At 41.6% G+C, this 72,089-nt stretch overlaps 5 protein-coding genes and 2 long non-coding RNA genes across 7 annotated transcripts in view; 5 read left to right on the top strand and 2 right to left on the bottom strand.

Moving 5' to 3' along the window:
* The first annotated feature begins 1,797 nt into the window (after nt 1-1,797).
* On the top strand, nt 1,798-2,712 carry LOC125373041 (glycine-rich cell wall structural protein 1.8-like). Its single transcript, XM_048383849.1, has one exon. The coding sequence runs from the start codon at nt 1,798-1,800 to the stop codon at nt 2,710-2,712; it is 915 nt and encodes a 304-aa protein (XP_048239806.1).
* A 6,265-nt stretch (nt 2,713-8,977) lies between these two features.
* LOC124138269 lies at nt 8,978-13,118 on the top strand. The gene is made up of 2 exons (XR_006861613.2): nt 8,978-9,624; nt 11,711-13,118. It is a non-coding gene; the product is annotated as an uncharacterized LOC124138269 (long non-coding RNA).
* Nucleotides 13,119-19,855: 6,737 nt separating this feature from the next.
* LOC124138268 lies at nt 19,856-24,204 on the top strand. The gene is made up of 3 exons (XR_006861610.2): nt 19,856-20,054; nt 20,164-20,269; nt 24,162-24,204. It is a non-coding gene; the product is annotated as an uncharacterized LOC124138268 (long non-coding RNA).
* Nucleotides 24,205-28,247: 4,043 nt separating this feature from the next.
* On the bottom strand, nt 28,248-54,393 carry LOC124138258. The gene is made up of 7 exons (XM_046504818.2): nt 54,160-54,393; nt 52,733-52,881; nt 50,109-51,037; nt 32,597-33,460; nt 31,286-31,512; nt 30,555-30,623; nt 28,248-29,582 (listed from the first exon to the last, which is right to left on the bottom strand). Exons 1-7 carry the CDS (start codon nt 54,217-54,219, stop codon nt 29,463-29,465), a joined length of 2,418 nt encoding a protein of 805 aa, XP_046360774.2. The 5' UTR covers nt 54,220-54,393; the 3' UTR covers nt 28,248-29,462.
* LOC124138263 (membrane-associated tyrosine- and threonine-specific cdc2-inhibitory kinase-like) lies at nt 37,316-38,699 on the top strand. Its single transcript, XM_048384672.1, has one exon. It carries the CDS (start codon nt 37,395-37,397, stop codon nt 38,262-38,264), a length of 870 nt encoding a protein of 289 aa, XP_048240629.1. The 5' UTR covers nt 37,316-37,394; the 3' UTR covers nt 38,265-38,699.
* On the top strand, nt 42,691-45,230 carry LOC124138257 (serine/threonine-protein kinase pdik1l-B-like). Its single transcript, XM_048384673.1, has 2 exons — nt 42,691-43,987; nt 44,185-45,230. Exon 1 carries the CDS (start codon nt 43,030-43,032, stop codon nt 43,876-43,878), a length of 849 nt encoding a protein of 282 aa, XP_048240630.1. The 5' UTR covers nt 42,691-43,029; the 3' UTR covers nt 43,879-43,987; nt 44,185-45,230.
* Nucleotides 54,394-71,080: 16,687 nt separating the features above from the next.
* Nucleotides 71,081-72,089, bottom strand: part of LOC124138322 — a 1,696-nt gene continuing 687 nt past the window's right edge. Inside the window, exon 2 of the mRNA XM_046504914.2 lies at nt 71,081-72,075. Within this exon, the coding sequence (XP_046360870.2) occupies nt 71,090-72,019 (930 nt within the window). The 5' untranslated portion in view covers nt 72,020-72,075 and the 3' untranslated portion in view covers nt 71,081-71,089. The remainder of the gene's footprint in view (nt 72,076-72,089) is intronic.

Genomic DNA, 72,089 nt, shown 5'->3' with positions numbered 1-72,089 from the left:
TACAGCAGTTGCCGGAACAAAAAAAATAAAAATCGTCATACCAGTCAGTTTGTTATAAGTGTGTTCGTTATAAACGTAGTTTACTGTACATTGTACTAGGTATCATATGCACGAATAGCTGATTTCTACCTTTTCTGCCAGTCTTTGTTCCAGTGAATATATTGGGTATTGATGGGGTTGTGTCATACCGCATGGATACTACAGTGTTTACAATAGTATTGATGTCACTAGTCATGTCATAGGTTGCAGGCCACAGGTCACAGGTCACATGTTTACCAGCATATAGAAAGTGATTATCTACAGATAAGGAGAGATGTAGTGTTTACAATAGTATTGATGTCATGTCATAGGTCGCAGGTCATAGGTCAATATGCGATCCCCTAATACATCATCATTATTGCTGTAGGAATATGATGTCATAATATGACTTAATTCATGAGACATGTGGCCTCCATGTTGTAGTGAGTGAATATGATTTTACGCCGCTTTTAGCAATATTCTGGCAATATCACGGGGGGGGGGACACCAGAAATGGGCTTCACACATTGTAACCATGTCGGGAATCAAACCCGGGTCTTCGGTGTGACGAGCCAACGCTTTAACCACTAGGCTACCCGACCGCCCCCGCCATGTTGTAAGGCCAATGCAATGTACCAAAAGAACCCAGAATAAATTGAGTGTTACAAGCAACACAGATGTCTTTATTCCATATCAACATTACAGAAACCCTACCCGGACACAGTATACTGACTGCAAGGCAACCAGTCCTTGTTTTCCCCCTTAACGCCAAGCTCCAGGCAGGGTAACAACAAGTACATTCTTTTTGCATCTTTAAGATGATTGAACCACTGACCTTCCACTCTTAGATTATTATTTATGCTTCCTTTGTGCAACAGGATGGATCATGGGGCTACGGCAACAGGGTGGATCATGGGGCTACTGCAACAGGGTGGATCATGGGGCTACTGCAACAGGGTGGATCATGGGGCTACTGCAACAGGGTGGATCACAGGGCTACTGCAACAGGGTGGGATCACAGGGCTACTGCAACAGGGTGGATCACGGGGCTACGGCAACAGGGTGGATGGGATCATGGGGCTACTGCAGCAGGGTGGATCACAGGGCTACGGCAACAGGGTGGATCACAGGGCTATGGCAACAGGGTGGATTACAGGGCTACTGCAACAGGGTGGATCACGGGGCTACGGCAACAGGGTGGGATCACAGGGCTACTGCAACAGGGTGGATCACAGGGCTACAGCAACAGGGTGGATCACAGGGCTACGGCAACAGGGTGGATCATGGGGCTACTGCAGCAGGGTGGATCACAGGGCTACAGCAGCAGGGTGGATCACAGGGCTACTGCAACAGGGTGGATCACAGGGCTACTGCAACAGGGTGGATCACAGGGCTACTACAACAGGGTGGATCACAGGGCTACAGCAACAGGGTGGGATCACAGGGCTACTGCAACAGGGTGGATCACAGGGCTACGGCAACAGGGTGGATCATGGGGCTACTGCAGCAGGATGGATCACAGGGCTACAGCAACAGGGTGGATCACAGGGCTACAGCAACAGGGTGGATCACAGGGCTACGGCAACAGGGTGGATCATGGGGCTACTGCAACAGGGTGGATCACAGGGCTACTGCAACAGGGTGGATCACAGGGCTACGGCAACAGGGTGGATCACAGGGCTACGGCAACAAGGTGGGATCACAGGGCTACTGCAACAGGGTGGATCACAGGGCTACAGCAACAGGGTGGATCACAGGGCTACGGCAACAGGGTGGATCATGGGGCTACTGCAGCAGGGTGGATCACAGGGCTACAGCAGCAGGGTGGATCACAGGGCTACTGCAACAGGGTGGATCACAGGGCTACTGCAACAGGGTGGATCACAGGGCTACTACAACAGGGTGGATCACAGGGCTACAGCAACAGGGTGGGATCACAGGGCTACTGCAACAGGGTGGATCACAGGGCTACGGCAACAGGGTGGATCATGGGGCTACTGCAGCAGGATGGATCACAGGGCTACAGCAACAGGGTGGATCACAGGGCTACAGCAACAGGGTGGATCACAGGGCTACGGCAACAGGGTGGATCATGGGGCTACTGCAGCAGGGTGGATCACAGGGCTATGGCAACAGGGTGGGATCACAGGGCTACTGCAACAGGGTGGATCACAGGGCTACGGCAACAGGGTGGATCATGGGGCTACTGCAGCAGGATGGATCACGGGGCTACAGCAACAGGGTGGATCACAGGGCTACAGCAACAGGGTGGATCACAGGGCTACGGCAACAGGGTGGATCATGGGGCTACTGCAGCAGGGTGGATCACAGGGCTATGGCAACAGGGTGGATCACAGGGCTACAGCAACAGGGTGGATCACGGAGCTACGGCAACAGGGTGGATCACAGGGCTACGGCAACAGGGTGGATCACGGGGCTACGGCAAGAGGGTGGATCATCGGGCTACAGCAGCAGGGTGGATCACAGGGCTACAGCAACAGGGTGGATCATGGGGCTACTGCAGCAGGGTGGATCACAGGGCTACTGCAACAGGGTGGGTCACATGCATGGCTACTGCAACAGGGTGGATCACAGGTCTACAGCAACATAGTGGATCACATGTACTGCGTTACAGGGGCACACCATGACAGGGGTATTCCATCACGGGTACTGCATTACAGGGGTTTACCATGACAGGGGTATTGCATCACGGGTACTGCATTACAGGGGTACACCATGACAGGGGTATTGCATCACGAGTACTGAGTTACAGGGGTACACCATGACAGGGGTATTCCATCACATGTACTGCGTTACAGGGGTACACCATGACAGGGGTATTCCATCACATGTACTGCGTTACAGGGGTACACCATGACAGGGGTATTCCATCACATGTACTGCTTTACAGGGGTACACCATGACACGGGTATTGCATCACGGGTACTGAGTTACAGGGGTACACCATGACGGGGGTATTGCATCACGGGTACTGCACTACAGGGGTACACCATGACCGGGGTATTCCATCACATGTACTGCTTTACAGGGGTACACCATGACAGGGGTATTCCATCACATGTACTGCTTTACAGGGGTACACCATGACAGGGGTATTCCATCACATGTACTGCTTTACAGGGGTACACCATGACAGGGGTATTCCATCACATGTACTGCTTTACAGGGGTACACCATGACAGGGGTATTCCATCACATGTACTGCTTTACAGGGGTACACCATGACAGGGGTATTCCATCACATGTACTGCTTTACAGGGGTACACCATGACAGGGGTATTGCATCATAGGTACTGCATTACAAGGGTACACCATGACAGGGGTATTGCATCACGGGTACTGCGTTACAGGGGTACACCATGACGGGTATTGCATCATGGGTACTGAGTTACAAGGGTACACCATGACAGGGGTATTGCATCATGGGTACTGAGTTACAGGGGTACACCATGACAGGGGTATTGCATCATGGGTACTGCACTACAGGGGTACACCATGACAGGGGTATTGCATCACATGTACTGCACTACAGGGGTACACCATGACAGGGGTATTCCATCACATGTACTGCTTTACAGGGGTACACCATGACAGGGGTATTCCATCACATGTACTGCTTTACAGGGGTACACCATGACAGGGGTATTGCATCATAGGTACTGCATTACAAGGGTACACCATGACAGGGGTATTGCATCACGGGTACTGCGTTACAGGGGTACACCATGACGGGTATTGCATCATGGGTACTGAGTTACAAGGGTACACCATGACAGGGGTATTGCATCACGGGTACTGCACTACAGGGTTACACCATGACACGGGTATTCCATCACATGTACTGCTTTACAGGGGTACACCATGACAGGGGTATTCCATCACATGTAATGCGTTACAGGGTTACACCATGACAGGGGTATTGCATCATAGGTACTGCATTACAAGGGTACACCATGACAGGGGTATTGCATCACGGGTACTGCGTTACAGGGGTACACCATGACAGGGGTATTGCATCACGGGTACTGCACTACAGGGTTACACCATGACACGGGTATTCCATCACATGTACTGCTTTACAGGGGTACACCATGACAGGGGTATTGCATCACGGGTACTGCATTACAAGGGTACACCATGACAGGGGTATTGCATCATGGGTACTGCGTTACAGGGGTACACCATGACGGGTATTGCATCATGGGTACTGAGTTACAGGGGTACACCATGACAGGGGTATTGCATCACGGGTACTGCACTACAGGGGTACACCATGACACGGGTATTCCATCACATGTACTGCTTTACAGGGGTACACCATGACAGGGGTATTCCATCACATGTACTGCTTTACAGGGGTACACCATGACAGGGGTATTCCATCACATGTACTGCTTTACAGGGGTACACCATGACCGGGGTATTCCATCACATGTACTGCTTTACAGGGGTACACCATGACAGGGGTATTGCATCACATGTACTGCTTTACAGGGGTACACCATGACAGGGGTATTCCATCACATGTACTGCTTTACAGGGGTACACCATGACAGGGGTATTCCATCACATGTACTGCTTTACAGGGGTACACCATGACAGGGGTATTCCATCACATGTACTGCTTTACAGGGGTACACCATGACAGGGGTATTGCATCACGGGTACTGCACTACAGGGTTACACCAAGACACGGGTATTCCATCACATGTACTGCTTTACAGGGGTACACCATGACAGGGGTATTCCATCACATGTACTGCTTTACAGGGGTACACCATGACAGGGGTATTGCATCACGGGTACTGCACTACAGGGTTACACCATGACAGGGGTATTCCATCACGGGTACTGAGTTACAGGGGTACTGCATCACGGGTACTGAGTTACAGGGGTACACCATGACAGGGGTATTGCATCACGGGTACTGCACTACAGGGGTACACCATGACGGGTATTCCATCACGAGTACTGCTTTACAGGGGTACACCATGACGGGTATTCCATCACATGTACTGCGTTACAGGGTTACACCATAACAGGGGTATTGCATCAGGGGTACTGCTTTACAGGGGTTTACCATGACAGGGGTATTGCATCACGGGTACTGCGTTACAGGGGTATTGCATCACGGGTACTGCGTTACAGGGGTACACCATGACGGGTATTCCATCACATGTACTGCGTTACAGGGTTACACCATGACAGGGGTATTCCATCACATGTACGGCGTTACAGGGTTACACCATGACGGGTATTCCATCACATGTACGGCGTTACAGGGTTACACCATGACAGGGGTATTCCATCACATGTACTGCGTTACAGGGCTACACCATGACGGGTATTCCATCACATGTACGGCGTTACAGGGTTACACCATGACAGGGGTATTGCATCAGGGGTACAGCGTTACAGGGGTATTCCATCACGGGGGGGGGGGGGGGGGTAATGAGGATATTCCTCGACTTAAAACTCACCCCTACTTTTACACTTTGACAAAATTAGTCAGTTGAGGAAAATATTTGAAAAAAAAACATGAACCCTTTGTTGTCTGTATTAATACTGCGTGAGTCGCCCTTGCGTGATGCACGAGGAATGCGTTCTCTGTCGCTGTTGAACGTGCACCAAACTCAGTCGCGAGCTAACATTTACCTTGCACGTTGCACGGCACTTTATGATTTCATGGAGTCCAAAACTGGTATTCACATTGTGAATACATGCTGACGGGAATAATAGGAAATATAGAGCCCCGAACAATGATTTATATATTACCTTATTAGTTTTTTTCTCGTCAAAGGTTTATCTAATTGCTATGAATATGAACATTAACCTGCTCTAACACAAAAGGGGCGGTCGGGTAGCCTAGTGGTTAAAGCGTTCGCTCGTCACGCCGAAGACCCGGGTTCGATTCCCGACATGGGTACAATGTGTGAAGCCTATTTCTGGTGTCCCCCGCCGTGATATTGCTGGAAAATTGCAAAAAGCGGCGTAAAACCATACTCACTCACTCACTCTAACACAAAATGTATACATATTATTTTGAGCTTTTAAGCATCATGCAAAATTATGAAAATATTTAATAGTTAATTTCACACCATTCCTTCATGGGCCGACGTAGCTGAAGTTGACAATTACATGTACACGTGCTCAAATCTGACGACCTGGGTTCGAATGCTGGCGACACGTTTTCGGAAAGAAATTGAAATTATTCCATACGTTCCGTCTATTCCAAGTGGAAATTAATTCAAATGTTGGTTTAAGATAATGTAGAGTTGACACACAACTCTCCATTCCCGAAAAATAATGGAGTTTTCAAACAATAGAATGACGTCACAGATATCTTTTAATCACGGGTACTGCATAATAGGGATATTGCATCATGGGTCCTGCATGAAAGGCCGCAGTAAAGCTTTCGTAATGTTTAATGGTTGACTTGTGGAGGAATGTGATCCTGTCTACTCCTGTTCTGACCTATTTTCGCATTCATATTTCCCCAATGCCTTGGTGCAGATAGTGGAGCTGCGGTGTGATGGCGGCCTGTAAATAATCGAGTCTGGAACAGACAATGTATAGTGAGCGACCCAGCCTAACCACCCGATTTAATGGGATTTAACGTCGTGTCCAAGATTATTGCACTTACATAGCGACGTGCATGCACGTGTGTGTGTTTGTGTGGCTGCTTGTACTAGACAGGACTGATGCCGATTTATAGTGCTAGCCCACTGAGAAACCATGCCACAGTTTAACATGAAAACCCCACTCAGACACAGTATACTGACCCCGAGCCGACCAAGTCCTTGTTTTAGCCCCTTAATGCCAGGCGCCAGACAGGGTAACAACAAGTACCATCTTTTAACGTCTTTTGGTATGACGCGGCCGGGGATCGAACCCCGGACCTTCCGCTCTTCGGGCGGACGCTCTACCACTAGACCACGGAGGCGGTCCTGATCTATTAAGCTGGATATAAACCATTGGAATAATATTTTGACATCAAAATTGAAAATTATGTTAATTAGAGGGGTTTGGCGATGTTTGGTCGAATCAGTGTATTGACAATATACATTGTAAATGCTTTCTTATCAGCATTTAGTGCTGATAACTAAATGCCCTTTATGCTTGCCGTAAGAGGCGACTAACGGATTGGTTGATACATGTCATCATATCCCAACTGCCTGGATTGATGCTCATGATATTAATCACTGGATTGTCTGGCCCAGACTCGATTATTTACAGACCGCCGTCATATAGCTGGAGTATTGCTGAGTTAAACAACAAACAAACAAACTTTATGTCAGGCTTGTCCCCGTTGTTGTTGTGGCTTGTCCCCGTTGTTGTTGTTGTTGTTGTTGTTGTTATTATTATTAGTAATATCAGTAGTCGTAGTAGTAGTAGTTGTAGTATCAGTTGTCGTAGTAGCTAAATATCAACTTGTGCGTGTACGTTCTGGTTTGCATAGTGCATTTGTCACCAGCCAGACTTGACATCTCTGTCACACATCCGCAGTATGTTCCTAAGGTAACATTTTCCCTATAGGATAACACGGTGGGTGTACATGTATGAGCGCGAATGGCCATGGGCGTAGGGGTAGCACCTAGGTGCTGACGGCGGGGTGCTGTTGTACTGCATTACAAATTACATTTGGCATATTGGGACACATCCCAAATTATATATTATGAGCGACTATGCTTGTCGTAAGAGGCGACTAACGGGATCGGGTGGTCGGGCTCGCTGACTTGGTTGATGTATATCATCGTATCCCAACTGCCTGGATTGATGCTCATGATGTCAATCACTGGATTGTCTGGTCCTGACTCGATTATTTACAGACCGCCGTCATATAGCTGGAATGATGCTGAGTGCGATGTAAAACAACAAACAAACAATATAATTTATGTAGGATAGAGTTGCCCGCTTTACAGTAGGAAACCAGAAAGGAACCCGTCTGCCCAGAAAGCGAAGGTCCAGGGTTCGATCCTCGGCAGCGTCATATCAAAAGACGTTAAAAGATGCTACTTGTTGTTTCCCTGCCTGTCGCTCGGCATTTAGGGGCTAAAACAAGGACTGGTCGGCACGGAGTCAGTATACTGTGTCTGAGCGGGGTATTCATGTTAAACTGCGGCATGATATATCAGTAGGCTAGCTTCAGTGAGTGAGTTGGTGAGTATGGTTTTACGCCGCTTTTAGCAATATTCCAGAATATCACGGCGGGGGACACCAGAAATGGGCTTCACACATTGTACCCATGTCGGGAATCGAACCCGGGTCTTCGGCGTGACGAGCGAACGCTTTAACCACTAGGCTACCCGACCACCCCTGGGCTAACTTGAACTGCAACTGTATTCCAATAGCATTATATGAAACTTATTTCTAGCTTTATCTAGGTTTAGATGTATCTCGCATAAACTAAAATTAGTGGATTTACAAATGTTTCTAAAGACAAAAAACCCTTTTTAATGTATGCAAATTATGCTCTGTGGAGGATGAGTATCATTTTCTGCGTGCTGGTAAAACTTGCATGTATTTTGTATTACGTGACCTCTGCATCTCAAGCAAATACTCGAAATATTCTACTAAACATGAATTTAATTTATTGATAAGAAATCTGGCAATGTATAGGCTTCTTTAAACAACTGCACCATGGGCCGATGCTGAGTGAGTGAGTGAGTGAGTTGGGTTAACGCCGCTTTCAACAGTATTCCAGTTATATCGCGGCGTGTCAGCTTAATGGAGGAAAGCCCGAAGTGATGCAGGTCTTCGGTGAAACCCACGAGCACGGGCACGGTGCTGACAAACCTAGAAACAAACGGGGCGAACCGGGATTCGAACCCACAATCATAGGTTTCTGGCGTGCCCAAGGGACGCAACTCTGCACAGCGAATCGCGGCGCCTTAGACGACTGAACCACCTGTGCCCCCTTGCCCCCGTGCCGATGCTGAAATAAACTTGATCACACAGTAAAGATTGACGGATACTACATGTAAGTCTCACCCGGAATCCCCTGGGGTTAACATATACATATAGAACTATTTTGACTTATCAATACAATATCTACACTAAGTGTACGCTGCCAGACACCTTATGATATACATTAATGTTTATATACTGTGGATGAAAATAATATGTAAGATCTTTTTTGTATAATGTACATAATGTATATAATTATATTTATTCCATGTGTAGATAGTCTGTACCCTGCCCTACGAGGGTGTTCTGTACAATAAAAATTCTTGATTCTATAGAACAATTAGAGTTACCATTTCTCAGAAAACACTGGACCGGCCTGATTACATCGGAATCAGACGGGAGCGGCCCAGTGACGTCAGAATTAACTACAGTAAGCTTCGCGGAGTCAACGCGGATATAGTGCTATACTCTCCACATTGCTTGTGCATGCATACAACGCCGTGGAGAACATAAGGGGGCGAACCTCGATGCAAGGAGTTGAACCCTTGCGCAAGCCATCATTAGGCGTGGATACCGTAATTGTATGTATATAAACCTCTCGTTAATGTGTAGATGAAATAAACAGAAAGCCCTGTACCGACGACGAACACATATAACAGCTTGGTACATTTCATAACAGTAAGTTGAGATAGATATATACTCTTGAAACCGGTTGAGTAAATTATACAGCTCATCTTTGCACTTTTGTATTATGTACATATTGTAGAACATTTTATGTAAGAGTTCCTGCTATTTCTTTCACAAGTTTATCTGCCTACCAGGTTTTATTTCAAGTTTGTTCCATGTTTAAGCCGTATTCAGCTATATCCCAGGTTTTATGTCGATTGGTACCGCCTCCCTGGTCTAATGGTAGAGCGTCCGCCCGGGGAGCGGAAGGTCCGGGGTTCGATCCCCGACCGCGTTATACCAAAAAGACCTATTCTACCCAGGATCGTCTCGGGTCTAAACCAGATTTAAATCAATATCAACAAATATAAAATGTTGATTTCTTCAGTAGGAAAATAAGTTTGTAGTTCCGTTTTCCACAACATATTCAGCGCTTGCTCCCTTGACCAAAGGTATAAAATACTACACTCTTAAAAAAACCCACCAAAAACCGCGAGGTAGATTTTTAGTAAATTTATTGTACATCTAATTTTATTTAATATCATAGATACAAATATGATAGTCACATGTCGTCGTGGTCCAAAGGCAGTGAAAACTGTTCATTGTCATGTCACATAAGGCCACAAGGTTGCGCTCAATGAACAACATACTACCTGTGGGTTTCTTTTTTTGAAGAGTGTATTTTGAAATCGAATCGTAAATGGATGACAAGAACCCACGTGTTTTAACATCAAGTGCTATGTTAAGCAAGCCAATAAAAGCGACAAAAGCCTTTCCACAAACATAAGAAATATCTTCTAAAAGCAGAGTCCATCGTACGATTCCGACTATATTATAAACAACAAGTGAAGATACAAAGTAATAATACTTTGTGTTCGCGAAAGGGCGAGTGTATCGAACACCGTAAGAAACACACGCACAGGCATGTCAAATGTTCACCTGAACAAACTAAAAGCTAGGCAAATCTTCGGACATCATTTTGGTAACATATGCTTCAAGGGTCGGTGGGTTTGTGAAGCCATTTTCTGGTGTCCCCAGCTGTGATATAGTTGGAATATTGTCAAAGGCGGCGTAAAACCATACTCACTCACTGATGCGTCAAAGACAATATTAGATTCCAAAAGACTGAACTGATGCTATGGCTATGTGGCTCACATTAAATCATCGTGTAATAATAAATAACAATATTTGTTGTTCGTGATAACAATACCCTCCTACTTGTATACAACACGTTCAATTCTGAGCATGCAACTGTTATTGCTTGTGTCGCCCGTTTGTTGTGCGACATTTGGGAAGTGAGGTTCAAGCTGAACAGGAACCCCAGCGTGAGCCACACTTCCATGATCGGAATCAACACTTCAAATGTTTACGGGAACGTGGTTGGGTGTGTACTCCAAGGTAACACTATTCGGCTTTGAAGAGTTGCGTCCTTTTGCTGTGGCAGGATCCGCTGGACGTTGGTTTGAATCGTAGCTATTCTTCGCTATTGTGACTCTTGGTTTCTCAACAGTGCGTCAGTATGTTCGCGCGTTATTTGCGTCCAAATGGAACCTACTACTCAATTAATCCGACACTGTGTGATCCATCACGTTTAATATTTTAACCAAGCAAATAAAAGTGAAAGAATCCTTTCCATAATCATAGTTGATGCATGTCATCGATCCCAATTGCGTGGATCGATGCTCATGATATTAATCACTGGATTGTCTGGTCCAGATTGGATTATTTACAGGCCGCGTTCTTATAGCGTGAATATTGCTGAGTGCGGCGTAAATCAACAAACCAACCAACCATAATCATAAGAAATATCTCCTATAAGCTTTGTACGACTCCGACTATATTGTAAATAACTAGTGATGACACCAGGTATACAAATAATATCAAAGAGTGATAATACCAGGTGTTCAAATTTATATAGCAGCGTTAACCAATTTCAGTCACTTTGTACGAGGGAGATTTTGAATATTTTGTGTTTTTTTGTCTATTTTTCTTCTCCATAATAACAAATTTGAAAGATAATACTGCGATATGGCTTGTCTTCTAAAAATGAATTTGAGTATCTACGAACTTAATTCATTCGATACTTTTATTTTTCCAGAACATTTCCCATCTTAAGAGAGTGTATACGACATGTCTGCAAATCTGGGGAATGACGATGTACAGATAAAAATGGAAGACGAAGGTGCCAAGACAGCAGACGACACTTCTTCAAAAGCAGACGACACGTCAGTACAAACAGCCGAACCTAACCCGTATGTTGTCATAGCGGAAAGAGGTGTGCATCTTAAAATTCTACCCAAAGAGTCTCTTGTGCCCAAGCCATGGGGTAAAATAAAACACATCATCATTGCATCTTACTTGAGCCTGTTGTGTTGCTGTGTACCCGCCGCATTTGCCAACAAATATGCATGGGAAGCCAAAAGGTACAAAGATCTGGGACTCCGGTCTGAGGCCAGAGTCCTCGCGAAAAATGCTGTATGTTGTATCTACACAAGCGTTATCATTGGATCTCTCCTGATTGGGATTTTTGGTACTGTGTTTCTTGTTGTTTGGATTACGAGAATGAACGAATAAGAACTCGCATACCTGCCATAGACACAAATGGCTGCTGTATGAATGAGGCGTAAAACCCGCATTATACATTTTATAGACGGCTATAAAACCGAGTGCGCAATCGATCTACCGGAAGTGCTCGATAAATCGCAACATGATCATTGTTATTTCCTTATCACGGATGTTTTATTGTTTTATTGTTGTTTAACGCCGCACTCAGCTATATTCCAGCTATATGGCTGTCTGTAAAATAATCGAGTCTTGACCAGACTATCCAGTGACTGAAATCATGAGCACAGATCCACGCAATTGAAGTCAGCGAGCCTGACCACCCGAACGATGTTTGAAAGGACTCTGGATTGGACAATTGTTATTTCAAGTTCATTAAGGGATTATATGCCCGCCTGACTAATTATTGCGATGAAGGTAATAGGTATGGATATATTATAAATGCATTATTCTTGTTAGTCCCAGATTTGCACTGGTTCCTTTTGGGTATGGATTGGGTTTGGGGTTAGGGTTAGGGTAGCTCCGCAGTTCGCTGTGCAGAGTTGCATCCCTTGCGCACGCCACGAACCTATGATTGTAGGTTCGAATCCGGCTTCGCCCCGAGACATTTCAAGGTACCATAGTTGTACTCGTGGGCTTCACCAAAGTGGTAAAGGTTTGAGACCTGCATCCTTTCGGGTTTCCCTCCCATATTGAGCTGACACGCCGTGATATAACTGGAATACTGTTTTTAAAGCGGCGTTAAACCAAACTCACTCACTTGTATATGTATTTTACTTGTTTTACTTGTGCATGTTATTAAGATCATCATCATTGTATAATGCGATGATGAGCTTTTCTTGATATTTTTGTTTGACGTAAAACCTTTCACTGCGTTTTTGCCATTGTTATTTTATGTGTAGATACTTTGTTCGTTATAATAAACTAAATTTCCTTCAAACAAATATATATATGTCTTTTTGTATACTGAACCGCAAAAGAAAGGTTTACCATGGATAGACATACACTGATGGAATAAAATAAAGGATCGCATAGAAGGTGCACACCTAAGATTTTAATACAACACTTGATCAAATGAAAGCTGCATGGTAAATAATGACTTAATCTCAGTTCTTCAGTATGACGTGTGACCACCACGAGCTCTCACAACAGCCTGACAACGTCTTGGCATACTCCGAATTAATGCCAGGATTGTAGCCCTCGGGACATTATGCCACTCGTGTCTTAAACAGTCAAACATCTCGTCCAGATTACGAGGTTGATTAATGCGATCTCGCACCCGACGACCAAGATGTTAGATGACGACCGATAAATGTTCTATCGGGTTAACGTCTGGACTTTTAGCCGGCTACGGAAGCACAGCGACCTGGTTCTGCCTATAAAAATCGGCTGAAACACGAGCAGTATGTGGCCTTGGATTGTCCTGCTGAAACTCGAACAACCGCCCAACTCTGTTAGCGAACGGAAGCACCACTAGGCGTAACACTTCGTCACGGTAGCGAACACCAGTTATAGACGACCATCCACACGAATCAAATGTGTTCGGTAGTCATAGGTGATTCCACCCCAGACCATCACTGATCCACCTCCGTATCTGTCATGCTGTTTGACAGTGCATGCTTGGTATCGTTCATTACGTCGTCTCCAAACGTATCCGACTATATGCATTGTCCATATTGAAAAGAGACTCATCGCTGAACATGGTGTATCGCCAACGAAGCAGCTGTCTGGCTCCATGCTGCCTTGCCCGCTGTAACCTTCGCCGTTTGTGTTCTTGAGTCACCCTGATTCCTACCACGGGACGGCGACTTTGTAGACCCGCTGAACGCAGCCTGTTACGAACTGTGCGATCACTTAACCGTAGATGTGTGACAGCTGTGAACTCGGCATTCACTTTTGGGACAGGTTTAAAGCGATCCCACAAACAAATGAGCCGAATCTGACGAACTTGACGAGCTGTAGTTTTCTTTGGTCGCTCACGCCCACGTCTCATTACAACATCGCCGGTCTGCCTGTAGAGGTTCTACAGTCGTGAGAGGACACTGATGGACTTCTGAAAGTGTCTTGCAACTTCTCGCAGTGACTGGCCTGACCTCACCATCCCGATTGCCTGCCATTTCTCCTTCAAACACATGTGCTGTCTTGGCATGTTTCACGCAGTTGATGTCAATGAGATCGGTCTTAGAGTAGAAGACTTTATACCCCATTGTGCCATGCAAAACTACTGAAACACGTGCACTGCATGTCTTTCTATAGGTGATAGTCTGCGTTTCGGAGATGTTGACCATGTACTTCCGAAAAATGGCCACAAACAAATAACACCATTCGGACTCATTGACCAAACACACTATGCGATCCCTTATTTATTTCCATCAGTATATGATAAACCTTATTTTTCCAAACACTGTAAACATACTTTGAGACATATTAAAAAGATAAAACTTGGCAAAACTGATCATCAAGGTTGAAATTAAAGTGTCAAATGTTCTGAAAGTGAAACACAACACTAGTCTCTCAGAAAATGGCATCACAAGTCAGTATCTCGTGTGTCCGCCATGTGCATTGATGACTGCCGTGCAACGTCGATACATTGAATGGATGAGGCGGTTGATGAAAGCCATAGGCACTTGAGCCCATACTCTGAGGAACACCTGACGCAGTTCAGCTGCAGTTGTCGGCCTTGGTCGGACGTCATTCAGCTGTCTTTGAATCTCGTCCCACAGGTGCTCAATGGGATTTAAATCGGGACTGAGGGCAGACCACTGCATGGTTCTGATGCCATTCTACTGGAGGAAGTCTCTTGTTGCTCTCGCAGTGTGGGCACGGGCGTTATCATGCTGAAACTCGTAGTTGCGGCGACGTGCCAAATGAGGTATGGCGCGTGGTCTCAAGACTAGATCAATGTACCGAGCTGCTGTGACACCATTACCTCTCCCTGAACCGATGTTCTGGAAGACCACAGGGCCGACTCCCTGTGCAAGACCAATTCCACCCCATACCATGATTATCGGACCACCCCAAGAGTCTCTCTCAACAACACAAGCATCCGAATAACGTTCCCCGCGGCGTCGCCAGACCCCCTCTCTCTGCCATCTGCTGTTGAGATACAGTAATGGCTCTCGTCTGAGAAGAGGACTCTTCTTCACTGCTGGTGGCGCCAAAGCTGGTGCTGTCCTGCCCACTAAAGACGGTCCCGGCGATGATGTGGTGTCAGAATGGGTCCTCGGTGTGGCCTGTGACAGTGGGGGTGTCTGCTCGTCAATCGTCGACGCACGGTGTCCGCACTAATGTGTCGCTGGTGTGTCATCATGGTCTGTCGAGCAGTTTCCGCAGCATTAACAACGCGATCTTGAAGATGCTGTCGCACAATCTGACGATCCTGACGTCGGGTGGTGACCCTTGGTCTTCCACTGCGTGGTCGGTTGGTTATCTGTAGTGTTGGTGGTCTGGCACCGTTGCTGGAGCCTGTATATGATCCTTACGTGGACTTGAAATGCATTGGCTATACTTGCCGGGCGGTTTTTCCAGCTTGCAATCGTCCAAGGGCTTGGTGTCGCGGATTTCTTGTCAATCTTGGCAAGTGGTAGCAATTCAATAACGAATGAATGTTTTCCGATCTGGGTGGATTTTTATAGGGCAAGAATTGGGGGAACGCATGTGCATTTGTTTTTTTATCATCAAATTTCATTTTTCCGGACTAGGTAATGTTAAATTTTAGAAATTTTGTACATGACAACTTTTCATGCAATGTTACTTGGGGTGACGTTTCTTTTGCGGTTCAGTATAGATGACCATTCTCAGTGTCGGATCGAAATAATAGGGTGTGTGTATGTGTGGTGTATGCATGAGCGCGCGCACACACCGAATATAACGAGGTGACCAAAACGCACGGTAGGGCACATGGTTGTACTCGTATAATGTTGGCAGTTACACTGAGATTGGTTAATGCTGCTATATAAAATAGTAATAAAATGTAATATCACGCCGTGCTCGCTTAATGTAGTAAAGATTCCATATTGACGCAAGTAACGCTGACAACCCACCAGTCATAATCTTTCCTTCTCTCTTCCGAACCTTTTCATAATTACACACACTACGGGAGCAACTGATTGCTATTTCGTTTTCATCTGGAATCCTTGATCCTGAATCCTTTGTTCGGAATATATACCTTAAATGAAATGCCGAATGGTTAAATCTCTTCATTATTAAGTGATATTAACTAAGTGATACACAGTCCAAGGCCAGCAAAGGGCAAAAGATAAGACTGTTATATTTCCCTTACATATACCAATATTTCCTTTCAGGTGAAGTCTGCCATTATATAGTGAGTGAGTGAGTGAGTGAGTGAGTGAGGTTTTACGCCGCTTTTAGCAATATTCCAGCAATATCACGGCGGGGGACACCAGAAATGGGCTTCACAGCCATTATATAGTGTATGGCTGGCTTAATATGTTGACTGGTGCCAAACTGATTGCCTCTAATGGTGAATCACAGGTGCCAAATCCCTTGTCACTAAAGTAAACCACTGGTGCCAAACTACTTGCCTCTGATGGTAACCACAGGTGCCAGACTACTTGCCTCTGTTGGTAACCACTGGTGCCAAACTACTTGCCTCTGTTGGTAACCACTGGTGCCAAACTACCTGCCTCTGTTGGTAACCACTGGTGCCAGACTACTTGCCTCTGTTGGTAACCACTGGTGCCAGACTACTTGCCTCTGATGGTAACCACCGGGGCCAGACTACTTGCCTCTGTTGGTAACCACTGGTGCCAGACTACTTGCCTCTGTTGGTAACCACTGGTGCCAAACTACCTGCCTCTGTTGGTAACCACAGGTGCCAGACTACTTGCCTCTGATGGTAACCACCGGTGCCAGACTACTTGCCTCTGATGGTAACCACTGGTGCCAGACTACTTGCCTCTGATGGTAACCACCGGGGCCAGACTACTTGCCTCTGTTGGTAACCACTGGTGCCAAACTACTTGCCTCTGTTGGTAACCACTGGTGCCAGACTACTTGCCTCTGATGGTAACCACCGGTGCCAGACTACTTGCCTCTGTTGGTAACCACTGGTGCCAAATTACTTGCCTCTGTTGGTAACCACTGGTGCCAAACTACCTGCCTCTGATAGTAACCACTGGTGCCAGACTACTTGCCTCTGTTGGTAACCACTGGTGCCAGCCTGCTTGCCTCTGATGGTAAACCTCAGATGTCTCACCACCTGTATAACACCTGCTTCACATTGTCCGACTGAATGATACCAAATATGTATGGGGGCTAAAGTCTAAAAGGACATTTCTTGGTGGGGCTGATATTCTAGCCAGAAGCTATGCCAGGTATCTATAGTTGCTTCTGGTTCATTGTCTGTCACGAGGCTTTGAGGCGGATCTTCACTGAACTGGCCTACTTGGATAAAACAGACATGTTCTTCAGTTGAAGCTGGATGGTTGTCATAGGAATACTGATGATGGGAGGCATCAGTATCTGGCTCATTATATCACGAAGCTATGACGGGAACTTCACTGGACAACGATGCCTACCTACTTAGATGAATAAAACATGTCCTTCGGGGGTAGGGAAGGCGTGGGTTCCTTCTTTGTGTCGGTATATAATAAGGCTAGAATGGGGTATTATGTCTCATTTATGGTCTCAGTACAAACCGTTTTGTTTATAAAAAGGACACGTTTCAATGGCATGAAACGGTCCTTGCACATCACGCATGGACAGAAGACAAAACAACTGTCAAGGATTCCCCAAATCGTACAACACAACCTTGCCTCTAGCTTACTTGATAAATATGAACTTCAGGTCTCATTGTGTATAGTTTTCAGTTTGGGAGGACTTATGGTCAGTGGGGGACACGGGTGGCCCAGTCGTCTAAGGCGCCGCGATTCGCTGTGCAGAGTTGCGTCCCGTGGGCACGCCAGAAACCTATGATTGTGGGTTCGAATCCCGGTTCGCCCCGATTATGTTTCTAGGTTTGTCAGCACCATACCCGTGCTCGTGGGTTTCACCGAAGTGGTAAACGTCTGAGACCTGCATCGCTTCGGGCTTTCCTCCCACATTAAGCTGACACGCCGTGATGTAACTGGCATACTATTAAAAGCGGCGTTAAAACCCAACTCACTCACTCACTATGATCAGTGATTTAAAACCTCCATCACAATAACAAAGCAATCTGCACGGCCGATTTGAAGATCACTTTCTGCTTTCAGAATTTGTTCATCAATTGCATGTATATCGAGTACACGCAAAACAAATTGGTTATCAGTTGTTATAAATATTTATCCAAATCACATACCATAACAAAGGACCCAAGTAAATATTAGGACTCAAGCCTTGATGTGACCTTGACCCGAGTCAGTAGAACATGAAAAGATGCAGTAACTGCCAAGTCTCAGGATTCTACAAGTGCAGAAGTAATATAATCACATTGACAAGAGCCTTCACCTTTAACAATCAGGCCACTGCTATTTGAAGTAGTTGTGAACTAGAAACAGAAGACACCAGTGAGACCGCCTAGTCTGTTTCATATCTTTTTAGTTCTATGCATAAAGTGAGTGAGTGAGTGAGTTGGGTTTAACGCCGCTTTTAACAGTATTCCAGTTATATCGCGGCGTGTCAGCTTAACGTGGGAGGAAAGCCCGAAGTGATGCGGGTCTCAGACGTTTACCACTTTGGTGAAACCCACAAGCACGGGTATGGTGCTGACAAACCTAGAAACATAATCAGGGCGAACCGGGATTCGAACACACAATCATAGGTTTCTGGAGTGTCCAAGGGACGCAACTCTGCACAGCGAATCGCGGTGCCTTAGACGACTGGGCCACCCGTGCTCCCCTGTGCATAACGATTCAGATTGACAAAGACTACAAACAAGACTGTATACCAACCGATGCTTGGCATCATGAGCATCGATCCACGCAATAGGGATACGATGACATGCATCAACCAAGTCAGCGAGCCTGACCACCCGATCCCGTTAGTCGCCTCTTACGGCTAGCATGGCCATTGTGTTTACTGAATATCTCACATTTCTCTTATGCCTTGGGCAAACATAGATCTAACCCGTGTAGCTTGTTTGCTGTTAACCCGCTGGATGTCGGGGATTTTTTTACTGACGCACATTTTCCTAAGATCAGAAAAACGAAGGTTGTGCGGCACTGGATCTACATCCGGCTTTAATATAGACGTAGAATATAGAATTCCCTATCTGGTGTGTAACTGCAAATATTAAACCGGTTTGAAAAAGGACACTGCTATATTATATGTCTCTCTGGCATCCAGACTGTTGACGCAATGTTTCAACTATAAGACACATAGCCGAGAGCCGCGATGGGGTCCATCACGTGACGTCCTGTCATGTCTTGCCTGAAGGACCCCATCGCGGCTCTCGGCTAATATGACACAGGCCTGGAGACAATCCAGCGAGTCGTGTCACCGAGCCTGATCGCGCGACCATCGTTTCAGTCGTCTCTTATGACAAGTACAACTTGCTTGACCAGTTAAACACGGAATCTTCTCGGGGTAACATATAAATATCTAACAAAGTAGCATTTTAGAGTAATATTGTAGAGCACTTTTCAGTTGACAGGTGAGTAGCCTGTTTACGTTATTCTGATGACGTATAATAGTAGAAAGGTGCGCCAGTCAATGCGGAGCTAGGCTAGTGCTGTACTCTGTACATTGTTTGGGCATGCATCAGCGGCTAGCGGAACATTATAGGGGGCGAACATCCATGCAAGGAGTTGAACCCTTGCGAAAGACGATGCGTCATACCGTGTCTGTCTGTATATAAACGTATTTTTGAATGTCGATAAGATAAAGGAAACGTTGTCCCGACGACGAACATATATAACAGCTCGGTACATTTCATAACTGTAAGTTGATATATTATATTGTTGAACATTATTTGTAATGGTTCCTGGAACGTCCCGCCATTTTTGTCACGGTGTATGTGCTTACTAGTCTTACTGCCGTCTGTTTCAGGTTCAGTCGTATCCCAGGTTTATATCGATGGTCTGTAAATGCTCAAACAAGTGCTTCGGTGTATTCAACTAACTTACCGATCTTGACCCATAGGAATTCGTTCATGGTCAGTAAACACAAATACAAACCCTATGTACGTAGGCCTATCCTGCCCGTTTGTTTACATTCGTTATCCATGGCGGATTGGTGTCCGATGCATGTGTATCGGCAACCGAGAAGCGCTGTTTCTGCAATCGAAGCTTTTGACAGGTAAAATCCCACAGGAACTCTTTATTGGTCAGTAAATAACAATATATACCCCCTAATATATACGTAGAGACTTACATATATAGGGGATATGTATTATTATTTACTGACCAATAACGAGTTCCTGTGTAAAATCTCTAGATCTAGATCCGAGCTAAGCAGTCCCGTATAGACTACACGGATTGGGCCTTACAATCACACAATCATTAGACGAAACCCCCATAAAAATACGTTGTCTGCTTTTGAACGGACCGCCATTTTGATTGTTTTGACCGTTGGCGAAGTGTAAATTTTGGCGTACGATTGGAAGACATTTTCCATTTATTGTACGACAGGTATTTTAATTATTGATAAAATATGTTACTAAACGTATGTCTTAAACATTTTTAATTCATGTGCCACGCGAATTAACGTGTTTGGCAAATTTTGACAGTCTGTTGAAATCGTCAACAAAACCGTTGACCTCGTGACCCTTACTAATACTTTGCATACGATCGATTGGTTGTATGTGGAAGTTGTGTGAGATCAATATATTACAACTTTTGGTTCAACGGGTGATGTATATTCAACGTGAATTAATCGTATAATATAATTGAAGTATGTTGATTATTCTGTGGTGACAAAACAACACAGGAGTTATTCATTATGTCAAGATTGGGATTGCAAATTTGCAATATACAAGATTTGCTCAACAATTTCAAGCTTGGATCATAGATCTACTTGCGATACATTTTGCAAAACATAATTTTCATCTTGTCATTATTATATAAACAACACAAGATTTGCTCAACAATTTTAAATTTGGATCACTCACTTGCCGTGTTTTGCTATAGATTGCTTTTTCCTTTTGTTAATAAACAAATTAGGACATCAAAATTGTATCAAACCATGGCAGAAGATGAAATTAACATGAACTCTTGTGAAATTCAAGATTTGACCACAGTGCCTGGCACCGGGCATTCCACAGCAAAATTAATAATGGCACAGATGGAGAATAATGGGGAAATCACCAGGAAAGAATTTTTTATCCTACAAATTCATAAAGTCAGCTCCTTGGTTGAAGGACCAATATTCCATGATGTCGCCTTACATCCTGCTGGACGAGAATTGAAGATGCAGGGTTTTCTCACCAACCCAGTCACATTGCAGGGCCAAGACAAGCATTTCCAAATGCCAGTATATGTGTCTCCAATAGGAGATGAGATCATCCTGGGCTTTGACTTCTTGCTGAAAAAAAGTGCAGAAATTGACATGAAAAATGCTATCCTAACCATAAATGGAACAACAGTGAACATGGTTTCAAGGGATTCAGGTAAACCAGTTAATGTATGTCACATCATGATACCCCGGCGTACGTTACTACCACCCCATTCAGTAACCAGGTTACATGGTGCAAAGTTTACAAACCTATATCTCCGAACCAACTCTAGAAATGGCCGACATTATATCACCATGAATTCTTCATTCGCCGGGAAATAAGCCAGTCATTTGCTTCCGTAACACTACAGACCACCACATTACGGTAAAGAAGGGTCGAATTGTAGTGAAGCATCAGAGGTAAATATCAGGGAAGTCCCTCTGGATGAAGGAGATGACAGGAACAAACAAGACAGAACAACCAGGTCAAATAGGTCATGACACACATGTTAACCTACCAGAGCATTTCAAGGACCTATTCACGTTCATGCAAGCATTTGCCACAGGACAACTAGTCACGATTAGTTCACCTACTCAAACATTTCGAGGATGTCTTCGCAAGGGATGATCCAGCTTTTGGGGGGGATTACCAGGTTCTTGAGGTCTGGTTGGTCAAACAAAGTTTCATCAAACAAACATGGCGGATTGGTGTCTGGTATAATGCATGGGTACCTACAAGTCATCTCAATTTGATTCATGTCTCTTCCTTACCAAAATTATTTCGTAAGCTGGAAAAAAGTTACGAATCCAGTGTGGAAGTAGATTTCAGTCGTGGGGGGAATCAAGCGAGTCAAAACAACACCTGCAACCCACATGGGTTCAAAATGATAGTTTTGAGTGATCAAAGACACAATATTAATACAGTTTGAATAGTTTAAAACTTGAATGTAATCATCAACATACCATAACATGTTAGTATGTAGGAATTATTCTCACCTGGGGGGACAAGTACTACCAACAGATACACGGCCTACCCATGGTATCCCCACTCCCTCCTATCCTAAAGGAAATCTACATGACCCACTTCGAACAGCAAGCCCTCACCACATCACTGATCCAACCTATTTGCTGGTACGGGGAAGTTGACAACACCTTTGTCATCCTAAAAAAGACCAAAACCCGAACCTGCTACTACAACATCTTAACCAACAACACCCCCCGAGTACAGTTTACATCGAAATAGAAAAGAACAACCAACTACCCTTGTCTCCAGAAGCCCACCAAACAGAATCCAAACCAGTGTCGACCGGAAGCCCATCCACACAGACCAGTTCATCCACCTCAACTCCAACCATCCCCTTAGAACTAAGACTGGCATCATCTCCACCCTCACTAAACGAGCCATCAACCTTTCTTCTGCAGACCTCGAACCTGAGATCGAACACCTCCGCCAAGTCTTCACCCACCTCAATTATCCACCCGATCTCGTCGACAAAGTCATCTCCTCTGTACTCCATCTCACACCGAGATCTGCGACCCTTAAACCCGAATCAGTGCCCTTCCGCTACGCCCTCCCATTCATAGGATAAACCCTAACGTCATCAGCCGCCTCCTCAAACGGCAAGCCAATACTGGCACCAACTTCACCAGTTTCACCTCCTTCAATACCCTACTAAGAGCCAACGGCATGAACACCAAAAATATAGGAAAAATATATTTATATTAAATATTTACCACTTGAAGAAATTATCTGTTTGCATTTTGTAGATGAGGCTGTCAATTTTTTTTTGTCAGAAGCAACTCCTCAAATTTCGCGCCAATTGCGTTTAATTAGAGCACTGCGTATATTTAGCCAATCAGGTGATTTGCTTGATTCTGCCCGCTAAAATCTACTTCCGCTCGGCGTTCGTAAATTTTATCCAGCTCACGTAATAAACTGTCGATATTTCGTTAAGTATTAGTAAGGGGCATTCATCGAATTTAGATGACTTGTACAATGAGTAGAAATGTGTTATTTATCAATCTACGGCCAGAAATGTCAATGAGCGTATCTTAAAGAAATCCCCCTTGATCAGCTGTTGATATCGAATGTAAACAAACCGGCAAGATGGCGAATGACGCTCGTGTTCTCTACTTACATATAGGAGTATACTATATTTTTCTTTACTGACCAATAACGATCCGTTTAGTCAGTCATAAATGCCAGTCAAATTTGCATATCACATGACCGGACTTTCCCCATGTTTGTACATAATAAACGCTAATTCTGATGGCAGTAGAAAACCTTTCAGTGCTATTTACTGATTGTTTTGTTTTACTTGTAATGATATGCTTCTAAACTGCGACAGCGAGGAGTATGACACTATATCTTCACACATCAAAGTGAAGGTATTACTAGCGATACATTTATGTCAGATGACTGCACGTGGAACCGTACAAACATTGTAAAAAGGGAAAAAACGCTAACGAAAATAATTTTTCACTTTAGGATATTTTCTCAATGAAAGTTATATATGAAACAATTCTCCTTTTTATCTCTGTAACACAAGTGTTGTGAAAGATAATCCTGCGGTTTTTATATTTGTATATTAAATTTCAGTATTTTTTCTCTCCAGAGCATTCAATTCAGCCATCTCAAGAGAGTGTATACAACATGACTGCAAGCTATGACGATGTACAGATAAAAATGACAGACGATGAAGCCAGGACAGCAGGCGATACGCCTCCAAAAGCAGATGACACATCAAGACAAACATACGAATCTAACCCGTATGTTGTCACAGCGGAAAGAGGTGTGCATCTTAAAATTCCACCCAAAGCGACAATTGTGCCCAAACCATGGCGTAAAATAAAACACATCATCATTGCATCTTACTTCAGCATGATATGTTTATGTGTACCTGGCATGTTTGCCAACAAATATGCTTGGGAAGCAAGACGGTACAAAGAGCTCGGACTCCATTCTGAAGCCCGAGTCCTGGCGAAAAATTCTGTATGTTGCATCTACACCGCTCTTGTTATTGGATTGGTTATGGTTGTGATAAATATTATTTTGGCTCTTGTTTTGTGGACGTAGATAATAGATATATGTTTCTTTTTCATCTGGAATTGTTTCATGTGGTTCAAGACAAGACTGAGTCCTATTCTTACAATTTGTGAATAAGTTAGTTACAGATGTTATGGCGACCCGTGACGATTCCGGGGTAGAATATTTCTTCAGCAACCCATGTTTGCCGTAAAAGGCGACTATGCTTGTTGTAAAAGGCGACTAACGGGATAGGGTGGTCAGACGCGCTGACTTGGTTGATGCATGTCATTGTATCCCAATTGCGTGGATCGTTTGCGTGGATATATACATATATTACCTCATGATGTCAATAACTGGATTGTCTGGCCCAGACTCGATTATTTACAGTCCGCCGTCATATAGCTGGAATATTGCTGAGTGCGGCATTTAACAACAAATAAACAAACAAACAAATGGCAATGAGATTCAACTCATATATACATATATTACCTCTATAGTTGTACACATGATGCTCATGATGTCAATAACCTGATTGTCTGGTCCAGACTCGATTATTTACAGACTGCCGTCATATGGCTGGAATATTGCTGAGTGCGGCGTTTAACAACAAATAAACAAACATAATGTACATAAGGTGCATACAGGGAGCCGGCGGTGGCCGGGTTTTTCATCATCATCATCATCATCATCATCATCATATATTAACCAATTACAGCCTTGGTCTCACATGGGTTTTGTTACAAGGCTTGTTCGGCTTTGTAAATTTTGATGTCATTGATCGATAATGTGAGTAGGTTGGCAATCAGACCACGTTTTTTTCTTGACTAGAATATAACAACATTTTTTTCCATAAATAGAATCTACATTTATAACATCCAGTTGTAAAATAATACACTGTACTTGGTTCATTTACACTAATAAATATCTTATTTTGTAATGCATGTATTTTGAATCATTGTCTGAGATCAGTGTTACATAGATCTACATTCATGCCCCATGCCACTGTGAAATATTTAAGTTCTATATACTACCATCATTACGTTATGTGTTGAACATCAGCAATGAATATCTGTATGACGCTCTTTCATAGAATGGGGGTCGGGATCTTGGACCCCGATTACAGTGGTATATCGAGTAATCACTAGCAGATATAGTAGGAATATTGGTGCAGGCTAAAACGGCCCCTCAGCAAAACGTCAACTCATTCTCTAAAATTAGAGGTATGTAGTAGTATATATGCTTTATTTGCATGTTCTTTTTATGGATTTGATGTATTTACATGGTATTTGATGTATTGTCATTTCCTGTTTTCCAGTTCTTCACAGATAACTACAGATATTGACATATATACAGTTCTTCACAGATAACTACAGATATTGACATATGTACAATTCTTCACAGATAACTACAGATATTGACATATATACAGTTCTTCACAGATAACTAGATATTGACATATATACAGTTCTTCACAGATAACTACAGATATTGACATATATACAGTTCTTCACAGATAACCAGATATTGACATATATACAGTTCTTCACAGATAACTACAGATATTGACATATATACAGTTCTTCACAGATAACTACAGATATTGACATATATACAGTTCTTCACAGATAACTACAGATATTGACATATATACAGTTATTCACAGATAACTACAGATATTGACATATATACAGTTCTTCACCATCTTAGTCTTCTTCAGCCTGGCTAATTTCTCGAAAACAGGCTACAGAAAGTCCAGTACCACATATACGATGGGTCCACTGGTCACTGGAATATTAATGTTGTTTGCTGATGGTGTCATCCTGGTTTCTGATACGTACACAGTTTACAGCATCCAATTAATATTCTAGATTTTTGTGCAGTTATAAGTGTAGAATTCCTGTTACCATGGAACAGTCTAACGTTGCCGTCAGAAGAGAAGGAAACTAAAGATGTATAGCATTATGGAGGACAAGCTTTAGTCAGGTTGTTTAGTCAGAGGTTTTTAATACTTATACAGATCTGGAATGAGTCTTCACTGGTAGGTTTAGTCTCCTAATATCCTTAATTACATAAGAATATTTACTTTCTACACCTGGAAAATATATACCGGTATTACTGCCCCTTAGTATTTTCTTTGTCATATCAGTCCGATTCTTAGCATGCATCTGTAATTTAGGGGTTCAATAGATCTGAGAGTATTGGGAAAATCCAGATACTTGTATAAACTTCTTACTGGACCACAAACACCTATTCTCTTGTTTACAGTGAATGTGGTGGAAAATCAATTTACATCATTTTGCTTGTTTGTAGTGTTGTATATCGTTGTTAAATATCATCAATGCTTGAAGACCACCTACTTTTTTCTCATGGTTTTCATTTTGTTTGGAGGTCACAAAGAGTTGGAGATATAAAATGTTTAACAAGTATATTGAAGGATTGTGTTATTAATTTTTCATCTACATGTATTAATAGTTCTACATCTAACCTTCATAGAGAATATAAAAGTTTGTTAGAATCAGAAAAGTTCCTTCATGCAATTAGTGAATTAAAGCTGGAAACAATTGAGTGAAGTTTAGATGGGGACTATTACAGTATAGAGATTTTGAAGGTAGGTGGCAAAATAGATACCTTCATGTGATCAAGGAAAAGTATAATTTTTGGCTTATATGTGATCTCTCTTGATATTAGAGTGAAATAATTTCCTGAGACATGTATAACTGATGTAAATATGCACACATTAAAAACTATCTAGAACAAATCCTTTCATTATGTTTATTTATTTATGATGATTATGAAAGAAGAAAATACTTGTTAAACAATGTTTACATTTATGTACAGTGTCACTACTCCAGTTTGTTCAGGGGCCTATGGCCTTCATACTGAATAAAGTACTGACTGATTGAATCCTTGATTGTCATTTCTTTGCTCAGAACATATTCCTCACATCAAATGCCCAACACTTAAATTTATTCATTGTCAACTCGCGTGTAATGTCATGTATAGCCTAAGGCTATTATTTTCCTCACATACATGATTGTATCCTTTTTTGATGTGAAGGCTGTCATTATAGTGTATGGATTGCTTACAACCAAATCATGGAAGAACATTTTATATTGATACATTGAGCAGGAATATAAATGACTGGTGCCAAGGTTCTTGTCGCTGGTGCCAAACTCCCTGGTCTCCGGATGCAGCCACTGGTGCAAAAGTTCTTGTCCTGGCTATCCCTGGTGGCAACCATTGGTGCCAATTTACCTGTCTCTGGTGACGAAACTGGGAGTCTCGGATGGTAACAATATTCCTGCTGTATGACGTCACCTTGTAAATAATGAAATCCAGAACAGACAATCCTGGTACAATGACATGCTGTCAACAAAGTAACTGTGCCTGGCCACCAGATCCATTTTGTTGTCTCTTATGACAAGCATTGGCTGCCAAGGTTGGTTGGTTTGTTGTTTAATGCCGCACTCAGCAATATTTCAGCTATATGACGGCGGTCTGTGAATAATCGAGTCAGAACCAGACAAGCATAGTCACCTTTTACGGCAAGCATGGGTTGCTGAAGACCTATTCTACCTCGGAATCTTTATGGGTCGGCTGCTAAGGGACTTATTCTAACCTGGAATCCCTACTAGCAGCAAAACGGCTGAGGATGTAACAAAAACTCTGGCTAGTGAGTTATGATACAACAATTTTATTGACATATTGAACATATGGCCTTTAGTATCAAATACATGTTTTCTGAATTATCTTGCTCCACCCAACATGGAAAGAAACACATGTCATCGATCCCAATTGAGTGGTTGATGCTCAATGAAGTCAATCACTGGATTGTCTGGGCCAGACTTGATTATTTTACAGACCGCTGTCATATAGCTGGAATACTGCTGAGTGCGGCGATAAACAACAAACAAACAAATGGAAAGAAACAAGATTATACCCCAAGTACTAGTCAGATAAATCTATCAGTTATCACAGGTAGGTAATTTTGCTTTGTGTTTAACAGGGGACTCGGGTAGCCTAGTTGTTAAAGCGTTCGCTCGTCACACTGAAGACCTGGGTTTGATTCTCAACATGGGTACAATGTGTGAAGCCCATTTCTGTTGTCCCCCGCCGTGATGTTGCTGGAATATTGCTAAAAGCGGCTTCAAACCATACTCACTCTTGTTTAAAGCCACAAATAGATGAGTTTCCACCAGACAATCAAATGAGTAGGTAGTGAGGGAGTTAAGCGTATGTGGCTTTGAAAAGTATTACTGTGATATCATGATGGATCAAGCTTCCTGCCTATCACTAATTTGACATTTACCACTTGGTTTGTTTGTTTGTTTGTTGTTTAACTCCGCACTCTGCAGTTTTGGATCTATGACGACAGTCTGTAAATAATGGAGTCTGGACCAGACAATCCAGTGACTGACATTATGAACATCGATCCACGCAATTGGGATCAATGACATGCATCAACCAAGGCAGCGAGCCTGACCACCTGATCCTGTTAGTTGCCTCTTATGACAAGCATAGTCGCCTTTTATGACAAGCATGGGTTGCTGAAGACCTATTCTACCCCGGATCTTCACGGGTCTTATCACTTGGTCAAAACCCAAACTTATGTGTTGTGTTGAATGAATCAACAATCCTAATTTGAGCAATCAAGGATTTAAGAAAAGATGTTCGAAATATTCAACACTTAAATGCCTTATAAAAAATAAGAAACAAGAATAAGAATCTATTGGTCCATCTTTTTTTCATCCACAGAAGACAAAAAGATCCTGATGGATGTGAATGACGCTTGACCCCAGTCTGTTTATAATTGAATCTTCCTCAGTTTTTCATATACAGAAGACAAAAAGATCCTGATGGATATGAATGACGCTTGACCCCAGTCTGTTTATAATTGTATCTTCCTCAGTTTTTCATATACAGAAGACAAGGAGTTCCTGATGGTGTTGGGAGACTCAAGGTCACGACCCACGTGTTCTTCCAAGCCACTGATCTCTTCTTTCATGCTCTGAAACAAATATAATAAGACAATGACATCTACAACAGAAGTCTAAATGGTATAACAGATGATAGTATAACCAGGCTTGTGTTACTCGTACAGTGTACTAGTCGTGATGTGAAGATAAGATATCATCTAGAAAAGCTCATTTCAAAGTTGCCATTATGTTATATATATAAGAAAGATTATTTTGAAAATGACTTTATAGACTACAGTTTGTTTATACTGACTGTTCACAAATGTTATTTACATGAAGGAGAACCATCAATGCTTGGAAAGACTAAGTTAAAAGTGTTTTTCATCAGGTAAAGGAGTGAGTGAGTGAGTTGGGTTTAACCCCGCTTTATTCCAGTTATATCATGACATGTCAGTTTAATGTGGGAGGAAAGCCAGAAGTGATGCAGGTCTCAGACGTTTACCACCACGGTGAAACCCACGAGCACTGGTATGGTGCTGACAAACCTAGAAACATAATCGGGGCGAACCAGGACACAATCATAGGTTTCTGGCGTGCCCAAGGGACGCAACTCTGCACAGCGAATCGGGGCGCCTTAGATGACTGGGCCACCCGTGCCCCCCAAGTAAAAGAACTGCAGGAATTGGAGGACAATAAAATGATTTTGTTTTGTTTGTTTAACACAGCACTCAGCGATATTCCAGCTATATGATGGTGGTCTGAAAATAATCAAATCTTGACCAGGCAATCCAGTGATTGATATCATGAGCATCAATCTATGTAATTGGGATACAATGACATGCATAAACCAAGTCAGTGAGTTTGACCACCCGATCCCGCAAGTCGCCTGTTACGACAAGCATTGTTGCCTGTTATGGCAAGCATAGGTTGCTGAAGACTTATTCTACCCCGGATCTTCATTCGTCCAATTTAATGGGGTGTTGGATAGATATGTGGGCAGGACAAAATCTATTATGAGTATATTATTGCCTAGGTGTTGTAGCATGGCTGCTTATAACTCCTACCTCCAGCTTGGTGAGGTACTGTCGGAGATCCTGCACACGCAGATCCGTGTCATCCGGACAGCGGACTGTCTGGAATAATGTATCACAAGACCAATGCAAATGTTGACAAATAGAAACATACTCCAATATTCTCAAGTTTGTGTTCAATGATATTTTACAATAACAAGCTGACAAAAGATAGTTACACAATATACAAATGAAGATAGTTCATACAATATTAGTCTTGAATCACATGTGAGTGAGTGAGTTGAGTTTAAACGCTGCTTTTAACATTATTCCAGTTATATCAAGCTGTGTCAGCTTAATGTTTGAGGAAAGCCGGAAGTGATGCAGGTCTCAGATGCAGGTCTCAGATGCAGGTCTCAGACGTTTACTACTTTAGTGAAACCCACTAGCACGGGTATGGTGCTGACAAACCGGAGCGAACTCACATTCAAATCCTGAATCATAGGTTTCTGGCGTGCCCAAGGGACGCAACTCTGCACAGCGGTTCACAGCGCCTTGGACGACTGGGCCATCCTTGAATCACAAATGGTATATCAACCATCCCAATCCACGCAACTGGGATACGATGACATGCATCAACCAAGTCAGTGAGCCTGACCACCTGATTCCGTTAGTCGCCTCTTACGACAAGCATATAGTCGCCTTTTACGGCAAGCATGGGTTGCTGAAGACCTATTCTACCCCGGATGTTCATGACTAGTTACTGGTATGTCGTCCTGTCTTACCTGAATCCTGTGAACAATGGCGGCTCGACATCGGGCCAAGACCTCCACCCGGTTACAGCTGAGCTGTACAGACAGTCTCTCACTCTTCTGAGGATCAATTGCCATGGATACACTGATCACATGCCCACATGGATCAACTAACTGCAGCTGCGATTTTTTGAGAGCTTCAATATTTATTTGCGAGTCCATCAGCAAATACTTCAACAGTCTGACACATGTATTGTCGCCTGTAACAGAGAGAATCCTATTAGGTCAGACCTCTGCTTAAACTTGGTTACACATCACCCCGACTCATTTACTCTCGTTATGAATATGAATAAATTATATAAAACTACTTGTAGTAAAGGCTGTTGAAAAACTCCAAAACACAATGAATTATGACAAATTGTGAGAGGTAAAAAAAAAATTCTCGAAAATTTGATGTTTTTAACTCTTTATACCAAACGATCTGAATTTTGAACGATCTGAAGTAGCTGAAGTTCAGTTGTGTAAATTATTATATAATCTCTAGACCAGAAGAGCCAGTGATTGATTCTAGCAATGAGTGAGTGAGTGAGTGAGTGAGTGAGTGAGTGAGTTGGGTTTAATGCCGCTTTTAACATTATTCCAGTCATATCTCGGCGTGTCAGCTTAATGTGGGAGGAAAACCCGAAGTGATGCAGGTCTCAGACGTTTACCACTTCGGTGAAACCCACGAGCATGGGTATGGTGCTGATAAACCTAGAAACATAATCGGGGTGAACCGGGATTCGAACCCACAATCATAGGTTTCTGGTGTGCCCAAGGGACGCAACTCTGCACAGCGAATCGCGGCGCCTTAGACGACAGGGCCACCGGTGCCCCCAGCTTGCACACTGAGATACCATGTGGCAGTTCCACATGAATACCCCACACAGAGTATACTGATTCCAAACCGACCAGCCTTAGTTTTATCACTTTCATGCTCAACGCCAAGCAGGGTTACAAAGAATACAATCTAATTTTAAATTTCCGGCTAAAATGGTTGATTGTGGTTTGTTTGTTTGTTGTTTAATTAACGCCGCACTCATCAATATTTCAGCTATATGACGGCGGTCTGTAAATAATCGAATCTGGACCAGACAATCCAGCGATTGACATCATGAACATCGATCTACGCAATTTGGATACGATGACATGCAACAACCAAGTCAGCGAACCTGATCACCACATTCCGTTAGTCGCCTCTTACGACAAGCATAGTTGCCTTTTATGGCAAGCATGTGTTGCTGAAGAGCTATTCTACCCTGGAACATCACAGGTCTTGAAGCAAAGAATGGAACTGTCACATACCTTCCTTGCAACTTGCCTCAAAGTCAGGGGGCAACTTGACCCTTCCAATGCTAATTTCTGTCGTTAGCATCAGTCTTGCACTTGAAACTTCTTCTTCATGCCTTTGTTTTCTCATTGGCTGCTGCCTGACCAATGAAGAAAGAGGTTTCTTGCCCAAGGACTGTGTGGAGTTAACAACTTCTGTGATTGGTTCTCGTAGGTAATACAAAACATCAAGTCTCTGAGTTTTCAAAAGGGCAGGGAGACCTAAACTTGATGTCTTTGGAACTGGGGCATTCAGCTTGAATGACATCTGGTCTCCTAGCAACTCGGAATATAACACAAGATACACTTTAACATCGCAGTATAAAGATGACACACATTTTAAATCCATTGGAACTCTCATTTCCAAACATGACCCTGACTTTAACCCATGTGACAAAGCCATGCCATGTGACCTACTCTCTGTATGTGATTGGTCCTTTGTAACCATGACGACCATCAAACTCCAGTCACATGACAGTGAAATGGGGCTGTGATTGGTCAGCCTACAGATGAGGGCATAGTCCACCTTGTAACCATGTCTAGTTGCTGTAACACTGCAAGAGCAGGAAACTGGATGGTCGTCATCACCTTTGGTTGAAGTTTCTGCTTGGAGAGAATAGTTAGTTATCAGGTGTCCGGCAATGCTGAGTTGGTGTATCAAGTCGTTCAGCTGTTTCTGCTGTTGGAATATCTCTGCGTGTCTCTTGTTGGTTGTGTCCAGCCCCATCAGGAGTTCTTCGAAGGAATGAGTCGAGTGGGCCAGAGATTTACTCTCAGAGTCTGACTGACCTTGAAGCACCAGAATATCACCAAGGGCACTCTGACACACCAACTTGATGCCTGAAATAAAATTTCTTATCTTATCACAATTTTGCAAAAGTAACAATACTATCGAAAAAAGTAACTGCTTCATATAAATTTCCTGAAAAATAAAGTTATTCTCAAATTGAATAATGCATCTTTCAATACATATTCATGAAGACATCTCCTCGTGATTCACAATTTGCAGGAGCATGTTAACACATGGCGCACAATTTAGTTGGTTGGTTGGCTGATTTGTTGTTTTACGCCAACTCAGCAATATTCTAGCTGTATGACAGCGGTCTGTAAATTATTGAGTCTGAACCAGACAATCTAGTGATTGATATCATGCTTCAACCAAGTCAGCGAGCCTGACAATCGATCCCGTTAGTCGCCTCTAGATAACGAAGGATTGTGATTGTGAACTTCATAACAGCAAAAGCTAAAGAAGTCCTATGATCAGAGGAAGGACAAGTGCGAGTCATGGAGGATCTCAAATAACAGGTCAGGGAAGATCGCCAAGCATTATCCCAACTGTTTACACAGGCAAGAGAGGCAGAGCGAAACCAAAAGATTCAGCACAACAGATTTATCTTTGGTGGAAAAATATATCAACACAATCGAAGGAACCATACTGTAATCTGTGTGTCAGATAGTAACAATCAATCTACTATGACAATGGCTACACAACGAAGAGAACCCACTTGCACAGATGTGCCTCATCGCGAACCCACTGTTTGGACCCGGAAGAAGGCAAGGGAGATCACTCCAACGACTCATTTCACGTTCTTAATCAAGGTGCTTACGTGTTTTGATGCACTTTGAGATGCAAGACCGGTTTTATCACAATATAAATCTTGATTATCTATCAGATCGTCTTGACTGCGCCGCCATTTTGTTTAAAGCAAGTGCAAGTGATATGAGAGGTTGAATCTGATTGGTCCATAGGAGAGTCATAGAAGGGATCAAGCCCAGTAATTCCAGCCTAGTTCGGCAAGGGTAGAAACTGTACTTTTAAAGTCAGTTAACTCTCTTGCCTCGGGAAGATATATTTTACACCTAGCCATTTTGAACGCGAAAACATTATACTGACCCAAATACATTGTAGTCAAATGACAACAAATATGTATCCATTCTCTGTCACCCAGGTTCTTTTAAAGGTGTCAATAGCGTCAATAACTTGTAACAGCCACTAGTAGCGCTACAATCGAGCCCAGGAAATCCAGCCTAGTTCGGCAAGGTTGGGAACTTGCCTTTTAAAGTCAGTTAACTCTCTTGCCTCGAGAAGATGGGAAGGAATAGAGTAAGTGTGTACAAAAAAGTATGTGACTTAGATATATCATGGAAGGATGTGTTTATGATACAGAAAATGTACAAAAAATGTAAAATTACTTGATTTCCGATATAAATTTATTCATCGCATCATCTATACAAAGAAAGAACTGTTACGAATGCTCATTCTGTGAAATTAATACTGAATCCCTTCTTCATGTATATTGGGATTTCAAGCATGTTAAAGAGTTTTGGGCCAAAGTAGAATGTTTTCTGAAGGCAAATTGTACAACTCTAACGTTTTGTTAAATCACACTGACATGCAAAACCTATATACAGACTGACAGACAGACAATTTATTATAATATCCCCCCAATAAAATACAGCGATAAACCTAGACAACATACAACAGGTAGGGCCACTCTATATGGATTTACGAGAGACTGGAGTCATGAGAGATACGAGAGACTGTAAAAAGAACATAAAACATTGCACAATAATATGAAGGCTGTTTTTTGCATAACACAAAGTCCATTAAAACCTTGGTTTACATGACGACATTCTTCTAAAAGTATAAAACACTCATCAGTACAGATAGGACAATTTAAGAGTACATGACATTCATCTTCAACAGCATTATCACAGTTAAAACAGACTCTCTCTTCTGTAGCGACCTAGCTCGATGTGTATTGGGGCTGTTCCACTTCTAAATTTAGAAAGTGCACTCCTGTGTGATCAGGGCACAGGGCGAGTAGCATATGCCTCTGTAGAGTATTCATGTTTAATAGTATAATATAATCTTAACTTATTACCTCCCTTACCCGAAACACTCTGTGGTTGTAAAATAGCATGATTCCAGTCAGTTTTCAATCTATCAAATATCACACGTTGTACTTCAGCTGTTAAAATTGTTTTCAGGGGATGAAATGCTCTAAACCAAGATCTCTGAGCTTATTACATATCCTAAACTGTTAATTTCGTTTTCTTCTGGTAGCCCAGTTATTACTCCAGTCAAAGATTTTCCTGGAGATTTTATCTTCGGTTAGACTACAAAACGATTTATAACTTATAATTGACAGAGTATTGGAGTGATCCACGCCATATTTGGTTTAAATTTCCGAAGGCTGGGATAGAATAGGTCTTCAGCAACCCGTGCTTGCCGTAAAAGGCGACAATGCTTGTCGTAAGAGGCGACCAACGGGATCGGGTGGTCAGGCTCGCTGACTTGGTTGATGCATGTCATCGATTCCAATAGCGTGGATCGATGCTCATGATATTAATCACTGGATTGTCTGGTCCAGACTCGATTATTTACAGACCTCCGTCATATTGCTTGAATATTGAATATTGAATAATGTTGTGTTAAACAACAAACCAACGACAATAAGGCTAGCAGTCTCGTAAAACAACACAGAAGCAGAGATCATATACCAATATATACCGGTATATGGTCTCTGACAGAAGCAACCTCCAAGAATGGATGAAGAGTTAGAGACTATTAAACAGAGGAAATAAGCAGTTTTAATAGCTCACCGAAAGACAAGGATATGGACGAGTTCAAAGTAGTTTGCTGAAGACATTTTTTTGGTACCAAAAGTGAAGATTATTATGAGAAACAAAGGAATAGGATGGTTATTTGCTAGGAACAACTCCAAGTTATTTTGGAACACTTGAAAAAAATGTAGATGTGCCTCGGGAATATAAAATGTTGTTACCAGTGGCTTGGGCATTTTCAAATTCTTCTCAGTATTGAGAAACACACTGACAGTGATTATAACTCTCTGATAACAGATATACATAATGAGGATTCAGCTTTGTCTCACACAGACATGTGTGATGATCTTTACACAACTTTCACTGATGAAGAAGTCCTTATGAGTTTGCACAATTTAAAAATAATAAATAAGACATAATAAACGGTATTGTAAGTGAGTTTATGAAATCAACAGGACATTATGTTGCACCTATTTCACAAAAATAGATGCAACAGAATCCCTCACAATGCAGTTTTTCCAGAGGAGAGGGGAAAGAGCATAATCTGTCCCATATTCAAGGGAGGTAATAAGGATGAGCCAGCTAATTACAGGGGAATATATCTCATTGATACTTGATGTAAGGCAGTGTTGTTCCTAGCCTCCATCTTGGTGTCAGTTAAGGGGGCCTTCTAAAATTTTGGATTTAACATAACTCTTAACATAGATTCATTTAAGATACTTATCAAATCTATGGGATACACATATACGCAAATACAGACATCAATGTTTAATATTGTGAAAAGAATCCTACATTAAAGTGTATTGCATTTGCAAGGAATTGATCGGCAAGTACTTAAAAAATCCAGGACTTCTAGTCATAAGCTAAATATGTGCCACATACCTTTGGATTTATCAGGTAATCTAATACCACATTTCAATGTCCATTGCCTGATAAAATTACATTTCGCTGAACCACACAAAGCTATCTAATGACGCTTAAGCTAAACATTCGCCACTTTATGAGTAAGTTCATATTTAAACTTTTCAAAGTTTAGTGTATGCCCTAATAAGATTATGTTTCGCCTACAACACATAGCTATCAAGTTTTAATTTTCCTCGAAAGCTACTTACGCTATGAGTTCAGAGTATTCTCAGTGACACCCACTATCTATCACTATCTGTCATATGAATTCACAACACCCGTGTTCACCAGGGAACAACTCAAGATGGGGGCCGAACAAAGTTACATAGAACATGGAAAACTTGGAGAAGGTCAGTTCGGTGTTGTGTACCAGGTGACGATTGATGGTCAACTATATGCCCTGAAGAAACTGAAGAAGACGCCCAACCTATATCAAACAGATATTATGAGGGAAATAAGAACACTACAAATGTGCTCTGATCATGACAATATTGTGAAATTGTTCGATGTGCAGATGTCTCATGATGAGGTCAATATTCTAATGGAGTACTGTGACCTTGGAACGCTGAATGACTATATGATTGAAAACAGACTAGGGGAGGAAACTATATGTAATTTCATGCTTGACATGGCTCGGGGTATTCAGGGTCTCCATGACAAAGAAATCGTCCACAGAGATATCAAACCCGACAACATTCTGCTAGTAGCACGATTTCTTAGAGATCCCATCTGCAAGATTGCGGATTTGGGACTTGCTCGATTCACCTTTCCTACATCTGGTGACATGGCAACAATGTCCTCCACCTACTATTTGAATACAGGTGGTGGCATCCCCCTCTTTATGGCTCCTGAGGTTTACTCTGGTCACTATACCAAAGCATGTGATATTTTCTCTCTTGGGATGGTCTTCTACGCCATGCATTCTCTACAAACCTTCAACTTCAGCACTCATACTCTGCTGTGTCCAGTCATCCCATATTCAAGTGAAGTGTTTCATCAAGCAAGTCAAGAACAGATCAAGAGGGCAGTCACGACGCATGTGTCCACCAGACAGAACGCCGGCCTGCTGAAGTCTATGCTGGCACTGAATCCACATGTCCGACCTGGAGCCGACGACGTAGAGTCTACTATCAGTTCATACAAAGCTACACGTGACTCATGCAGCCTGGCTTAATTTGTTTTGTTACTTCATAACCACTTACTGGTAAACAAAGTTTGGAACTAGATTGTCAGTGGCATGAGGGTCTTGAGACTAAACCAGTAGTTTTGCCACTTCATAATGTTAATTAGACAGTTCATGTAAAACTACTTATGCAGCTACACTTAATTTGTTTTGTTACTTCATAACTTGGTAAATCACCACATCCCTTTGAATGTGTCAGTTAAAATAATATGTTTAAAAAGTGTCCATGTATTTCCTACTCTGGTACTCATAGTCACCAAACTTACTTGGGCTTTTATAACACCCCAGCTACTTTCACTTTGAGTTCTGAATTCAGTGTGAACTACTGAAGCTATCACGTTTATCACAGTTGATATATGACCTTAATATGTTGATCAATTTACTTGGGTACCGTATATCGCTGTGTATAAGGCGACCCCACGTATAAGACGACCCCCCTGTACACGCCTTAAAAATCAACCCCAAATCCTATACTCCGTGTGTAAGGCGACCTGGAATGAAACACATCACAAGTCTGATTGATATACCGGTAGAAGATTTAACGTGCGCTTGCCGACTGTAGCGTGTTTCACACACGGACATCACAAGTTAGTTAGTTAGTTACTTTGGAGATTTAACGTGCGCTTTCCGACTGATGCATATTTCGCACACATCACAAGTGACTGACTGACTGATATAGAAGATTTAACGTGCGCTTTCCGACTGCAGCGTATTTCGCACACGGGCCTGGCCAGACCATTTAGTGTATTCCGAGAAGGGTGAAAGTGGTGTGTGCAACCCAAGAGGGGGCTTTTAGGGGTTGCTTATATCGATTTTTGAAATTTTAAAATTTGGAATAAATGCCTAGGTGGATGGAGGAGGGAACTAAGGGAGCTGGGTGAGGTGGCTATTTGTATGTTTATTGGATTTTGGGTTGGTAGATTAGTTTTTAGATGCGCTTAATTAGGCCTGTTTTGATTAGGAATACCCCTAGGGCCTTGAAGTTTTCTAGTTTATTTTGAGGGTTTAGTATTTCATCTAGAGTAAGAACCTTATTTAGATTGAGGTTGGTTTGTAGTGTGGTTCTGTGTGTTTGGTAGTGGGTGCAGTGGATGAGTGCGTGTTCTGTGGTTTCGGGTTGTTTGCAGTGGGGGCAGTTGCCTGTGGTGTGTCTTTTAAGTTGTTTTAGGTGGTTATTTAGGTTCGTGTGTCCTGTTTGGAGTTTTGTAATTAATCTGTCAATTTTTTTAGAGGGGTGAAGGATTTTAGGTTTGGCTAGTGGTTTTCTGAGCACTTTTTTGACTTGGCTATTTGAGTTTTGATATTGATTATGCCATTTTTTGGTTATTTTTTGTTTGTTTACACTTTTAATTTCTGATTTTGAGATGGGTAGGTTTAGGCTTATTTCTGGTATTTTGAGAGATAATTTAGCTGCTTTATCGGCGCTTTCGTTGCCGTAAATTCCTACGTGGGCGGGGATCCACAAGAAGGTTATTTGTTTGCCTGCTTTTGTTAGGTCGTTGGAGCTTTTAAGTATTTGGTTTATTAATTTAGGTCGTTTTTTGGTATTTTTGTTTTGGAGGGCTTGTAGTCCACTAAGCGAGTCAGTGAGAATTAGGATTTTTTTGTTGTTTTTTGATTGTTGGTTATGCAGGGCTGAGGCCATGCCCATAAGTTCGGCCGTGAATATAGATTGGTTGTTTGGGAGTCGGTAAGATTGTGTGGATATAACAGGTTGTGTGGTATGGACTCCGAAACCTGTGTGTTTGGAGATCGGGTCTGAAGATCCGTCCGTGTAAATGTGACACCAATTTGGCCAATTTCCGTGTATGTATGCTGGTGTGGTAGTTTGAGCTATGTTTGGGTCGGTTTGTTTATTTATTTGGCTAGCTAGTGTTGTGTCTATTTTGGGTATTTTAAGTTTAGGGGTGAAGATATTTGATTGTTTGCAGTTTTGTTTAAGATTTTTAATTTGGTGTTCATTTAGGTAGTTTGTTATTCTTTGGGATATTGGGGTAAGTAAGGGGTGTTTACGAGCTAGAGCTTGGTTTTTGGGGCTGATGTTTTGGTTTATTAAGTTTTGGATGAGAGGGGTTGATTGGGACGCGGCCCAGAAATTTAAGCTTAGCTGTTCCCTGCGTAGACTTAGTGGCATTTCTCCTGTTAAGGCCTGAAGTGAGGTGCAAGAGGTGCCATGTTGGGTGCGTGTAATTAGTTTGAGAGCCTGATATTGTATTGAGTCAAGTTTTTTAGATAGAGAGTTGTTAAGGGTGTTGTATATGGCGCAGCCGTAGTCTAGTTTTGATCTAATTAGTGATATGTAGAGAGAGAGGATGGTATCTTTGGATGCTCCCCAGTTAGAGCCAGTTAGGCATCTTAGGGTGTTTACGTCTTTACTGCATTTAGTTGTTAGGTTTTGGATGTGAGCATCCCAGGTGAGATGTTCATCGAAAATAAGTCCTAAGAATTTGGTTTGTTTTTTAAATTTGATTGTTTGATTGTTTAGCTGGAGGATTGGGGAGGCGGGTTTCATGTTTTTATGTTTGAATACTATTCCTGTTGTTTTTTCTGAGTTAAGGGAGAAGCCCCATTTGTCAGCCCATTGTTGTATTTTATTAAGAGATTTTTGGAGTAAATTTTGGACCATGTTCATGCTTTTAGTGCGGATCCAGATGGCTCCATCATCCGCGAATTTTGATGTGTTTACTTTAGGGGATAGGCCCTCGAATAGATCGTTTATCATTATATTGAAGAGGGTGGGGCTGAGGATACTGCCCTGTGGAGTACCATTTTCTAGGGGACATTGGTCCGATAGAGTTTGGTCTATACCCACGGTTATTTTACGATTGTTTAGGAAGTCCTGGATGTAGTTTATTATCTGACCTTTGAGTCCTATTTTTTTAAGTTTTTGTATTAGCCCATCGTGCCATACGATGTCGAAAGCTTTAGAGAAGTCTAAGAAGATGCCTGTGGTATATTGTTTATTTAGTTGTCCTGTCTTAATATCTTGTTCTAGTCGGGGACTGAATGAGGGACATAGTGCAGAATATATACATAGCAAGTGGAGGATTAACAGTAGAGGATTAACAGTAACAACAAGGGCATACATGAGTGGGATAACATAGGTAGGTGTGACAACAAAGGGATGATGCTATCACAACACGATGGACAGAAAACACAAAACACATAGTTAGAAGCCAATGGGGCATGAAGCCAATAAACAGGTGATTATTGTTTGATGAGTTCATAGTAGGCGGATGGGATGAAATAGCCTTGATCTCTGTTGATTGATGGCTTGTGGCGGCGAATGTGGACTGCTTCTGTTAGTTTTCTTTTGGTGAAATCATGGAGGTTGTTGGCGAGGATTTGGACGTTGTCCCAGTTGATGATGTGATTGGGACAGTTGATGATATGGTCCGAGATGGCTGATTTGCTGTCGGATTTGATGGTGGAGGTTTTATGCTCTTTGATTCTGGTGTTGATTGGGCGGGACATCATCCCTTTGTTGTCACACCTACCTATGTTATCCCACTCATGTATGCCCTTGTTGTTACTGTTAATCCTCTACTGTGAATCCTCCACTTGCTATATATATATTCTGCACTATGTCCCTCATTCAGTCTTGCTTGACAACGGTATAAGGATCTATACCGAAACGTCGCTTTTTACAGTATTAAAGAAGTTGTTATCCATAGAAATTGTGTCTATCTTACAATTTCTTGAAAACATTTCTCACTTCTCTCAGTTATATATCTGATAAATACTTACATGTGTTGCTGTAAATACCGGTATTCACAACATTGAGGCTACTGGCAACTTTATGTTGCATAAGACCTTCACATTTCATGTACAGTGAGTGAGTATGGTTTTAGGCCGCTTTTAACAATATTCCAGCAATATCATGGCGGGGGACGCCAGAAATGGGCTTCACACAATGTACCCATGTGGGGAATCGAACCCGGGTCTTTGGCGTGACAAGCAAACGCTTTAACCACTAGGCTACCCAACCGCCCCTCATTTCATGCACCGCATCGCCTAACTGCTGTACATACTGAAATGCATGCATATGATGTAGCCTGCTCGGCTACAACATAGATATAGGAACGTATAAAAAATCTACTTGATTTTTAAAAGTGTGATATTTAAACATCTAGGGCAACACTTTCAGTACCAATTGCAAAACGTCAAACAAGCGACCTGGAATGAACGATCAGCTCATCTCACCGCCTAGCTTTAAATGTCTATCTAGTGGTTAACTATACAATGTAACCAGTTGTGGTCATCCCTGATGTATCATTGAGTCACGGGACATCTATTTCCGGACATGACAATAGATAGATCAATGTTTACGCAAAAAGATATACTGTCCATGCACCAGTGTGACCATTGCCGATAGAGGTGAAGACTATACTAGTCAACTGTCTATAGGTGTGATAGTAACATGTACTGCTCGTATCGCGCATACCACATGCACTCTTAGATTAAGGTCCGGGTCAGCACACCTGGCGGGTTAGTGAAGGGAGGATAAATTAAAAAAGATCGCCCATTGTCATTTTCCTAGAAAACATTTTCCTTGCCAGTAGCTACTTTCACTATGAGTTTGCAATATTCTCAGTGACATCCACTAGGCCGTGAACATGTGCTGTTCAAAGCTAGACAATAGCAACCAGGTTTCGTTCTACATTGCACTCCCTGTACCAAATTAGATACAACCTGGTGAACACACACCTCACAACACGTCAGAGCAACATCCGTGTTCATCGAGGAGCAACTCAAAATGATGGCTGCATGTAATCCAGTGCCTCAAATACTTGGAGAAGGTACATTTGGTGTTGTGTCCTTGGAGATGATTGATGGTAAACCATATGCTGTGAAGAAACTGAAGAGAGGGCTCAACCTAGATGAAGAAGCTCTTCAAAAGGAAATAAAGGTACTAAAAACGTGCCCTAACCACCCTAATATTGTGGAGTTGATCAATGCGTGGAAGACTCAAGATGATGAAATCAATATTCAAATGGAGTACTGTGACCTAGGGACTCTGAATGACTACATGATAGTTAACAGACCAGACAAGGGAACTGTGAACAGTTTCATGCTTGACATGGCTCGGGGTATTCACCACCTCCACAGAAACAACATCGTCCACAGAGACATCAAACCCGACAACATTCTGCTGGCAGCACGACCTGGTAATGTCCCCATCTGCAAGATAGCTGATTTTGGATTTGCTCGATTCACCTTTTCTACATCTGGTGTCACGGCAACAAAGTCCTCCACCTACTATTTGAATACAGGTTGTGGCACCCCCCTTTTTATGGCTCCTGAGGTTGACTCTGGTCACTATACCAAAGCATGTGATATTTTCTCTCTTGGGATGGTCTTCTACGCCATACATTCTTTGCAAACTGGCAAGGATGGCAGTAAAACTTTTCTGTTTCCAGTCACCCTACTTACAAGGCTATTTAAAGATGCTCCCCAGGAAGAAATCAATTGCGCAGTCACTACACATGTGACTAACGTAGAGAAAGCCAACCTACTGATGTCCATGCTGGCACTGGCATCGCAGTGCCGACCTGGAGCCAACAGTGTAGAGTCTCTTATCAGTGCACATTATGAAAGATGGTAGTATTGCACTAAATCTTAATCTATCTTGTTACTTCATAACTTGGTAAAACACCACATTCATTTTGAATATATCAGTTTGAGTACTATATTAAAAACCTTCAATGTATTTCCTGCTAGTTCTCTTACACCACAGCTACTTTCACTCTGTGTCCTGAGAATCCTGAATTCAGTGTTAACTACAGAGCACTAGATAAGCTTTTACTTACTTGGGTATTTTACCCATGAGTTTGATTTTTATTGGTTATCCACAATTTTTAGTGGGTATTCAATTTCTTTTTAACCCACATCTCTTTATCTTTGGTCTTTTAACTTGAAAACCTGTTTTGTAACAATCCCTGTAAATTGTTTAAAACAAAATGAAAAGAAGTAAACATATGTGTTACAAATATGTGAGTGAGTGAGTATGGTTTTACGCCGCTTTTAGCAATATTCCAGCAATATCACGGCGGGGGGGACACCAGAAATGGGCTTCACACATTGTACCCATGTTGGGAATCGAACCCGGGTCTTCAGCGTGACGAGCGAACGCTTTAACCACTAGGCTACCCGACCGCCCCATACAAATATGTAACTGTTGGTAAATGAATTTCGCCATCGGCTGATATGCAATGGTTTTATCTACCAGTTGTAATATGTGTATTAGCTTAATTTCAATAGCGTTAATTGAAGTTTTTGTTGAGTATTTCATGTCCTTGGGATTTCATTTGTCTGCGTAGTTCTGATTATCTAATATGTATTTTACACATACATGTATATGCAGCTTATGGTTTACACATATTTTTGTTTCATCACATTCACTGTAGAATGAAATGTGGATTGGTAAACAAGCAACAATGCTTATATCAATACCTCTCCCGATGAGTACATATATATATATATATACATTGGCAGTCTTAATACATGAATAAAAAATACAAATAGCATGTCACAATATAATAGAAAGGCATAATTAATGTATGTAGTTACTGGATACAGTTATCTTGTCTTGTATTTTAGCAATAGTATTTAATAAGATGGCAATTCAGGCAAGAAAGGTGTTCATGGTCCTGTTGAGCAGTATACATTCCTTGAAACCCATCTTCGCGAGGCAAGTGAGTTAACTGACAATAAAAGTCCAGTTTCCACCCTTGTCGATCTGGGCTGGTATTCAGGAGTTACATTTTGGCGGGACTAACGAGTCTATGCATAGTCTAACCACAATCACGCAACACAATTGTCAACAGATACTTTCCAAATCTTTTCATGTTTTTAATCAAGGTGCTCACATGATTTGATGCTCTTCGCGATGTAAGACCCATTTTATCATAATATAGATCTTCATTATCGATCAGATCGTCTTGACTGGGCACCACCATTTTGTTTGAAGCAAATGCAAGTGCTACGAGAGGTTGAATCTGATTGGTCCATAGGAGAGGCATAGAAGGGACACAACTTGCAGTAGCCATTGGTGGTGCTACGATCGAGCCTAAGAATTCCATCATAGTTTGGCAAGGGTGGAAACTGGACTTTTAAAGTCAGTTAACTCCCTTGCCTCGGGAAGATGTTGAAACCATACTCGCCTCACTTTTACTTCAAATAATTTGATGCAGAGAAAACAGTTACATCTATGCTTTTATCCAGGGCAGACAGTTTGGGCTCAGTGACATAGAACCACGTAAGCGTCTCTTAAATGTAAAGTTATCAACTTCAAATAATGGGGTGTTAGGCGAGTGTGGTCGATATTCTATACAGCTGCTTGCTGTTTAGAAATGTGTCACATATTGTCTCATGTCAATATGCAGGAATCTCTTTTACCCCCAAAAATTTAAAATATGTTGCAGTTGTACCATGAACAAGGCCACATAAATTGGGTAACAAAACTTAAAAATGTTAATTTTAGATTCAGATTTTTTTATATCTTGCACTTTCAAACATGTGGTAATAAAACCATACTTTTTAATATGTTATGTCAGCTATTTTCTGGCATAGTAATTTATCAATATTTAACAAAATGGCTTATTATGCACAGTTTAAAACATCCATTTCATGTGAGAACTATTTGAGTAGTATTACTGCAAATTAATTAAGGACCACAATTGAATGTGGACAACATTTTAATATTCCTTGTGAATTTAGAATATGTAAAGTTTATAACTTATATCAGATTGAAAATGAATATCACTTTTTGTTAATTTGTCCAGTTTATAGATATCTCAGGCAAAGCTACATAAAGTCTAAATTTTACATCTTTCCAAATATTCTGAAGTTTAATACATATATATATATGTTTATATGAATAAAGCAATGTACTTGTTTTATGCCAATTCTGTAAGAACACAAATACTCCAACTTTGATAATATGCAATTATGTGAAAACTGCTTCTGTTAATCAAAATCAAAGAATTATGTTGTATTTTGTCCTGTTTGCACCTATATTGTAGTTTGTACAAAAAGGCCCATGGCCTACAAGTACTGAATAAAGTGTGTGTATTCCACTGGTATTCCTTATCAAGTTATAATTTCCTTATAACAGCCCTGATGAACGGGGACCGGGTAAGGTGGGATCGAAGGAGGATTTCACAGAAAGCAGTGGGACAAGCTTTGCGAGTTTAAGGACATCCACGGACGTATTCTATATACGTCTTTGGGACATCCAAGATCCACAGGATCCAATTCTAGGGGAGTAGAGTGGTTTCTCCTCAGCCTTAGAGGTAGCAACACTAGGCGCCAAAACACAAGAGGAGGCTCTCAATGAAGAACATACACACTTGGAAACCCTGTCATGAATGAATGGGATTTTGAACCCTGAGCAGGAGAGCCACAGGCATAATCAACCAGAGATGCCTGATCAGGCGTGTTGGGCTACTGTAGTACCGAAATGACACCTCAGTAGTAGTCGGACGATACACCAATGTAAATCCCGATTTCTAACTTCTCGATGCAAGTATTGATCACAATCACACAAAAATAATTAAAAAGTATCGATTCTTATCTCAAATGTATTCTTCAATAAATGGTACACCAAACACTAATTACTAGTGAAAATGAGTAGTGAATGCGTAAATAATTTCATCCATTGCGCCATACTTGACACTGCCACTGTAAATCGTTAGTGTGCCAGGTATTTGGCCATCATGTCTATGGAAAACATGGCTAACGCACCACAGAAAAGTGCACATGCAAGTATCGTGATACGTATCGGGTCGTGAGCAACATATCATGATACGTATCAGATCGCACAGTTGGTGTATCGTCCCTGCCCTACATCTGAGGAGAGGTCACCAGTGGCGAGCCGACCCGAGGTGAGGATAACAAAGGCAGAGTCTGCGATAGCTGCACCCGAGAAGAGGGAACAGGCACCAACTAAGGAGGCAAAGGTGGCACCTAAGATGGCAAAAGCAGCACCTGAGGCAATGGTGGTGGAAGAGCGTGCACTTGCTGTGAGTAAAACGAAGAGGCCAAGTGGAGGGCATCTGGACTAACTGTGGTGCAGGAGGAGAACCTAACATCCAAGGCTGATAACCCTGTAATGGAGGGGGACGACAATGGAAGCTTGTTGAGGTGCATGGAGAAATGCTTGAGGTGGCGACCGCGCTATGTGAGGAGACGACGGGGTAGGAGCCAGAAAGGATGGCATGTATCGCTAGGCGCATGGAATACATCTGATGGCTCCTGGAGGACTGTCACGATGAGATGCCAGGGAGGGCAATAACCATCAGTGGCAGATGACATTATGTGAGGAGATGTCGCTGCTGAAGAGGCGCACGTAGTTGTGGCAGACGCCATCATAGTACCCGTCAGACAAGTTCCGGAGCAAACAGATAGGTGTGTGTGTGCGTGTGCGTGCGTGCGTGCATGCGTGCGTGCATGCGTGCGTGTGTGTGTGTGTGTGCGTGGGTGCGTGCGCACCTGGAATGGCTGAAGGAGCGAAACGTGAGTGCACGCGTGTGTGCAAGTGTGACCGTGTTACAGGGGACAAGGACGATCCACCCAATGACAAGCCCAATCTGTTGTTGAGGCGGTGGTGGTGACAGTCGCAGATTTATGAGAGGGGCTTGAAGTCTGGCGCTGTAGTTATTGGTTAGCCCTTTTGCGGAGTTTAGCTAGGTAAACGTTGAAAAGGTCGGAGGATAAGTGGGCGCAAGCAGAGCATCGCTTGTCCAAGCAGCAGTGGACCTTGACCTGGAAGTCAGGGCAAAGGCTGTGGAAAGCCAATTTCTTCACATGGCAGTCCACACACTTTTGAAAAGAGGGCGAAGGTCATCGTCAACACAGCTGTTCGCGTAAAAACAAGGGAGGTAGAAACACGCGAAAAATGGAAACCAAAACAGAGTGTTCACAATGTTCTACACTGTTATGTATTCGAAGCGAGAAGGAATATTGCATACTGATGTGGGGGAATAATTTAAAAAATATAACACCTGCAAAAGTAGCTTTGATCTTTGGTAATCTTAACAGGGTGTCACCAAACTTTACAGACGCAGTTGAGGCCCCTTGTTTGCCACTCTCAGTAATTTCATGGCGCAAAACTTTCCAGAATTACAGTATTTATCAGCATGTGCAGTGTACATACATTACCTGCGTGAACTGAAAGAAACAAGAGTCATCAGGAGATGACATATGCCCCCACTTTATAACCCACTTTTGGTTCATTGCCGTTGGATACCTTCAGTTCAGTGAAGGAAAAAATAATGCTGTTCAGTACTTTTTTCAAAATCCCAAATCATCAAAAGACACCAATTCACCAATGGGCTGACCTGTATAACAAGTTTCATCTGGAAATATTGAACAGTTTTGGAGTTCTGCTCTGGAAATGGAAGAAATAGTTTTCATCATGAAAAAGCATAAAACTAAAGGAAATAAAAAAATAATAAAAATCTCAAATCATCAAAAGGCACCACTTGACCGTTTTTCAAACTTGGGGGATAAAAACGTGCAGATGTAGTATATATGGCACTATTTACCAAGTTCACTGCCAATATATCAGCTCACAGTCACATGACTGCCAATTCTTACCAGGATTGTAGTTCGCTCGCCACACCGAAGATCCGGGTTCAATTCCCCTCATGGGTACAATGAGTAAAGCCCATTTCTGGAGTCCCCCGCTGGTATATTGCTGGAATATTGCTAAAAGCGGCGTAAAAACCATACTCACTCATGCTACAAGGATTGTAACGTGTTCAAAACTCAATCATACTATTTATTGCTAGCAAAAGGATATTGCTTGGAAGGGGGCACTTTGCAAGTTTTGTCATTACTGCTAGTTACCTTTATGGCCCTTTCCACTGCTGGTCCTTCTCTCACACAACTTGATACAGTTCACACCAGTGACAGTTCATGTCAAATCCCCGCCATTTGTAACCACGCTACTGCCTCCTGTTTTACCCATCAAACCCCTGAGCTTCCACTCTTGCATGTGCACTCGTAGTCAAGTTCAGAGGTCACTTCCAGTACACTCGAAAGTAAACATCACACAATGTAGTTAGGACTGACATGTTATCAATTACTGTAAGTAATATTCCTGATGAGCAGAATGTCTTATTTTCACTTTTTAGGTATACATGCAGCTATCTTCTTTAATTAATCATCACAATATTTTGTGACCAGTAGCATAACACTAAAAAAAATGACTGGTACCAATTACAGTCAAGTCCCGTTAATCCGACATGGCTGGTTGCACATGATTATGTCGGATTAACAAGTATGTCGGATAAACGAAAATAAGTAGTACCAACATTCATAGGTCATAGCTCGCGAAAGGCTCTTCTGACGTGACCTGTAATGGGATGTCCTCGGCGATAGTGAGAACTTGAATCTGATTTTAACGGGATTGAGGTAATCTTAGCTTGTGATTAAACCTGTTTTCTTTATTTAAAGCATTAATTGTCTATTGTTAAGCTTTGAAATATGCAGCTACCAGCCGACTCGTCTCGCATCAAACACTGGCTGTGTACTCGCGGAGAGATGACCACAGAGTAAGCTGATCATTGTGTCGGATTAACGAGACTGATGATTTCAGTAATTCGTTGCAAATTAGGTGTGTCAGAGTTGGAGTGCAAGACTGTCGGATTAACGGGTCTACATAGCACTGATTTAATCGGTTCCCATCATTAGTGTTGCATAAAGCCGATTGTCAGATTAACGAGTGTCGGATTAACAAGACTTGACTGTAAATTCAATTCTATAAAGGTTGTGCAAAATATATTAAAAATTTTTCTAAAGTATTAATGTATTTTTCAAAGGTACATTTACCTGATGCATCCAGACTCTCTCCATCAACTACAAGTCCATTCACAAACGTCTGATGAAGTAACTCAGACTCAAGGTCCACTGAGTTACCTCCCTTTGGTGGATTGTTGCACCTGGTGAAAACATGCTTGTAGATCTGTTTCCCAGTACTGTGATAGACCATAGACTCAAATGCATCGCAACACACAACAGGGCCAGGAAGGGAAATAATATCATACAAAACACCACCATCAGGTTGTTTAATGTGTACCAAAACTGTCTTCCCAGTCGAGGAACAGACCAAAAGTCCTTCGAAACATTTTGAACCCTGAGGCTGAAGAGCCGTAAAGGGGAGATCACTCCCATCATCTTTTGGTTTAACTTGCAATTTTGTAATGCTTTCAACTGATCCTTCAATATCACACAGAATTTCCCATAACTCTCCTGACAAAAGCGTCTTCATCTGATGGCAAAAGACACAGCCATTTAATGTGAACAGGATTATTGGTGAATGAAGTAGAGCCGCTTCTGTTTTGAACAAGGCTGTGAATAATATCTGATGCAACTGTATGACATCTGTAGACATCCATTTATCCTGATCTTCACCACTGCATACAAGCACATGGAGTCCCAGCTTGTCTGCTTGTGAATCAAATTGTAATGTTGGACACTTTATTTCAAGCGTTGGATTGTTGTTGCTTTGGTCATGGTTTTGAAAGCTATCCAGCTCATAAACCTTGACTTTTCTTACCGGCTCTGTTGATAATGTCAATAGGAGACTCCGCACAACTTCAATACATTTGATTGGAGAGTCACTTTGCAGAATTAGGTGTTCCGAGTCGAGGTGGATCACACTGTCACAGATGGGGACAATGGTAATTTCTTCATCTTCTTCCTTGTCGAGAAGTTCTGAAAATATGGTTTGGTTTCCTTCTTTGGGCTTTTCCTCATCACTGAAATATAAAAGTTATTTATGGGTGAGGTGAGGTGAAATGGGGTTTTACGTCGCGTCCAAGATTATGTACTTATATAGCGATGTGCATACACGTGTGTGTGTGTGGGTACTTGTTCTAGTCCGTAATAATGTTGATTTATAATAGTGCTAGCCCACTGAGATACCATATGCTGCAGTTTCACATGAATACCCTACTCAGACACAGTATACTGACTCAGAGTCGACCAGTCTTTGTTTTAGCCCCTTAATGCTGAGTGCCAGACAGAGTAACAACAAGTACCATCTTTTAACGTCTTTTGGTATGACGTGGCCGGGGATCGAACCCTGGACCTTCCTCTCTCCGGGCGGACGGTCTACCACTAGACCATGGAGGCGGTCAGTTATTTATGGAGAGTGACTGAGAGCAACCCTTGGCTTCCATCGTTGGCAGTATCACAAAAACTCATGGCACCCTGTTGTAATTCCTGAAAATGGAGGGCAGGGATGGTTTTACCCCACTTTTAGTGATATTCCTCCAGAAATGGCCTTCACACATTGTACCCATGTGAGGAATTGAACCGGGGCCTTCAATGTGACGAGAAAACACATTAACCACCAAGCTACCCCGTTGCACAGTGGAGGGTGTGAGAAACCTTCCATGTTGATTTACAATGGGACACTGTGTCTGAGTAGGGCAGTCATGTTAAACAATGGCATGGTATCTCAGTGGGCTAGCACTATAAACCTGGCATTAGTCTGGACAAGTACAAGCAGCCACCCACTACCATGTCACTATATGAGTGCAATAATTTTGGATGCGACGTTTCACTTCACGTTATCAAGGGACACACAATCTGCAACATGACAGCTGAGAAGAGTTATTTCCCCTCTGTCTACCAGGCATTTCAGTGCTAGAAACTAACATTTTTAGTTCACTCGTCCTTATAATGATAAGATATAGCAAAACCCTTATTTTCTACTAGTCCTCATGATACCTTAACTATTGGGCAGTTTGACAAGGACTACAGAACTAGTGTCAATTTCTAGCACTGCATTTTCATTGTAAAGTGAATGGTAGTGTGTGTGTGTGTCTCTCTCTCTCTGCTTTGATGAAAAATGTTGTTAAAAGGTGTTCGAAAACATACAGTCTTCTGGGCTTTTTATTACATATGAATATTTTTCAATAAAGGGTAACATCTCAAATTTGTGGAAAACAGGAAACAATGATGTATACAAGTTTTACAATCATTTCAATAATACAAAGGTATTTTGGTTTTGTTGGAGGGGTCATGTCATTTCAAAAGGGGTGTGGCATCCCTCCCTTGGGTCCGCCACTACATGTAGCATCTCATTCCAGTGTTCCCGTTTACCAGTAATTACCAGTTTTCACAGGTTAAATTAGGTTTTGACCAGTAATTCATGTGACTGCTAGTCCCTGTGGACCGGCAAATAAAAAACCTTATAAATCTTTTGTGGTAAACAAAACATCAGCAATATTCACTTAAGGATTGAAGTTGCATTTGTTGACATTCATCAGCTGATGAAAAGAGTGCCTCACGTGATAAAAACCAGGTAATTTTCAAATGTGTTTTTATTTGTTGAATGTTGGAACTGACAAAAACTGGCAGGACAGGTAGTTTTTCGAGTTGCCAGTCCACCAGGACTTGCAGTTTTAAAAGCCAGCGGGAACACTGCATTCACACGTGGTACTGACCTTATGTCCTCTGAGGGTGTGTCAGTGTCAGGTACATCTATGAGATAGACCTTGTGAGTTTGAGTCAGTACCAGAACCCGCCACACAGATGATGCGTGTCGGCTACATACAGAGAAGTCTGTGATGTCATCACCAGATTTGATGATTACCTGTTGAACAGATACATAGATTCTATCACAATAACATCTTTAACCTTACAAAATCAATTAGGAAAAAACCTGTAATCATTCACAGCGTAGTTTGAGAGACAGGCTTGGAGATCCCGATTCAAATTACAGATGTAATTCATTTTTGGTCTTATATCAACAACGGACCTGTATATTATCATATAGGTCTGAGTGTCAATGTAGTTAGCCCAGTCTAAATTTACAAAAATATATCAAGAATTAAGAAGCTGTATTTGTGTTAAATATGTGAACCTGGATCTTCTGTTTCTATTTTTGTTCAACTTTATTTCAAGTGATTATTGTTTCTCAAACAAAAATCATTTCACATTGTTTTCTTTATTTTACAAGCTACATCTAGATATTTTAATTACCACTGAGCAAGAAAATATGAACTCAAAATTGTCCTGGCACTATTAAAATTAAGCACAAAGACCGCACATATGAGAATATAAGGGTGCCAACCCCTTTTAGGTACGCGGGTGATGAGCCCTGTCGGTATACACCCAACTCGCCTAAAAAGATTTTGACTTGACTCGCCTTAATTATTTTTGAGCAAACTACGGTCAGTTTTCGTATTTTAGAATAAGTATGTAACTATTAGAAATACACAGTAATGCATTTTATACACATAATATACCTAAATGTTAGTGTTGTAGTCTCGGTCCCAATAGTGTAACCGACTGGGCTCTGACTCACTGACTCAACATGAAGTTCAGATGTAAATATGACAGAAGACAAATTCTTTGGATGATACGTTGTTTTTTTAATATTATTTCCATACTTGTGTATGAATATACTACCCTAGTAATTGTGATCATTAGGCCTAACCTAAGTTATATTTGCCAAACGCATACCAAAATATTATATATATTTTTTTGGCGAGTCGGGTCAGATTTTTTTAGGCGAGTCGGGTGAAACTCGCCCTGTCTTTCGCTCTAGCTGGTAATCCGCTCTTTGACACTGTCCGATTGTGTTATAGTGACTGGGCTACAGTGTGGGACTGGGAGGATGTCGCTGTTAGACACCTCCTCAGCCACTTGATGTGCTGATAATAACAATACAGGATGAAGTATATTGTGTGTTACTGAGTTTAGTATCACGGTGCACAGGTGAATGCCTTCAATCGGCTCTGCACTCAGTGTGTTATTTTTGTAAATAGTGGGTGTGGCCATATTCAAAATTGGAAGCTTCCACGTTTTGATTTGTTTGATTGTTATTCATTTGTGGCAATTCGTCAGGCTTTCTTACAACAACAGTTACCTTCCTCTTGCATCCTGCGTATAAATGCAGAAACCGTTTATGAATGACAAATCCTCGCATTTTAGTTTCAGTCAAATTCTCGAAACTCAGCAATTCAAGCCCATTTTCGCGCCATCTTTCACTAGAGTTGCCCCCCTTTCCGTGGAGAAGTCATTGTGTACAAACACGAGCTCACTCTAATATACCGCAGACTGCATTGACATTGAAAAGGGAACCAGTAAACTAGGATTTAAGTTGTCTTACGAACATGACACATGTGACTTTTCTGAGAATGTACACTTGCCATCTTATACGTCATAAAATATTTCAAACAATTACTTTCACTTAGTACAAAATGCGAAATCTCTCACGAAAGCGGATTAAGGATATAATGTTTTAGGCCAGTAGAAATATTGAAAATACCTAGTAGAAATACCTAGACATTTTAGATAACAGACAAATTTCATGTTAAAATGAATCATATACATATTCTGTTATCGAAAATGTCGAGGTGTAATTGAATTAGGGGATTTTCCTACTGGCCTAATTATCCCGTTATCAATAAACGAAACGCATGATATACAGTTTGTTGCCCGATCGAGCAAATATAATAACTTCGTTGTTATTCATAACTTAGTAAAAACTGCAGAGAAGAAACAAGTTGGTCTTTTAGAATCCATTAAGTGAGACCTTTTTGAATGCTCAATTATTCATACAGTGTCCACATTGCATCAACAACGCTATATATAGAGAGAGAATGTCACCCGAGTGTCTTTTGATATCAAACATATCAACACGAGTTGATAAAAGTGGAAAAACTCCGAGGCTTGCTCTCGCTTTCAGGCTTCAGTTTGTTTGTTGCTTTGTTTGTTTGTTTGCTTGTTTGCTTGTTTAACGCCGCACTCAGTAATATTCCAGCTATATGACGGCGATCTGTAAAAAATCGAATCTGGACCCTCAAACCAGTGATTAATATCATGAGCATCGATCCACGCAATTGGGATCGATGACATGTATCAACCAAGTCAGCGAGCCTGTCCATGTGGGTAATAAAATATAATAGAGAAGTGGTATATTTGAACTTCTACAATGGCATGTTTATCTCTGTCGTTTTCCAGTGATCCATTCATATAATTTTAGTACCTGTTTTCAACAACCCATGCTAACGGGATGCATGTCATTGTATCCCATTTGCGTGATCGATGCTCACGATGTCAATCACAGAATTGTCTGGTGCAGACTCGATTATTTACAGACCCGTGGTCTGTGGACCGTGGAATATTGCTGAGTGCGGCGTTGAAAAACAAACAAAAATGTGTCAATGGCCTTAAATAATAATGTCACCCTATGGGGAGTCCGAAGTAGGCGTTGCCTCAAGTAACCTGTGCTTGTCGTAAGCGGCGACTTACTTTGATTGCGCGTCACAGTACCCCGAGTGTGTTAATATTTGCTGGTGTCGTGGCTACTCGAAGCAAGTGTACCCAAAACACATTTTTAATTATAATGGATATATTATATGCGTTTATTATTCTGTTATTAAATAAATGTCTATGTTATTATGTACCTAATCTGTCTTACAGACCCTGATACAAATATATCAACTACAGCACATGCAAGTCTATAATGCTTGGCAAGTCTAGAATACTGCAGTATCAGGAAATGAAGAGAATCACTGGGCTCCCTTTTTTAAATATTTTTATTAAGGTAACTGAACAACTGTTTTTTTCTGTACCATATGTTCATGTCAGAGACTATATGTTAGTCTATTATGTACACCATAGTTTGAGCTGTGTGTGCACTAAATGCATGGGTATGGTGTTATACGCTTCGCGGTAGAGGACTGTAGGAACGGGCTTCATACGAAACATTAGCCAGATGTAAGGAATCGAACTCGGTCGTTTCGGCGTGACGTGTCAAAACTTGATTGAGACACTGGGCTACCTTACTGCTATCATGGACATATTTCCTTCACTCATAAAATATTACCGTGCACAGTAGAATCTGTCGAGACAGGACTTTGACTAATCAGCATTTGTAATAAAAAGCGATATAAATTGTGCCGAATATACTATGATTCATAATAATACTTCTTTGAATATTGATTCTATTTACATTTGTTATCCTCTGTTATATTAATCCTAAAAAACGCCTCTGTGAAACTCAGACTCACTTTCGGCCCCACAACAAGTAAAACGTTCATTTCGCCCTGATGTCAAAACAATGACGCAATAAAGTCAAAGCAGATATTCCACTGTACTACACTGTACACATTGAATGTCAAAAGCCCCGCGCATGAATGCGTGATACGGATGCGACGAGGTAATTCTCTCAAATGTTGGAGGAATTTCAAAGCTTTTTTTACACATGGGTTGTGGTGTTCTCAGCATCCCAGATAATGGTTCTGCGCTTGCCCTTACGTTAGACGGGCTAGCGACGGCGGTCTGTAAATAATCGAGTTTGGACCAGATAATTCAGTGATTGACATCATAACCATCGGCTCACGCAATTGGGGTCGATGACATTCATCAATCATGTCAGCAAGCCTGACCACTCGATCCCATAAGTCGCCTCTTACGACAAACATAGTCGCCTTTTATGGCAAGTATGGGTTGCTGGAGACCTATTCTACCCCGGATCTTCACGGATGTTTTGAAGTGGTGCGTCACAACTGGAGGTGAAACATTGGAGAGCTTCTAATTAAATGAAGTGGTTCATCACAACTGCAGCTGAAAAACTAGTGACCAAAATCATTATATGAAGCGGCACGTCACAATCGGAGCTGAAACATGAGAACAAGTCATTATATGAAGTGGCGTGTCACCACCGGAGCTGAAACATAAAAGACCAACTCATTATACCAGGAAGTGGCGCTTCTCAAATTGATCTGAAAAGACCAACTCATTAAAATATGACTTTGCACGTCTGAACTGGATCTAACACATTAAAAGACTAAATCGTCGTTACTGGAGGTGGAACATTTCAATATAGACTATAGAGTATGATTTTGTTTTCACAATGCTCCTTTGGTAGTGATACGCAAATTGTTATAAACCTCTACAAACGTTACTTGCCGGAACGGGTACACACAACAGAGGTCCATTACTCCAAATCTTTGCACTGACTATTGTGCTAAATTAATGGTCAAACGGAGACAGCGTCACAACGCGCCACAACTGGATCTGAAACATATGAGACCAACTCATTACAGGTAGCGGTGCTCACAACTAGAGATGAAAGGTGAGAGGCCAATTAATTATATGAAGTGGCACATCACAACTGGACATGAAACATTAGAGAACTACTCATAATAGGAAGTGGCGCATAACAATCAGAGCGGAAACGTTGTAGACCAACTCATCATAGGAAGTGGTGCTCCCAACTGGACCTGAAACATTAGAGACCAACTCATTATATGAAGTGGTGCTCACAACTGGAGCTGAAACATTTGAGATCACCTCATTATATGAAGTGGCCCTTCACAACTGGAGCTGAAAGGCGAGAGACCAACTGGTTATATAAAGTGGAACATCACAATAGGAGCTGTAACATTTGAGACCAACTCATTATAGGAAGTGGTGCTCCCAATTGGAGCTGAAACATTTGAGATCACCTCATTATATGAAGTGGCCCTTCACATCTGTAGCTGAAAGGCGAGAGACCAATTGATTATAGGAAACGGTGCTCACAACTTGAGGTGACGTCAGCAATATTCCAGCAATATGACGGCGGTCTGTAAATAATCAAGTCTGGAACAGACAATCCAGTGATTGACATCATAACCATCGATCAACGCAATTAGGGTCGATGGCATTCATCAATCAAGTCAGCGAGCCTGACCACTCGATCCCGTTAGTCGCCTCTTACGACAAGCATAGTCACCTTTTATGGCAAGTATGGGTTGCTGAAGATCTATTCTACCCCGGATCTTCACGGGTGTTATGAAGTGGTGCGTCACAACTGGAGATGAAACATTAGAGAGCTTCTAATTAAATGAAGTGGTTCATCACAACTGCAGCTGAAAAAAACTGGAGACCAATTCATTATATGAAGTGGCGTGTCACAACCGGAGCTGAAACATAAAAGACCAACTCATTATACCAGGAATTGGCGCTTCTCAAATTGATCTGAAACACTGAAAGACCAACTCATTAAAATAGGATTTTGCACCTCTGAACTGGATCTAAAACATTAAAAGACTAAATCGTCGTTACTGGAGGTGGAACATTTCAATTTGGACGATAGAGGTTTGATTTTGTTTTCACAATGCTCCTTTGGTAGTGATACGCAAATTGTTATAAACCTCTACAAACGTTACTTGCCGGAACGGGTACACACCACAGAACTCCAAATCTTTGCACTGAATATTGTGCTAAATTAATGGTCAAACGGAGACAGCGTATCTCTTCCATTAACCTGAAGCTGGGAGCTTTTTAATATCTATTAGTATATGCGCTCTAGAGATCAGACTTCCAGACGACCTCAGCTGACACTACAACTGCCTTTCTACGGTAACTGGGGTATCATTGGGTGTGGACAGCACCCGCAGCTCATTCTTACACTTCACCATGAATGCGGAAGGTTATACTTTCCCTACTACTCGGAACATTCGGACCAGCAAAATACACCCCTATATCTACTGACCACATTCTTCACAGGGAAAGTCCAGCATAACATGGCTTTCTCAGAATGGAGCCCACATGACCACGGACAGTTGCAATGTGTAACCCATGTCCAGGCACCTTGGTCGTCTAGGCATAACCTACAATTGTAGAAGGACATGCTGACATTCAGTCAAAGTCACTGTGACTATATAAACTTTATGGAGTTAAAGTAGCGCCGAGTTTACACCGTAATCTTGAGAAAATGCTTCTGTCTGGAAAAATAATCTGCTTCGTCTTAGTGATGCGTCTCAACTGGACATAAATCATTACAAAAACCCAGCTCATACCTGTAGGAAGTGGTGCGTCACAACTCGATCTGAAACATATGAGAACAACTCATTATAGGAAGTGGCGCATCACAATCAGAGCTGAAACAATAGAGGACCAACTCATCATAGGACGTGGTGCTCACAACTGAATCTGAAACATTAAAGGGCAAGTTCACACGGAAATGAACCTAATTTTCTTGTACTTTTTCCACAATAAAAGTGTTAACCTAGAAGTGTCATAGACAAAAATATAAAAATATCACAATTAATTAACATATGTTTTGCATTAAAACGATTTATATTTTTCACATTTACCAAGTGTTCTATTTCCATAACAAAAACACCATGGCTTATGCCCCTTGCAATATGACGTCATTGGTGCCAATTGATAAACATTATGACGTCATCATGCTTTGTTAGAGCCGCTTCACGTGGTGTAGGTCTAGGTGTGTGATTCTAGCGTCTCAGATGCCAGCCAGCATAGTGTAATGCTGAGTCACCACTGCGCCGGAGTGTGTCGTAGGCCATGTTGTTTTACCGAAAACTGGTACTTGATATCTTTTGCGTTCAGAATAGACAGGGACCCAGTTGAACTGGCACCAAATACGTCATAATCTAAGGGGGATAACTCAGGCCTGTTTAGCTCGAAAAACGAAGGCCTCATAACGGCATATCATTTTCACACAATTGTGAGCTTCCTACTTTCACTGTGAAAAAAATGAGTGTATATTTTCAAACACAGATACTAACTAATTCTAAAATTGCGTTTTGTTTAGAAAAAGAAAGAAAGTGATTTTTGCGTGTACACTTCCCCTTTAAGACCAACTCATTATATGAAGTGGCATATTACAACTGGAACTGAATCATTATAGGCCAACTCATCATAGGAAGTGGTGCGCACAACTTGAAATGAACATTAGAGACCACCTCATTATATGAAGTGGCGTGTTGCAACTGGAGCTGAAACATTAGAAACCAACTCATTATATGAAGTGGCGTGTTGCAACTGGAGCTGAAACATTAGAAACCAACTCATTATAAGAAGTGGCGTGTCACAACTGGAGCTGAAACATTAGAGACCAACTCATTATAGGAAGTGGTGGTCACAACGTGAGACGAGACATTGGAAACCAACTCACTATATGAAGTGGTGTTCACAACTGGAGCTGAAAGGTGAGAGACTAATTAATTATATGAAGTGGCACATCACAACTGGAACTGAAACATTAGAGACCAACTCATTATAGGAAGTGGTACTCACAACGTGAGACCAAACATTGGAAACCAACTCACTATATGAAGTGGTGTTCACAACTGGAGCTGAAACATTATAGACCAACTCATTATAGGAAGTGGTACTCACGACGTGAGACCAAACATTGGAAACCAACTCACTATAGGAAGTGGTGTTCACAACTGGAGCTGAAAGGTGAGAGACTAATTAATTATACGAAGCGGCACATCACAACTGGACCTGAAACATTAGAGACCAACTCATTATAGGAAGTGGTACTCACAACGTGAGACCAAACATTGGAAACCAACTCACTATATGAAGTGGTGTTCACAACTGGAGCTGAAACATTATAGACCAACTCATTATAGGAAGTGGTACTCACGACGTGAGACCAAACATTGGAAACCAACTCACTATATGAAGTGGGACATCACAACTGGACTTGAAACATTAGAGACCAACTCATTATAGGAAGTGGTGCGCACAACGTGAGACCAAACATTGGAAACCAACTCACTATATGAAGTGGCGTGTCACAACTGGACCTGAAACATAAAAGACCAACTCACTATATGAAGTGGTGTTCACAACTGGAGCTGAAACATTACAGACCAACTCATCATAGGAAGTGGTGCGAACAACGTGAGACCAAACATTGGAAACTAACTCACTATATGAAGTGGTGTTCACAACTGGAGCTGAAAGGTGAGAGACTAATTAATTATACGAAGTGGCACATCACAACTGGACCTGAAACATTAGAGACCAACTCATTTTAGGAAGTGGCGCATATAAACTTTATGGAGTTAAAGTAGCGCCGAGTTTACACCGTAATCTTGAGAAAATACTTCTGTCTGGAAAAATAATCTGCTTCGTCTTAACATAAATAATAACAAAAACCCAGCTCATACTTGTAGGAAGTGGTGCGTCACAACTCGATCTGAAACATATGAGAACAACTCATTATAGGAAGTGGCACAAAGTAGGAGTTAAAGTAGCGCCGAGTTTACACCGTAATCTTGAGAAAATACTTCTGTCTGGAAAAATAATCTGCTTCGTCTCAACATAAATAATAACAAAAACCCAGCTCATACTTGTAGGAAGTGGTGCGTCACAACTCGATCTGAAACATATGAGAACAACTCATTATAGGAAGTGGCACATCACAATCACAGCTGAAACAATAGAGACCAACTCATCATAGGACATGGTGCTCACAACTGAACCTGAAACATTAAGACCAACTCATTATATGAAGTGGCATATTACAACTGGAACTGAATCATTATAGGCCAACTCATCATAGGAAGTGGTGCGCACAACTTGAAATGAAACATTAGAGACCACCTCATTATATGAAGTGGCGTGTTGCAACTGGAGCTGAAACATTAGAAACCAACTCATTATATGAAGTGGTGCTCACAACGTGAGACGAAACATTGGAAACCAACTCACCATATGAAGTGGTGTTCACAACTGGAGCTGAAAGGTGAGAGACTAATTATACGAAGTGGCACATCACAACTGGACCTGAAACATTAGAGACCAACTCATTATAGGAAGTGGTGGTCACAACGTGAGACCAAACATTGGAAACCAACTCACTATAGGAAGTGGTGTTCAAAACTGGAGCTGAAAGGTGAGAGACCAACTCATTATATGCAGTGGCACATCACAACTGGACCTGAAACATTACAGACCACAGAACTCCAAATCTTTGCACTGACTATTGTGCTAAATTAATGGTCAAACGGAGACAGCGTTTCTCTACATTTTAACCTGAAGCTGAGGGCTTTTTAATATATTTCAGTGTATGTGCTCTAGAGATCAGACTTCCAGACGACCTCAGCTGACACTACAACTGCCTTTCTATGGTAACTGGGGTATCATTGGGTGTGGACAGCACCCGCAACTCATTCTTACACTTCACCATGAATGCGGAAGGTTATACTTTCCCTACTACTCGGAACATTCGGACCAGCAAAATACACCCCTATATCTACTGACCACATTCTTCACAGGGAAAGTCCAGCATAACATGGTTTTCTCAGAATGGAGCCCACATGACCACGGACAGTTGCAATGTGTAACCCATGTCCAGGCACCTTGGTCGTCTAGGTATAACCTACAATCACAACTGGATCTGAAACACATGAGAACAACTCATTATAGGAAGTGTCGCGTCACAATCAGAGCTGAAAAAAACGAAAGACTCAACTACATTATGAAGCTATTTGTATTTAGATGATGTAATTTAAAAAGAATTGTGTAGAATCATAATACTTATCAAAATTTGAAAGTGACACTTTCGTTTCCAGAGGGAGATAACTTAGGAATTGTCAAGTGATGTAGTCTCATGGAACACGCCAGAAGTTAACGTAAACATACATATAGTGTAGTTCTTTTCTATCCTTTTAAATTAAGTAGAGCTAATACACTGATTTGTCTTATTTGATTTAAATCTGGCAGAGGAGCGAAATATCTACCTGTCCATGTGTAAAATCTATTCCAGAACGTAGTTCGATGACGCTTGTCTTGTCTGAAAGCATTGCTGAGGGTCAACTAATTGTATTTGTCCGGTGATCCTATCCTTTACAATGATATTATTTTTTTGAATGGTCTCAAGTAAAATGGGTAAATGTACACTTAAATTGTAAAAAAGACCAACATCAATTATTATTTTAAAATCGGTCCAATGAATGCGAACTTCAAAGATTATTGTGGTGAAAATATCTATTTTATATTGATCAGTAAATTTCATTCCTGTGAAAATATGTTGGAAAGTGAATTTTGGAAAATATTCGAAATATGTTACTTCTTTACGACATTTTAAACCCAAATGAGCATGGGAACCCATTTTTTACTTGATTTTTCAAATCGCCATTCTCGAAAATACGATACGAAAATATGTGCTTAACTTTTGCTCTCAAAATATCAATAATTTGCAATATTTAATGGAATACATCTATATCGACAATCACCTGTTTTTAAAAATGCACTTGTTCAATAGACAATATTTAATCGCTTTTCAAATAATTGTCTTTAGTAATATTGATAACCTAGGTGTTGTTTTGAAAACGAAACGAAGTACAATTACTTTTGCTAGAAAAACATTAAATATACTCTTTATACAAATATACTATACGCATATTTGATCACATGTATTTCCTTGTTAAATCAATAAGATTACATTACCATAGAGCCTGCCGACACCTTCCGTTTTAATCCTTCCCAAATTATCGAAAAGGTATTTTGTGTCACACTTCTTCAGCATGGACTCCGCTAGAAATATATAGTAAGCTTTCGACTCCATAGTTATGTGGATCTCTGTCGCGATTAAGATCATTTCTAACGTGATATCGTCGATGCGTTCTTCGTGTTTTTTCGAAGTGTCAATTTGAATCACACAGTTTAAGGAATGAAATGTCAATCTTTGAACGTGAAGCAGATTATTTGTTTGAAAAATATCTATGGCAAAGTATGCAGCCATCATGGACAAAGATACCATAAACCTATGACAGATATGAGGCTATCTTAGACTTATGACAATCTTACGATATCTTAGGGCTATGATAGTTTAGAAAATAGGCTGCGATAGCCTTCGAATCCCTTATGATAACTTTACGATACTTTTAGGGCTACGATCGTTTCGCAAAAAAATCTAGCTAATTACTATAGAAGTTATGCGTCTAAGCTGGGGCTAAAAATATACACTCATCTGAATAAAAATGGGGCGCCTCAACTGATACTGACACATTAAACTACCAATTCATTTCAATAACCATAAAATTAAAAACGATAACGTCTGTATCTGCATCGTCTGAGAGATCTAGATGGATCTCAACTTGCGCTAAAACACTTAAAGTACAAATAATTATATTAGTAAGTGGCGCGTCTTAAATAGAACTTATATATAAAAAGACTAAGTCGTTATTGTAGGAAGTGGCATGTCACAACTGAAGCTAAAACATACGAGACGAACTGATCATGATAGGGTTTCACGCATCTGAGCTGGAGCCAAAACATTAAAAGACGCACTCATTATGATTCATTCATTCACATTATTTCATGGTACAATTGGCCTTTGCAAGTACTATCAGCGACAGCAACATAAGCACAACGTCCGACTCGCCAACAGCTTTCAACCCCATCCACTAAAGTCTCCATCTAAAGCCTCCGACCCTACCACAATCCAACAAGGTACTGTCCCCATTCTTCTTCAAATAAATAAATAAAAGCGACAATACCCTTACCACATTCAATAGAAATCGATTGTACAATACCGACTATGTCATGAGCATGTGTTTATGAATCACTCGAAAATAGTGATGATACCAGGTGTACGCGAAAAGGTGAGCGTATCCTGCACTACCGGTGGCACCCGTCACAAACACATGTAAAGGCAAGTTAATTATTCACCTGAAACAACACGGGAACATACCCAATGCAGCCACCATACCCGCCGCCGCTGCTGGCGCGAGTCGAGCCCCGACGTTCATTCAGTTTAGACCACACTCAATGAAGGTTCATACTTCAATGAACTCACACAAAGTGAAAGTCCATTCTTAAGTAATCCCTAAAGGTAGCCCTGAGGGCAAGAACTAGAACCTTCCTCAACACATTACTTATATTATCTGACCTATTATCTATCCCCGTCGACTCTAAAACTCTTAAACTTACCAAAAGGATCAAACCATTCATATGAAATAGCATCTAATTTCAAAATTTATATTCCAAATTGTAAATCTATATTGAAAATAAATCCCTTCACACTAAAAGTATTACTAAATGGCACATTTTTTTCTAATTCGGCCGAATTAGACAAAATAAGTTCAAGAATTCACACCATTGCAGATCTGAGCTCTGCAACTAAACACCACAGTGATCAATGTACAAACTGCAAAACAACCGATGGCCTTGACAACTGATCAGTAACAACTTTCTGTTGGAGCTCTATACATCAAAATATATAAACAATCTATCTTTACTCTTCAGGCCATTTAGTGCATCTACAGTTTTCACAACAATTTCAAGTTTCATTATAATATACAGCAAATATTTTAGATTAATCTTTGACAAAACAAAATTCCAAAACAAACCAATTGCCATATATACTGAATCTGAATTCGTTTAATTTTTTTTTATCTTTGTATGCATATAGATGTCGGTCAATGGGTGCAGGGGTTAAGCAAAGTCTCACCTTGAGAAGATTTATTGATAAAATTTCCGAAGGAAAATGTGACACCTCACCTCACCCCTCCCTATTTAGACACTGGTACTAAGTTTGCGTTGCTTACAGCGGACCAAACAACTACAGTTTGCAGGTTTCACATAGAAACGGCATGTATTTATGTTACTACACCTTTCATAGCGGAGCTGGACAAGATAGAGCTGCAATGCATGGTTAAAAGGGTCATTTCGCAGCACATTCTCTGTATGTATGCATATTTTGTTGGCCAATGTGTGGAGTCGTTGGACAAAATTCTCCTTGTAAAAATTTGTTGAAAACAATAATTCGGTGTGTGTATAGTGTGCACATGCGGTTTCGAATCCCGACATGCGTACATACAATGTGTGAAGCCCATTTCTGGGATCCCCGCCGTGATATTGCTGGAATATTGCTAATAGTGGCGTAAAAAAACATACTCGTTGATTAATTATCTAAAAAATACTGATAAATGATATACCACTTGTTCGTGCGGGTGGAGTTTAGAAATGGTATATTAACACTGCAAAATTGTGTTGAGGAAGCAGTTATGACGGCAACGAAACTGTTTTCTTTTGTTTACATCACTGGTGTGTGAAATATAATTATAATTGTGTAATTGGTTAAGTTGAAAACTCTAACGACATAGGTCTAAGAACATAAACAAAATTTAGAATCAATATGTTCCATGTACATGCTGTATTCTTACATTAAATAATATGCTTCATTCATTGACGACATGGGACAATCTCCCCCACCCCCTCCACACAGACACACGCACGCACGCACGCACGCACCACACACACACACACACACACACACACACACAGAGTGACAGAGAAACGCTCTTACCGGCCTGGTGTCCTGGTGCTGTTTTGTATCGAATATAACATCACATCATCTGCGAATCGTTACAGCCACAGCGATTATTCGTTTACATAATTAAGTGTTCACCAACAGATTGTTAAATTCAATATTGCTGCACTTACCATGTCGTTTTGTTCAACGTCCTCTCCAGAGTGAAAACATACGACAGGGCAGGAAATCAAGCTGAAAAATGTTTCTTCGTGGAAAGTCTTCATAATGCACATGACATACCAAAGTTCTAAACGCAGCCTTCAAAGTAGTGCGTGAATAATATAAACATGACAAATAGAGGTCTAAGCCCATTGTAATCTCGATTTTAAATGAATTCTAAACAACTTTTTGAAATTAATTTAACATGCACCGGTGCATTTGATAAAGTAAACGTCGTCTGCTTCGATCCATAGAGTCTGGATTACGCGCAGGAAAAACTCGTGCAACGGAAGTGTTTCCCGATTGGCTTAACTCGTAACCATGACATCACGTGACTATTCTGGTGAACACCTGCATGAAATATACAACACTTCTAACCTGATTTGACATTTGTTTGTATAAATAATCTAACCGACAAAGCCATTGGCGGTGGGGTTTGTCTAGCGAGGTTAAAGCGTCACACCAATTCACAACATGGGTACACCATGTAGAGCCGATTTTGACGCCCCTCTCCGTAATATGGCTTGGATTTGGTTCCAAATTTCGCAAATGATTTTGTAATAATAAATGGTAATTTTTAGCGATATTCATCATAATAGAATGGAGATGTAATACAGTGGATGTTCGACCATGAGTTGCCAAGCGCCTTAACATTTTAATGCATTTTAATCATAATGATGATTATGAAAAAAATATTATCAAAGAATTATGAACAATATGTATAAAGTACCACACGAGTTAAAACGTATAAAATGAGAGTCAAAGGACAGTATACCGAGTTTTTGTTTTTGCAACTGAAAATTATTGAGGAGCTCTTGTTAAATTTGATTATGTCTATTTAACCATCAATCATTCCTGCAACAGTTTGTGAAAAGTAATCTGTGGCTGAATAATTTTGTGTAAATATATATTGGTTCGATGAAGACTAGGGTAGGAAATGAACTTGCTTCCACGTGATCCCTAACATGTTTGAAATGTTATCAATTTATGTCGAAAAGAGCAATTTTATTGATTTTCAAGATAAGAAATCAAAGATACCCATCAACGAAATTCATATAGTCGGTCCCTTAGAATGTATGTATTGTGAGCCAATTTTAAAGAGAGGATAATAAGGGGGTAGCCTTGTGGTGGTCAAAGCGGGTTCGATTCTCCACATGGGTACAAACCGGGAATTGCCGTAAAAGGCGACTATGCTTGTCGGAAGAGGCGACTAACGGGATCAGGTGGTCAAGCTCGCTGACTTGGTTGATGCATGTCATCGTATCCCAGTTGGGTGGACCCGTGAAGATCCGGGGTAGAATAGGTCTTCAGCAACCCTTGCTTGCCGTAAAAGGCGACTAACGGGGTCGGGTGGTCAGGCTCGCTGACTTGATCGGTGCATGTCATCGAACCGAATTGCATGGATCGATGCTCATGATGTCAATTACTGGATTGTCTGGTCAAGACTCGATTATTTACAGACCGCTGTCATATAGCTGGAATATTGCTGAATGCGGCGTTAAACAACAAACCAACCAACCAGTTGTGTGGATGGATGCTCATGATGTTAATCACTGGATTGTCTGGTCCAAGCTCGATTATTGACAGACCGCCGTCATATAGCTGGAAACCGGGTTAGAATAGGTCTTCAGCAACCCATGCTTGTCGTAAGAGGTGACTAACGGGATACGGTGGTCGGGCTCGCTGACTTGACTGATGCATGTCATCGTATCCCAATTGCGTAGATCGATGTTCATGATTTCAATCACTGGTCCAGACTCGATAATTTACAGACCGCTGTCATATAGCTGGGATATTGCTGAGTGCGGCCTTAAACAACAAAGAATCTTTATCTCAAACAGGGACATGGATGGCCCAGTCATCTTAGGTGCCGCAATTAGCTGTGCAGAGTTCCTTGGGCAAGCCAGAAACCTATGATTGTTGGTTCGAATGTTTCTCAGCGCCCTGCTCGTGGGTTTTACCAATGTGGTATATGTATTAGGCGTGCATCACTTTGGGTTTTTACCCTCCACTAAGCTGACACGCCGTGATATAACCGTAATACTGTTCAAGCGGCGTTAAAGGGCAAGTTCACACGGAAATGAACCAATTTTTCTTGTACTTTTTCCACATTAAAAGTGTTAACATAGAAGTGTCATAGACAAAAATATAAAAACATCATATTTAATTAACATATTTTTTGCATTAAAACGATTTATATTTTTCACATTTACCAAGTGTTCTATTTCCATAACAAAAACACCATGGCTTATGCCCCTTGCAATATGACGTCATTGGTGCCAATTGATAAACATTATGACGTCATCATGCTTTGTTAGAGCCGCTTCACGTGGTGTAGGTACAGTTTTGTGATTCTAGCGTCTCAGATGCCAGCCAGAATTGTGTTATGCTGAGTCACCACTGCGCCGGAGTGTGTCGTAGACCATGTTGTTTTACCGCAAACTGGTCCTTGATATCTTTTGCGTTGAGAATAGACAGGGACTCAGTTGAATTGGCACCAATTACGTCATAATCTAAGGGGGATAACTCAGGCCTATTTCTCTCGTAAAACGAAGGCCTCATAACGGCATATCATTTTCACACTATTGTGAGCTTCCTACTTTCACTGTGAAAAAAATGAGTGTATATTTTCAAACACAGATACTAACTAATTCTAAAATTGCGTTTTGTTTAGAAAAAGAAAGAAAGTGATTTTTGCGTGTACACTTCCCCTTTAAAACCAACTCCCTCACTTAACTGACATATACAGTCGACCTGAATATTGCTGAGTACAGCGTTAAACAACAAACCAACAAACCCACATGGGTATAATGTGTGAAGCCCATTTCTGCTGTCGGGCGCCGTGATATTGCTGGAATATTGCTAAAAGCGACGTAAAACCGAACTCACTCAAAAGATATGGCGAAAAGGGGAAACAAAGTGGAGTTACGGAAAGGAGCTAGGATTAATAATCAGTTTTATAATGATATAATGCGACATGCACAAAGTTCTGTAGCTCACCTGTATTTTTTCTGGAGTAATTTCAAAATAAAAATACTAATTAAAAACAATATTACCACGAAACGCCAAACCTGTTAACAGAAGTTTCAACACAACAAAACAACATGCACATTCCAGAGAAACCCATACTGGTATAATAAGTAAAAACCCTGAGGTCATGATGATGCATTAAAAAATAAGAAATAAAAAATCTTAATTAAGTAATAGTTAAAAATGTCATGTTCTGTATGGTTTACATGGCAACGATGTTTAGAATCGGATCAGAATTCTGGTATCCAAATTTGTTTTACCAAATATTGCGCCCTGTACGCATAACAATTATGAATGGATGCAAATAATATCCATTGGACACACAGCGATATGGATGCTGGGATGATTAAATGAAACTATAAGTTTGATTTGTATGATATTTATGTATCAATGTTCGGACATTCCATGTCATATTTCTTTACTCAGTCATTAAATTCCGTTCCAAACAAGAAAATCCGTTTCCGAAAGAAGCAAAAGGCCTCACACATAATGTGTATTTGTTTTGCTGTTGGTACAGTGGTCACTAAGCTGGTACCCAAATATATTCCCGGGACCCCTAAAATTCATTACCGAGTCCCCAGGACTAGCAATTACACAGGCTTCGGTACATCCCTGCGACACCATTCCTGGGATGATCGATCAAAGTCACTGTCTTCATTCAGTTAACGTTCATCGCGTAAGAGTATTGGTTTATAGGGATGTCCGTTCCCGTGTTTTCAGGTGAACAATTAACTTGCCTTTGCGTGTGTTTGTTACGGGTGCTACCGGTGAGGCAGGATTCTATCACCTTTTCACCTGGTATCATTACTATTTGATAGTGATTCATGAACACATTCATGATCATGATATAGTCGGAATCGTACATCTGCTTTTTGCAGAGAATTCGTATGAATATGGAAAGGGTTTTGTCGCTTTTATCCATTATAGATACGTAAAGGCTTAAAGACGTTTACAGGTAGATTGTTAGGTGAAGTTTGACTTCGGTTGAGACTTTATTGATTGCTGACTGATTGTTTGTCGTTTAACGCCACACTCAGCAATATTCAAGCTGTATGAAGGCGGCCTGGACATAATCGAGTCCGGACCAGACAATCAAGTGATCGATGTTGTGATCACGCCGTCGGAGTACGATGACAAGCAATTATTTGTTTGTTTGTTTGCTTGTTGTATTACGCCACACTCAGCAATATTCCAGCTATATGACGGCGGTCTGTAAATAATCGAGTCTGTTCCAGGCAATCCAGTGATTGACATCATGAGCATCGATCCACGCAATTTGGATATGATGACATGCATCAACCATGTCAGCGAGCCTGACCACCCGATCCTGTTAGTCGCCATTTACGACAAGCATTGTCGACTTTTTCGGCAAGCATGGGTTGCTGAAGACCTATTCTACCCCGTATCTTCACAAGGCCCGACTGTTGCTGGTGCGTATTGACAATTCATGATGCAGAGTTACGTGGGCTTTCTCCTGTCGATCCACTGTCACGATGGACGAGTAAGCAAAACAACTAAGACGAATTATGAATCAAACTTTATCATCAATATTAATTACAGAAAGTGTATGTGGATCTCTAAGTAACACAAAGTCTGCGACACGTTTTGGAAGCTCCAGGCTCGAGGTAGCTAGCTCCATGTTCACCAGGACAGACCGCCTCACGACCAATCGAGCACAGTGTTTCAGAGTCGGAACACGCCGCTTGTAGTCCATATACCATTTCCTGTACTCTTCATAATACTCTGGAACCGATTTCTTCTCCCTTCCTTCCATTTCAGCCAAAAAAACCTCACTTGGGTCAAAGCCCCCGACTACAAGCGCACGAAACACCTTCCCATACGTGTAGGAATCTCCAGGGTGAATTGGGTACTTGTCAATCACATATGCCAACGCTGATATAGACTGAGGTCGAGAGCAACAAGCCTGGATCATCGCAACGATCACAACGTAAGCAAAGCGTTCGCTTGGGTCAGGTCGACTTTCGTACCTGTAGCCCAACTTTCCACAAAGCAAGGAGCGAAATATCAAACAGTTCCATAGAAACACAGTCGGATCCTCCTTTAAGTCCGAAACAAAATGTTGACATGGCAGGAAGCTTGTGAAATCTAGATCCGCTTTTAGAAGTATCTGTAGAAGGTCGACAGCCACGTGAACGATGAGCTCCGACAATATCTCGTCTCTAACGAGGTGTTCTACGGGGCGGCCTGATCCAAGCAGAACTTTACAAATGTTGACAACACTGGTGCGTTGTTCCCGTGACAAAAGCCACCTCAGATAGAGAATTATTTCATTTCTGATCGTAATTTTGGAAACTAGTTCCTTGATTCTAAGCAAATCTTCTTGATTTTCACCCAAGCAGTATTGTCTGGTGATGGTCATAGCTTGTGTCCTTGAGTCACTCGGTACGATCACGTGATCTGAAAGAGTGTCACTCGGGTTATTCCCTGAGTATTTGCTCATGGCGAGAACAAGGCTTTTATTTTTCGGTGGCTGACTTATGACATTTTTCACACCATCTGAAACAATTTAA

Source organism: Haliotis rufescens, unplaced genomic scaffold, assembly GCF_023055435.1.
Source record: "Haliotis rufescens isolate VD_foot unplaced genomic scaffold, xgHalRufe1.0.p SCAF_5, whole genome shotgun sequence".
Classification (NCBI taxonomy): Eukaryota; Metazoa; Mollusca; class Gastropoda; order Lepetellida; family Haliotidae; genus Haliotis; species Haliotis rufescens.
This window is presented reverse-complemented; position numbering and strand designations above follow the sequence as displayed.

Coding starts and splice junctions, on each gene's coding strand:
- LOC125373041 (XM_048383849.1), top strand. CDS start 1,798: ATGGGGCTACTGCAGCAGGGTGGATCACAGGGCTACAGCAGCAGGGTG.
- LOC124138263 (XM_048384672.1), top strand. CDS start 37,395: ATGGGGGCCGAACAAAGTTACATAGAACATGGAAAACTTGGAGAAGGT.
- LOC124138257 (XM_048384673.1), top strand. CDS start 43,030: ATGATGGCTGCATGTAATCCAGTGCCTCAAATACTTGGAGAAGGTACA.
- LOC124138258 (XM_046504818.2), bottom strand. CDS start 54,219: ATGCGAGGATTTGTCATTCATAAACGGTTTCTGCATTTATACGCAGGA. Junction 30,624..31,285: donor CCATTGTTCACAGGATTCAG/GTAAGACAGGAC, acceptor ACATTATTCCAG/ACAGTCCGCTGTCCGGATGA. Junction 29,583..30,554: donor AGTACCTCACCAAGCTGGAG/GTAGGAGTTATA, acceptor TATTTGTTTCAG/AGCATGAAAGAAGAGATCAG.